At 40.7% G+C, this 72,089-nt stretch overlaps 1 protein-coding gene across 1 annotated transcript; it reads left to right on the plus strand.

Moving 5' to 3' along the window:
* The first annotated feature begins 18,068 nt into the window (after positions 1 to 18,068).
* Positions 18,069 to 37,682, plus strand: SLC10A2 (solute carrier family 10 member 2). Its single transcript, NM_001082764.1, is given in 6 exon segments — positions 18,069 to 18,448; positions 25,397 to 25,515; positions 30,826 to 30,914; positions 31,968 to 32,143; positions 33,983 to 34,140; positions 37,561 to 37,682. Coding segments are annotated over 6 exon segments (1,044 nt in total).
* Positions 37,683 to 72,089: the final 34,407 nt, after the last annotated feature.

Raw genomic sequence — 72,089 nt, forward strand, 5'->3', positions numbered from 1 at the left:
CTGAAAACCAAATACACAGAGCAAAGAAATAAATAAATCAGCCAGAGCGGAGAAAAGACGAACTTTCAAAGAGCTACAATGAGCCTTCAGCTAATTCCTGAAATTCAGAAGAAAGTGTGATTGTAATTCCAAACTGCTGAAAGTAAATCACTGTCAAAGTAGAATTTCACAGCACTCTCTTCAAAAAAAAAATCCAAAAGGAATGCCGAGCAATACCAACATTAATGCTAATTTGGATAAGTGTAATGAATACTGACTGGCAGATGAAAATTATATTTCATTTATATAAAAGTAAGGCATAAAATCCACAATATCAGTGGCAGAGGTCAGGGTGGGGGTTGCTTATACTATCTGAGATTTAGACAAAGTATCAACAATGTTGTTTGACAATAACTTGATAGCAATGTGTTAGGGATGTATGCTGTAACTTCTAAACAACTAAAATAATACCAACACTAGTAACAGTTTTAAAACTCCCAAGCAACACTCCAGGAAAACATAATCATAGAAAATTATAAATCCAAAACAAGGCAAAAAAGAAAAAGGAAACATCAAAAATAGAAAGCAATTGGTAAATTAAAGGTTTAAATTCAAATATATACTAAATCACATTAGATGTAAATAATACAAATTTTCAGAACAAATAAACTCTAACTTGGTATAAGAAAGACATATATTTCATTGAATGGGAAGAATCACTATGCTCCTAAATTTGTATATCTGAAATGCATGAAGTTTGTATACCTTAAATAAAAGGTTTCTAGGTTGAAAAAATAAAATTAACAGGTAAAAGAACTTCATGGATATTTTCCAAAAGGAGACATACAAATGGCCAATAGGTTTATGCAAAAATGTTTAACTATCAGTGAAACACAAATTAAAGGCACAATGAAATATTACCTCACCCCAAATAGAATGGCTGTTATCAAAAAGACAGAAGAAAACAAATGTTGGCAAGGGTATAAAGCAAGGAGAACTCACACAATGCTGGTGGGAATGTAAATTAGTACTGCCATCACAGAAAACAATATAAAAATTCCTCAAAAAATGAAAAGCAGAACTACCATCTAATCCTGCAATCCCTTCACTAGCTGTATTTCCAAAGGAAGAGGAATCAGTATCTTGAAGAGATCTGAACTCTCTTGTTCATTATAGCATTATTACCATTTGATGTACACACCCACATGCACACACACACAATGGAATTCTATTCACCCATTAAAAATAAAATTCTGTCTTTTACAACAACATGAATAATCTTGTAGGACTATGTGGAGTGAAATAAGCCAGACACAGGAAGACAAATACCACATGACTTCATTTATACATATAGATAGAATCTAAAAAGGTTTATATCATAAAAATAGAGTAGAATGGTGATAGTAGATGGGAAAAAATAATGGGTAAATGTTGATTAAAATTAAACAATTAAAAGCAGGAGGAATAAATTTCAAGAGATTATTGTACAGCAAGATTACTAGAGTTGATGAGTATATATTATATTCTTGAAACATATTAAAGAGAGTGGATACTATGCCCTCTTACCACAAAAATAACAACTATGTGAGATATCACATTCAGTGATTACATATATTTAAATATTACATTATTTTATACAAAATAAAATCACACAGTTTTCTGTTTTAAAGTAAAAACATTAAAATGTAATCATCAGAAAGAAGATAGAATTGTTAAAGTACACTTTTTGTAGCTGGGCTAAAATATTGAATGCACTCCCACATTATGTTGAAATGGGTCAAATTTTAGTGATTAAAAAGTGATTCCAGTTTTCTTTTAAACTGTTTTTTAAAATTTAGTGTATAATAGCCGGCGCCGTGGCTCAATAGGCTAATCCTCCACCTTGCGGCGCCGGCACACCGGGTTCTAGTCCCGGTTGGGGCGCCGGATTCTGTCCCGGTTGCCCCTCTTCCAGGCCAGCTCTCTGCTATGGCCAGGGAGTGCAGTGGAGGATGGCCCAGGTGCTTGGGCCCTGCACCCCATGGGAGACCAGGAAAAGCACCTGGATCCTGGCTCCTGCCATCGGATCAGCACGGTGCGCCGGCTGCAGCGGCGGCCATTGGAGGGTGAACCAACGGCAAAGGAAGACCTTTCTCTCTCTGTCTCTCTCTCACTGTCCACTCTGCCTGTCAAAAAAAAAAAAAAAATTAAAATTTAGTGTATATTGCCTAAAAATAAAAATGCATTAAAAACATGCTTTTGGTTAACCTTTAATAAAGTGAGCACTCTCATAAGCACCACTCAAGTTTCATAGAACATCTGTAGCAGCCCAGGGTGCCTTCTGTGGACCCCACATCCCAGCATTTGCTCCCTTCCTCTACTCAAAGATGACATGATTTTCCAGGTAACCACTTCATTGCTTTTCTCTAAAATGTTGCTGCCTAAGCATGTATCCCCAGAACCATATGCTTTTCCTCTTTTTTGCATTTTCAGTGAGCAAAAATCTTATAGACTGGTTCCAGTCACGGCAGAGCAGATTATAATAAACTCATACTCCTGCAGGTATCCGTCAGATAGATTCTAGACAAAACATTAAATGGAGCTGCTTGAAGGTAATGAATAGCCAGCAAAGGCAGGAAGACACCAAAAGGCATCTGGCTCATCATAAAAGAGAACCACTCTGGGTGAGATCTATCATTGCAAAGCTTTTCCCCTGAAGGCTGTTATCAACTCACGCAGCGCGGTGGGTGGAATAAAGCAGAAAGCCACATGTGCTTGAGGTCTTAGAGCAGGGAGTCTAGATCTGCTAGCACATCTGTGAGCTGTCGGAGAAATCCCAGGAAGAAGCCTATATAGAAATACCCTCTATTTGTGCATTTAATTTCCCTTCCAATCCTTGGCTGATTCCTGGAGAGCTCATATGCAGAGGAGACCCCAAATAGAAAGAGTTGGGATGTCTGATCAGCGCTTTTAGCTTCTGCCCACCTCCAGTGAAACAAAGTTTAGATTCAAGTTTGTTCAAATTTGAGGGGTTTAATGAACACCACAGGCTTTCCAGCAATATCTAAGAAGGGCCGTGCCTTGGGAACAAAACCCATGTTTCAGTACTAAAAGTCTGTGAAAAACCAAGTGCGAAATCAGAAAGTTCATCCTCACAAAGTGAAAAACTAAACCTAGAAAAAGTCAATATAATAACTGGTAATTTAACTTCCTGCTGGACCATCAGCAATACCCTGTAGTGGGCTCATCCATGACCAGAGTCTCTGCAACAGGTAATGCACCATTTCCAGTGCACACACAGAAAGCAACACCTAAACATGCAAAGAAACACAAAAATGGGACTCATAGTCAAGAGAAAAATTAATGTGCTTTAGAAATTCTACAGACCTTAAAATATGACCCTTTGCCTCAAAAAATAGTAAACTCCAACATGTCTTCCTCCTACCAAAAAAAAAAAAAAATCTGGGAGCAGGAATTGAGACACATGAAAGCAAAGAATTTCAACAGATAATGTCAAAGCTAAATCAAAGAACATTCTAGATTTTGTCCCAGCAAAGCTCCTAAACCCATCTATCATTCACTATCCACTCTCCCATGATAATTAGAGTCAATATCCTAGAATATGGAATCCAGCCAGCTGATGTGATACCTTGTACTTTTTCTGTTCAGATCTTCTCAATGAAAGGGAAAAGATGAATATAAGAGTGAGAACTTCTTGGAGTTGAGTCAGTGTATACACATCAGAATCTGTAGGATGCATCTTCCCCAATTCCAAGGACAAATTCTGCTAAAGGTAAGGTATTTATCAAATCTGAAAAGTACACTAATCCTCACTATTGGAACACACAACACTAGACAAATTCTGCTGTGTACTAAGGGTCACAAAAAATTTAATAGGATACAATTTCAGCTCTAAAACTATCATTCAGAAAAGTAAAGAAAAATATCCCAGATAAGTGACCAAAAACTTAAAGTCAGTGGAATTGTATGACAAAATATAAAACATGCACTCCTGGTAAGTCATATACAAACATGAATAAAATCAGATAGAACTGATATTACATCTAAAAAAGCAAAAGATATGGAAAGAGGAAAAAGGAAATTATATAGAAAAAAGAAAGACAAATGAAGAGAAAGGAAAGAAACAGTGTTTGCAAGAAACTAAAGAACCTACTCTGAATGGAAATCTAATTCGGTCAATGAAGGAAATTCTTTTTGAGCTCTTTCACATGAGAACAGTTAAAAATAAATCTAATGAAGTAATACGTAACAGATTAATAGCAAAGTATAGAATTAAATGAAAATGAATATTGTAGAATTAAGTAAACAATGTATCATTTCCAGAGTAAGAAATAATTTTAAAATGATAAGGAGTCAGATACATTCAAGACTCGAGATAATCATTATAAATACAAAGGGAAGGAGGGATAGATTTCTGTTTTTTAAAGTTTATTTTTATTTATTTGAAAGGCAGAGTGACAAAGAAAGAGACAGAGAGAGAACTTCCATCAGTTGGTTCACTCCTCCAAATACCTGCAATAGCCAAAGCTGGGCCAGGCGACAGCCAGGAGGCAGCAATTCCATCTGGGTGACACAATGTGTGGCAGGGGCCCAAGTACTAAAACAGTCATCTGCTGCCTCCAAGGCACATGAGCAGAGAGCTGGATTGGCAGCCAAAGCAGGACTTGGTCTCGGGCACTCCAGTGTGGGAGCAGGCATCGCAGGTGGCAGCTTATTCCACTGCATGGCAGCACTCACCCAAGGCTGCTCTTAAATTAGATCGTAGGTAACATAAATAAAGCACCAACATAAGTAATCCAGATAAGATACTTGATTTTCCTCAAGTATAAAAGCTAAAATAGGGGGCCGACACTGCGGCATAGCAGATGAAGCCGCCACCTGCAGTACGGGCATCCCATAAGGGCACTGGTTCGAGTCCCAGCTGCTCCACTTCCAATCCAGCTCCCTGCTATGAACTGGGAAAGCAGTAGAAGATGGCCCAAGTGCTTGGGCTCCTGCACCTGCATGGGAGACCTGGAGTCCTGGCAGCCCTGGCCATTGTGGCCATTTGGTGAGTGAGTTAGCAGAATGGAGGACCTCTCTCTCTCTCTCTCTCTCTGTAACTCTGCCTTTCCAACAAATCTTAAAAAAAAAAAAAAGCTAAAATATGAAAAATATCTAAACACAGAAAATAAGAAAACTTTCTTGATGAAAACAAAATATACGTTGATGTAGTGTGATCACCCCGGAGACCTGTTCTGATTAGCTTCCTGAACTTCAATGCAAAGACTAAATTCTTCAAGTACACAAACAGGAAAAAATACTACTTATGAGGAGAAACACCTTAAGTCAGTCGCTGACTTTTCCCAAACAACATTCAGTGCCAAGACATAACACAATAATGTCTGTTTACAGAGGTCAGAGGCAATACTATGAAGCAGGGATATTTTTACCTCTCAAGTTGTTGCTTGATTAAGAAGATGAAAAGATACCTTCTCAGGCCGGACGGTGGCATGGTAGATTAATCCTCCACCTGAGGCATCGGCATGGCGCTGAGGAGCTGTGGCGTGGCAGGTGGGGCAGCCGCCTGTGATGCGGGCATCCTGTTTAGGTGCCGGTTCTAGTCCCGGCCACTCCTCTTCAGATCCGGCTCTCTGCTGTGGCCTGTAGAAGATGGCTCACGTGCTTGGGCCCCTGCACCCATGTATGAGATCTGAGACCTGGAAGAAGCGCCAGATTCCTGGCTTCAGATTGGCTCAGCTCTAGCTGTTGTGCTGTTGTGGTCAATTTGGGGGTGAACCAGTGGATGAAAGACCTTTCTGTCTTTCCCACTCACTGTAACTCTACTTCTCAAGTAAATAAATAGAATCTTAAAAAAAAAAAAAATACCTTCTCAAATAGGGAAGAGCTGGGGAATACAAACCCCTTTCCAGATGAAACTAATCAGAACACACATCATTAAAAAGAAGGAAATTAAGAAAAAAAAATCCTCAAAAATACAAAAGCCATGTATGGTGAATTACAATTAGTCATATATCTTCTTTGGTTTTTCTCAAAGAAAGTTGGAGTTTTCTTCCTTCTACTCTGAAACTGTAGCAGAAATGGTGCTGTACCAGTTGAGACCCAGATTTTAAGTGGACTGGCAACTTTTGCTTCTACATACATGAAATCCTCTCTTGTGATGTGCCAGGCACTTAGAGAGGCCATGTGCAGCTGCTGCTGGCAAATGCTCCAGCTGAGCTTCCAGACAGAGGCAACATCAAGGACCAGCATGTGGGTGCCACCTTAGGTGTTCCAGCCTGACGAATGCAACCCCTTTGTGCCACAAGGTGCAGTAAGAAACCCAGCCACTACTCAGAATCATGGGAGAAGATTCATGGATGCTGTTCTAAATCATTAAATTTCCAGGTGTTTTGTTTCATAATATTGCAAAACTAAAACAGTATTATAAAAGGGTAGACAGTAAGTACCAAATGCATTTAAAACATTAAACATCTGAAAAAATTCTTGCTACAAAAGCAGAATGTATTTATTATAATACCAATGAGAAAAAAATCTCCACTATAATGGCTCCCATGTCACTTAGGGCATTAGCCAAAGTCTTTTCCATGCCTGGACGCCATGCCCTACTCCATAGGTCCTTCCACCCTCCCACTTGGTCTTCTTTTCTGTCACTCCCTTTACTCAGTCCTCTCTTCATTGGTCCTAGAACGGCCAGGCACATCCTCAGGATTGGACCTGGCTTTCCTGTACCTGGATGTTGGATTGAGTAACTGTCTCAACCCCTCTCCTAGCTTGCCTTGATAATTAATTACTTAGGAGAAAATCCTTCATCTCACACCTATTCCAGGTACTCCTCCTCATCACTCTTCCCCTCTGCTTTCAGCTGTTCCTATTTTTTATTTACTACATTATTGTGATATTTATTTGATATTTATTTTATTTTCTGTCTCCTAACTAGGCCATTAGTTCCATAAGGGTAAGAGTCTTTCTCTTGGGATTCACTGATCTATCTTAAACACCTTGGATGGCTCCTGCCTCATTATATGTAAGTACTCAATATCTGTGTATAACTATAATTTGGAATATAGAAGTCAGGAAGGGAGGGAGGAAATAGGAGAATATTGGTTTCCCCACCTTTCATGCTAGGGAGTCAACATTGCATAAAATTCAGTATATGTTTAAATACCTTGAGCATATTATGTTTTCCATGATAACTTCACAATATTTATCTTAAGTTCTATAATTCCTTTAATTCTATATTTTTCTGTTAAACTGATATTTCAGTACATCTAATTTATAAAAGAGTGAGCATAACATAATCCCAATTTTGTAATCATCCCTTTCTACATAGAAACAAAGATCTTTTCTTTCTCTGTTTATCTACATTGGGCAACTCTGAATCAATGTACACTTAATAACAAAAAATGTTATTTCTGGTGACTGATATTTGGACAATTGCTCACTCTCTGACTCCATTTGAATTAATTAAATTCTTTATTATAAATATCAGTTATAAAAATTACTATAATGTTAAATTTAAAAAATAAATTACTCACTGCTTACTGAGTCATTTCTACCCACGTGTCCTCAAAGTAGCTAATATTCAACATGTACAAAGAAATTATTCACCTTACCCTTTTCACCCCAGGTTTGTTTTCTGATGCTACATCAAAGATGAGGTAGACTTATGACATTGAAACTTGAAATTAAAATCTGTTTTTGACTCTTTTTGTATTACATGGCAACTAGTTATCCAGTGCCTTCTTGTGTGGCATTAGAAGGGTTAATGGGCCGTTAGGAAGAGCCCCTGTGGGAATGTGGAACCAGGTGTTTGTATGAAACCTGCCATGTTCTTATTAGACAAAAGACATTGCCCCAAGAAAATCAAAAGGTTGATAGTTACAGAACAAAAAGTCTCACATACCCATAGGTTACTGACCAGAATACACCACAAAGCAACATGTCCTAAATTGTCACGTCTCAAGTGGTTGGCAAGCTAAGGTTTGTTAACTGTTCAGTAAGTGAGACATTCTGCCTCTCAAATAAATAAATACATAAATCATTTTTTTAAAAGAAAACAGACCCCTCTACATAGAAGAATTGATCAATTAATATGCATTCCTAAATAAGCTCTTAATCCCCAGTCCTTGATGGAGCGCCCCCTGGGGTACCCCTCCAGGCAAGCAGGGGTCTCAGTTTCTCAATAAAAATCTACTTTCACTCCATTTGCTCACTGCCCTCATTGTCCATGTCATAATTCCCATAACACTTTGTTCCTCACTTTAGTGTTTCTGATCCATTTCTGATGCTCCATTCATTCCACTGCTATGATCAAAACCCTTGTAATGAAAGAAATGCAAATTCCTTCACACATTATAATTTTTGAGACTCCATCCTTGACCTATCCTCCCACTTCAAAATCTCTCCCCAGCCTAAGAACCTCTCTTGCATTCTCAAACCCTAGACAACCAGTCTGGTTTCACTTTCCTATACCTTACTATCTTTATCTCCTTTTCTGTTAGTATATAACAAAGTTCCCTTTGAAAAGACTCCTGTTTCATAAATGCTGGGGAAAGCAAAGGAAGATTGTCTAGCTACTTGTCTCAGTTTTCCCTCAAGCTGGAGGTTTCCAAGGAAGGTAGACTATGAGGAATATGGGAGGGACGTATGGAACCCAAAGGGGAAACAATGTCAAAAATTTGAAAATGAGGACAATGATGGGGCACAAATCCACTGTGACTCCCTCCACTCTATCAGCTGCCCCTGCAGCTTAGAAAGTTATGTGATCAGAATCCCATTCTTCATGTTTTGGGAGGTACTGTGGTTTGCACAGTGTTTGAGTGTGTCCTCCAGAAGTCCATGTATTGCAATGTGGCACTGTGAAGAGGTGGTAGAACCATTAACAGGTAGGGCTTAGAGCAACAGTATTTAGGTCATCAGGGATGCTATCCTTGGAAGGGATTAATGTTGGTCTCACAAGGTGAGTTAGTTCTCCCCAGCATGGAGGGCAATTCTGGCACTTTCCTGCTTTCTTGGATCCTGTCTCACAATGGGATCACTCTCAGATGTGCTCCTTCAACTGTGACATGCCCGACCACAGGCTCTTACCAGAGTTGCACAGAAACCGGTACCACGCTCTTCAGCCTCCAGAACTTTGAGCTAAATAAACCTCTTTTCTTTATACATTATTTGGCTTCTGGTATTATGGCAATGGCAAATGTGCTAATATAAAATGTGCATGGATTGAATAGCATCTCTCATGAATCTAATGGTGAAGCCCTAAAACCTAGTGCCTGAGAAGGTGACTATAGTTGAAGATAAAGTCTTTAAAGATATAATTATGCTAATATGAACTCACAGGGATTAGTGTCCTTGTAAGATGAGGAAGACATCAGAGAAAAGACCAGATGAGGACACAGTGAGGAGGCTTCAGGAAACACCAAACTGGGTGGCACCTTGGCCTCATACCTCAAGCCTTCAGAACTATGAGAAGATAAATCTCTATTAGGTCTCCCAGGCTGTGGTACTTCATTATGACAGCTCTAGCAAGCTCATAGGGAAGGCATGGAAAGATTGTCACCTTAAACTTTGTTTTTCAAAGTGTCATTGGACATGGGCCTCCTGACATGACTGATGTGCCATGGCCAAGGCCCAGAACCCCCACATACCTAGTAAGTCAGAAAGTCCCTCTGCCATGGATGTGATGTTGAGCTGTGGTGGACATCACCAGGTCCACACACCCTCGCTCCTTGGGAGCCAGGAGAGAGGATGACAAACCAGGCATTGTTAGAGTGGAAGCAGAGATCAGAGAGAAACTATCATGAAGAGTTTGTGAGGCTGGGGCTGACAATAAGTCTGAGGCTGGAGACGGTGAGAGAAAGTGACTCAGCAGGACCCTCTCATGACTGAGTGAAAGTCATGCTAATCAAACGGCATCTCTGAAGGTGAAGAAAGAAGAAAGCCTGGGGATGATTGACATGATCAGGACAGGGACAGCCGTAACCGCACACTGGCCATGGTAACCTCTGTGGGGAGCAGCCCGGACTGGACTGAGTTACTGGAATTAAGACTTATTCTATGCATCTGCTCTCCCACAATATGGCGCTGGGAGAGAAGTAAACAGCTTCCGCACAGCTGCCTCCAGTTCAACCAATAAACTGTAGGACTTGCTCCTGATTGGAGGAGAGCAGCATACTCGGCGTGTGGGCAGCCGAGTTGGGATTGGCAGAGGAGGACTATAAAGGAGGAGAGAGACAGCATGCACCAGGAACATCTAAGGGGAACATCTAAGGGGAACACCTGTGCAGCCCCCGAGAGAGCCGGCCGGCGGTGTGCCGCTCCCCTGCGGAAGTGGGGAATGTGGCAGGGGGAACTGCCCTTCCACGGAGGTGGAAGGGATAGTAGCCAACCCGGGAGGAACCAGCAGCAAACCCAGGGAGGGCCGAGCAGACGAAGGAACAGCGCAGGGTCCTGTGTCGTTCCTCCACGAAGAGGGGGAGCGACATAATGGTGCCGTGACTCGGATATGAAGCCTAGGCAGGGCTTAGTGTTGCTCCTCCATGAAGAGGGGGAGCGACAACCTCCACACCTATTCCAGGGCATTAAGTAAGGGCCTAACTGAAGGATCAGGAGAAAGTTACCACTCGTGTGGTCAGCACGCACTGCCAACCTGCCAGTTTTCTGGAGCCAAACAGAGTAATGAGAAGGAATTATAGAGGTGATGTTCTGGGTTGAACTTTTTCTCCACACTCCCTACACACCTGCTTGAAGCTTTAATGCCCCGTACCTCAGAAGCTGCCTTATGTGGAAATAGGGTCTTCAAAGGTGATCAAGCTAAGACGGGATCATTATAGTGAGACCTAATCTGATACAACTGCATCCTTATCAAAAGGGGAAATTTGGACATAGGGAGAAAGACGCATGAAAGCTCTCCATTGTTTATGCCACCCCACTTGTGGTACTTTGTTAATGGCAGCTGTAGAAAACCATACAGTTGAAACTGACAGTAATGAGTAGAGAAATAAACGTACCAGTGACTCCCAGGAGAAGAGAGGATTTCGAAGAACATGCAGAGGGATTCAACCTGGGGGCAAGGGCTCTTTGTAAAACAAGGTCATCAGGAAATCTCTGAAGAATCGTGCTTGAAGACAAATGAACTGAGAGAATGCACGTATCCTGGGCAAGGCAGCAACAAGTACCAAATCCTAAGGGAGAAACAAAGCTGTTTTATCCAGAACAACAAGGATCCCAGAACGACTGGAGCAAGAGTGAGGAAGATCAGAGGGACAGGGGCAGACTGATCAGGGCCTGTAACAACACAACAGCTGGGGTCTCATTCTGTTGTAATGGAAGCATAGTGGGGTGTTTGAATGGGTAACGGCATCATCTAGTGATTCAATTTGCCGTTTCTTGTTTTTGTTATTGAGGATTGCTTTGTGGAGACCAGATACAGGATTAGGGATACAGATACAGGAGGGAGGGGCTTCAGTTCAGATGATGGATGCTGACATCAGGGTTGGGCAGTAGTGGGGAGGTGATGAGGGTCGCCCTTGGGATATATGATAATGTGCCTGGTGAAGAAAGTGGTAGAGGGGCCGGCGCCGCAGCTCACTAGGCTAATCCTCCGCCTAGCGGCGCCGGCACACCGGGTTCTAGTCCCGGTCGGGGCGCCGGATTCTGTCCCGGTTGCCCCTCTTCCAGGCCAGCCCTCTGCTGTGGCCAGGGAGTGCAGTGGAGGATGGCCCAGGTGCTTGGGCCCTGCACCCCATGGGAGAAAAAGCACCTGGCTCCTGGCTCCTGCCATCGGATCAGCGCGGTGCGCCGGCCGCAGCGCGCCGGCCGCGGCGGCCATTGGAGGGTGAACCAACGGCAAAGGAAGACCTTTCTCTCTGTCTCTCTCTCTCACTGTCCACTCTGCCTGTCAAAAAAAAAAAAAAAGAAAGTGGTAGAGGGTCTTGAGAAGCAATTCGTAAGAGGGAAGTGACATCTGACTAAGCACTGGCTCCTGCTATGAAACTGCGGATGCCAGGAAGGTAAATCGAGTTTTTAGAGAATTTCTGCTAAATAGATCAGATCAAGGTGACTATTAGAGGTGCTATTTAAATAGCTCCCCTGGTCCACCTTAAGTCATATGGGAGTACGTTTCTCTGAGATCAGAGATCAAAGTTTCAACAATTTCCTTTGCTGCCAGGCCATGGGAAATTTGCCAGGGGAAATGGTGTGGTTGGGGAAGGAAGGTCACAAGCTGAGTAAGAATGAAAATTCTGCACAGCCCCTCTACCCACTGGCAATAAGAAATTGGCAACAAAGTGGGATTTGAGTCACTTACTATTTGTTCAACATCAGTGCTGTTACCAGAATGGCTCAAGAACAAAGTGTCGACAGGTTTGGTTTCTTCTGAGGCCTCTCTTGGCTCACAGACAGCTGCTTCTCACTGTGTCCTTCCAAGGTCTTTCCTCAGTGTGCTATGCGCTGGCATCTCTACTTGTCTCTCACGACGTCCAAGCATGCTCTTCTATGAGGACACCTAATGGCCTCTTTGAGCTTAATCACCTTTTTAATGAACTTACCTCCAAATGAGCATACATTATGGGGTGCTGGGGATTAGAGCTTCAATACATGATTTTGTGGGGACACAGTCAACCCATAACAGAGATAATTCCTAAAAGCTCATAGGAAATGCTTGTCTAACTCATTTGAAAAATCACAACAGATAAGTAACAGTCAGCTTTACTAGATTGTAGTAAGTCCCCAAGTTCTCAGTAGCTTCCAAAACAATCTCCTATTGGCCATGGGTCACTGTGGCTTTGTTCCAAGTGTCTTCTCATTCCAGAAACAGACTAAGGAGCTGCTTCTACCCAGGGTCTTCCATTCTCACAGCAATGGCAAAAGAATCAGGAGGTGACGAACAAACACACAGTGGCTCTAAGAGTTTCTGCTTGGAGGCAGCATCACTGTTATTTACTCAGCCAAAGCAATTTCAGTAGCTTGACACCCTCACTTGGCAACTGGCCATGTTCCTTCTACTGGAAAGCACTGCAAGTCCATTTCCACAGGTGTGACTATAGATTTGCATCAGAGGGAAGTGAGACACAATGAACAGAGACATATTCAGTCTACTTCAAGATTGGCCATGGCTTTCCATGAAGTTACTTACTCATGCAGGCTCCAAATGCCAAGTCAAAAATGTAACTAACAAATATTTCGTCAAGAATGTGAGAACATTAACAAACACATGAATTAATTTCCTACTTTAAGATCATATTACCAGTGAACCCGAAAGCACACAAAGGTTTCCTTCTATCAAGATGATTTGCTTGAAGACTTATCTAGAATTGATTAACCAAACAGTATTTTATTATAAGCTCATGATATCATGGTTTGTTACCAATAAGACTGAAAGGTCTTAGCCCTTGTCTCTCCATAGGAAATAATTCTGACGAGAGACAGATTATCAGCAGTAAGCAAGCCGGTGAAGGTTAATGAGCGTTACACTTGACAGACCAGGGAGGAAGCTTTGCAGAGGACCAAGTGCCTTGTCTGTGCACAGATTGGAGGTTTTATGGAGAAAGGGTGATTGTCTTCCCATTGATTTTCCTACTCCTTTCTCCTCTGGAATGTTGTTGGGCAAGAAGTTTCCAGGGCATGGGACCCCTTCCTTGGAATGGTATCTGGCAGGAAATTTTCTGAACCACAAGACCTCCCATGGAATGGTATCGGGAAGAAAGTTTTAATCTGCAAATGTTGGCCTGCTCTCCAGACCTCCAGGCTCCTTCCTCATGAACTCCCATTCTCTTCTTCTCTCACACTTGGGCTCCTATCTATCTTCCTGTTTGCCTTAATACTAGGACTGGAACGATGGCATCATTTATATTTAAGAATTTTCTGAAGCAGTTGAACCATTGTCCAGACCTTGAAGTAGAATTCACATTCATTCATAAAAACCTCAGTAGTCTGCACAGTATTTTCAAAGTAAGTTGACCTGGAATCCAGGTCTTCTAATATCAAATCCAGAACTTTATCCAATCAGTTAATTTTTTTGTAGATTTTTACATTATTTATTTGAAAGGCAGAGTTATGGGGGGTGGAGAGAGAGAGAGAGAGAGAGAGAGAGAGAGAAATCTTCCATCTGCTGGGTTCACTCAACAAATGGCAACAGCAGCTAGGGCTAGGCCAGGCAGAAGCCAGTAGCCAGGAGAACTTCTGGGTCTCCTACAGAGGTGGCAGGAGTCCAAGGACCTGTGCCATCTTCTGCTGCTTTCTCAAGCACATTTGTAGCAGGGAGCTGGATTGAAAGTGGAGAAGTGGAGCAGCTGGGACTCAAACCAGCACCCATATGGTATATGGCATTTCAGGTGGTGAAATGCCCATATCCCATGTGTTGGAGGCCATTCTTCCAGGGCAGCACACACTGAGGAACACCACCATGGCCTGGATGGGCATGATGCCAAACGCTACGCCACAAAGCTGGCCCCATATTCGGTTATTTCTAGATCTTTCTCTATGCTTTCTTTCTCTCCTGAATATCATGCTGCCTTTTACCTTTAACTCATAAATATTCTCCCCAGGGTGTTTTTGCTTCAGAGAGGGTCAGGGAAGATTCCAAATAACCCTAACCATAGTAAGAAACTAAAGAGAAAGGCGAGGGAGATCATTTCAGTCAGAATCAAGTGGTGACCAGAATCTCTCCAGTCCCAGATGGCTGCTGATCTGAACAGCACCTGGTAACAGAACGTAACAGAAGATAGAAAGCTCATTTTGTAGCACTTGGACTTCAGGGCAAACACAGGAGCAGGCTGTTGAAACCTCAGTTCTCCAAACTGATATGTGGGAGCCAGAGGGAAGCCTCAGAGCTCAAATGAAACCACAGCGTCTGCATCCCCACTGGTTTCTTGGGATTAGCCAACTCTGAACCCAGTGTATGAAGAAACAGAGCAGAAAGACTGAGAAAGGGAACAAGGAAAAATCAAGCTCCAACTTTCCAACTACCACTGGAATGCATCTGCCCCCCACCCAGATTCTGTGTTATAAATAAAGAACATGACTTTTATGTATTCAGATATTCAGATATTTTCAATGCCTGGATGTAGCTGAAGTTAAGGACACTAATTAATTGTGAATCACTCCAATACTTGAATAGGAGGCCTCTTGAGCCCAATGTGCAAATTTATGTAAAAACAATGTGAAAATTAGAAATGCATTGGCACATTTTTTTAACCATAACTGTAGCGCTCTGTCTAGTCAAACAGACTGCTCATTTGCAAGTTGTCTATATGCAAAGCGTTCTGCCCCTGGGAGCCTAAAATCTCCTTAGCAAGTCAACTGAAATTTGAGAAGAGCTTTGTTCTGAACCTGCTTTCTCTTCTCTGCTTTCTCTTCCCTGCATCCAGCTCTGTGGGCGAAAGGCTAAGTGTGGATTACACCTGGCCAGTCCAGCAACAAGAACAGCCCCAACCAATGATGAAGCTTGCCCTGGCCAACCTTTGCTGAGTCTTTCTGTCTGAGTCCTGTGTGTTGGCCGTGTCCTGCACCTTCCTCAATTTTAGAGAAATTTCAAAAGGCAAATCCTTCTGATCTGCAGGGCTCGAATTTTCCTTTGCAGGCAAGACCTAGTGAAATAAAGACACGGTTTGCTGTAAGGTCTTAGGTGAGCTTTCTGGCTTTCATCTAATGTTTGAGGTTAATGAAATCTGGCTGAGCGGGAGAAAACTGATCCTCATTACACACACATCTGCCTTACCCAGCTTTGGGAGACAATAGTTGGAGGTGTCAAGAATTTACCTCAAGTCCATGTCACTATCAATCCAATAGGCCAGGATGTTGGAGGCCATTCTTCCAGGGCAGCAGCCACTGAAGAGCACCACCGTGGCCTGGATGGGCATGATGCCAAAGGCTACTTACTGAAAGGACAAATCCCATAAGGGGCATGATTCCAAACTGGCAGAGGAAGCCATGAAGATGTCCCATGGCCACTTTCTGTGCCCTAGGAACTTCTTGATTTCTACATGACCTGACAGCCCTAAGGTAAGCAGCAGGGGGAGCCTTGGGCTCACCTGCACCAGGAGCTGGCTGGCTGGCACCTGAGGAAGAAGTGACCCAGAGGGCAATCCCAGGGGATGTTTGAAGAGGCTAGCAGGGCAGGGACAAGTCATTCCAGGGCCAGGAATGGGAGCAGAGGCCTCTTTGGGAATTACCCTGCTAATCATTTAACTGTTGGGGTGGAGAGGGCAGCCGGAGGGACTGGAGGATTGGCAGGCAGCCAGTCCAGTGTGACCAGCAAGCCCTGTACCCCAGCCCTGCCCCTGTGCCATAAAAGACAGGCTGTGCAAAATGACAGCAAGACGGGTGGGTCAGCAGCTGCATCCACAGTGAGTGCACATTACTGTCACCCCTTGACGAATAGGACTCGGACTTTTCTCAGTAGCTCTATCTCAGAGTAAAAGGACATCTCTAGGCACCCAGTAACTGGGACATTTAAGTCTCTTCACTCTTGTGCCCAGTGGCCCACTCAATCAGCCACAGCTCATGTTGACTCAAATTACAAAAACGGTGAATTTCCCCACATGGAGATATTCTGCAAGTCTGACCACTAAATTATCTTCCACCAGGGTGAGTACAATTGTCACAATGACAGCCACACGCTTTGACACTCATAGTACCAGGATCGGCAGTGGCAGCGTCAATTCTGAGCTTGTTAGAAAAAAATCAAAGCCTACTCCGGGGTTCCAGAGGCAGAAGCCACATGTTGCCCAGGCCTAGAGATTCTTTTGCGTGCTGAGTTTTGAGAAGCTCTGTTCTAAGGTTTTGTGCCACACCTCCATCAAGTCAAACTGACTATCTTCTGCGGAGAATCACAAGGCTGAGTTCCAGTACTTCCAGTTATTTCCGGTTTCCAGCTGCGTAACCTTGCCTAATGCACTTCATTTTCTCAACCTTCAATTCCTCACCTGTAATGTGGGGATGCTATTCCTACTTAGTTTGATTGAAGTGAACAATAAATTAGAATTTGGCCTACAAATTGTGAATCATTAGAAATTCTCAATTTTATTCCTGTGCTGTGTTCTGATCCAATAATTGGTTTGTAAACTCCTGAAAACAGGACAATTTCTCTTCTCCCACTTTTTGTCTTCCCTACACACCTAAGTACAATGTTCTGCTCATAACGAGTTTGCATATTTGACATTTACAACAATCAATCTCCCTGAGAGCCCCTCTCCCACAAGAAAAGTTCTCATTCCTGACTCTAAGCACAAAGAGATCCTGTCACTTTGACCTAATCCTCTGAGGTTCATCCTCTAAATAATTGTATTGTCTCCATAAAGCACTTTGTTACTATGGCAACGCTTGCATAATTGCATGTGCATGTAATTGAGGGTGGCGCTACAAGTTCTGTGTTTTCCACTAGGAAACATTCTATCCCACTAATGTTACTCTCTCACAGGCTTGCACCAAACTCCTGAAAGTTTCTCCAACTCACGTATTTTTTTTTATGAGCACCGTGGACCAATATGAGAAAACAGAATAAAACAGTCAAAAAATATTGCAGGAGGAAAGTGATGGTCTGCCTTCCAGTTTGGTATCTGACATTTAATTTACAATATAACTTGGGACAGCGCATTCAACTTTCCAGGAACCCAATTCTCCCTATTTAAAGAGAGATGAGGGAACAATATGCTCTCTAAACCTCAGCCCCTACAACATTCAATAGTTTTCAGAGCTGATTTTAAGTGTCACAATGCAAATTATTCCACAAACCCTCCTGGCATTAAACATTAACAGGGCTATTTTTATGTGACATAGTTCATTACCATGCCAATAAATGATTAATTATAACTTTCTGTCTGGATCAGTAATTTTGCTGGACTTCTGTGATTCATTATTTGTGCTGTGTTGTAATAGTCCCTCTTGAAACTGACATTCTAACATTTATTGTTTTTTATTGCTTCTCTACGGTGGCTTTTGAAAGAGACACCAAGTGACACATGTTTAGAAAGGGTTTAAAAGTTTGCCGTGGTGGAAGTGAGTGCTACTTTTCTTGGCTGGCAATAGCGTCAGGACCAGGGCACCGGGCTTCTGCAGACGCCACCATTTGAACAGCAAACCCAGCAATGAGCAATTTGACAGTGGGCTGCTTGGCCAACGCGACAGTTTGTGAAGGTGCCTCCTGTGTGGCACCTGAGAGCAATTTCAATGCCATCCTCAGCGTGGTTCTGAGTACCGTGCTGACCATCCTGCTGGCTCTGGTCATGTTCTCCATGGGATGCAACGTGGAAATCAAGAAATTCCTGGGGCACATAAGGCGGCCCTGGGGCATCTTCATTGGCTTCCTCTGCCAGTTTGGGATCATGCCCCTCACGGGATTTGTCCTAGCGGTGGCCTTTGGGATCATGCCCATCCAGGCCGTGGTGGTGCTCATCATGGGATGCTGCCCTGGAGGAACGGCCTCCAACATCCTGGCCTATTGGGTGGATGGAGACATGGACTTGAGGTAAGTTCTTGGCACTTCCAGCTATTGCACTGGTGTTGGCTTAAGCTTTTCTGAAGCCTGTGGAGACTTGTTAGTGCCCATCTAAGCTGCCATGGGTCAAAGGTGGGACTCTGTCATGAATGAAACAGGAAAGAAGGCATCCTCACACTTCCCAGCACAGCTGCTTAGCTATTAGAATTTGAGGTTTATATTTAGTGTTTGTGGTTTTAAATCTAATAGCTCACAAAGAGTTGTGTGATTACTGATTATCTCTTGAAAACAATTCAGAGCATTATAAAAAATACCTATTTTCCAACCCACAAGCTACAGCTGAGAAAGCCTGTCCTGTTGGTATCAGAAAAAAAAATTACTTTATTTTTATGGTGAGAGCTATTAATGAATCATGGAATTAAACTATTCATCCTACATTGGAACCTAAGGTAAAACAACAGCCAACACCATAAACACAGCAAGTTATTTAGGCAAACATTTTCTAAGAATAAAACCTAAAGAAAAAGTCTTAAATTTGCTTTACTTTCATTGGCAGAGAAAGGGGGGAAAAACCCACAACAGCTTCTTTTAAAATTATGCTTACTTTGCTATAAGATAAACAGAAAATGGTTTCTCCACTTCCCACTGAGTAATCTAAATGTAATGATTGCCCAATTCATCTCGTGCCAGTCTGAACTAGCACTGGGGGAAAAAACTAATAGAAATAAGCAGCAGTGTTGATGTGACTAGACTGAGAATTTTAATTCTGAAAGTTGAATAGACAAATGCCTTTTTCCTTACCTCACGTCCTCATTTCCTACAAAAGGTGTGCATTTCTGCCAACCATCCAGGTATTAATGCAACATATACTCATTAAATACTGTACAGTAGACAATCAGCTCAGTTTATCCCCAGCTACTCTGTGCAAAGGAGAGAAGTTCAATGTGCAGAAATGTAAGCACTGGATTGATCAAGTGTCTAGTGAGCAATTAGGGACTTTCTGTCTCATCTCAAGTGGTTCTGATTTCTCCAGGAGCTTTGGGCAAAAGTCACAAAACTATACTCCTTATACAAGAACACTTCAAAAGTTCATGGAAATTGGGGCCAGCATTGTGGAGTAGCAGGTAAAGCCACCACCTGCAGTGCCAGCATCCCCTATGAGTGCGGGTACGAGTCCCGGCTGCTATGCTTCTGATCCAGCTCTCTGGTATGGCCTGAGAAAGCAGTACAAGATGGCCCAAGTCCTTGGGCCCCTGAACCTGCATGGGAGACCCGGAGGAAGCTCCTGGTTCCTGGCTTCAGTTTGGCACAGCTTCAGCAGTTGCAGCCAACTGGGGAGTGAGCCAGCAGATGGAAGACCTCTCTCTCTCTTGGCTTCTCTTTCTCTCTCTGTGTAATTCTTTGAAATAAATAAATAAATCTAAAAAAATCATAGAAATTGGAATTTAAAAATCAGTTTATTTGGGAGCAAAAATTTGAAATCCTCTTATAGTAGGGGTCTTCCAAAAGTTTATGAAAAAGGGCACGTGCTTGATCTCATGGTTAAGATGTCAGTTAAGGCAACTGAGTCCCATATCAGAATGCTTCAATATGAGCCCTGCCTCTTGACTCCAGAACCTAGGAGGTAGCAGTGATGGATCAAGTAATTGGGATCCTGACATCCAGGTGGGAAACTTGCATTGAGTTCCTAGCTTCTGGCTTCAGCTCCGGACTCTGTAAGCATCTGGGGAATGAACCAGAGGATGGGTGCTCCCTCTGTCTCTCTGTATGTCTTTCTCTTGTTTTCACACCCCGGCTCTCTCTCTTTCTCTTTTTCTTTCTCTCCTTCTTTATCTCTTTCTCTCTTTCTTTCCCTTCTGTGTTCCTCTATGTTTCAAATAAACAAATTTTATAAAGTCCATTAAAATGGGTAATAAGAAACAACTATGCATATATTTCAAAAAATTTTCACCAAAATGAATGCATCTTTAAATACAATTTATCATGGGTTTCATGGAGTACCCTTATACCTTCATATTATTTATTTTTCACATAAGAAAATATAGCTTCTACCTTGCAATATATTTCCCAGGAAATTTCTGGAGGCAAGTTCTGTTCAGGTTTAGATAATCTGTGAACTGCAATATAGCAATAAGTTCTTTTTAGACTTCAAGTTAGCGCTACCTGAACCCAGGCACACAGCAAGAATTTTGAGAACTAGTACCTACTAAACAGAAGGAAATGAACAAAACAGACCTTCAATAAACAGCTTTTATATAATATCTGTAGCTTTTCAACAACACACAAGAAACTTGCACCTCAACATAATGAATGCCACACATGAACCATTTCATAAGATAGCAAAAGTATGTGTGATGTTATGGTGTTTGACTGTATTTCAATAAACTTTCATCTGCAGGCTACAACCTAAATCTGCAAGATCCAAGTCACACTTTTCTATGGTTTTAAGGAAATCTTGTTTATCTTGAAATAAGAGATGATTATATAATCTACCTATATACCATCACAAAAAATTACTTTTTAAATAAATAAGAACCAAAAGTAGGATATAAACTTTGTAGAAAGGTTCCAGCTGAAACAGTAGAAATGAACCCTTCAACAAGTCCATACATGCCCTCAAATGTACATACAGCATTGAAAAATGCAACTTTAGTTTCACAAGATACACACACCACACATCCCCCTTGTCTTGTGAAGTACAAATAACACCAACATCTATGCAGTCTGATAGTCACTTTTCTAGAACTCTCACCCATTCAGAACGCAGTTAAGATCCGATAAAACCCTGCTCAGCTGAAACAAATCCCACTTAATCTCATAAATATCCTTATGCCAGACCTATTCACCGTTCCTAAATATTAAGCTCTCTTGTTCTGTTCCCCAGTGCACAGGGTCCTAAACAAGAAGTGAGGGAGAAAGCAGGTACTAGAGAGGGAAACCTATGTCCTGCAGCAGCAGGAAAGACAACCAAAATGCCTGTACTACCAAGAAAGCAACTCACAAAGCATGGCATTTCGCATTACTTATTCTATAGACAAACAACTCCATAAACAACAGCCTAGAAGACATCATCATATTTTAGCATAATAATGTTTATTACAGTGGACCTTTAATCATTGAATTATGCCACTATATAAGATGACTTTGTGCATTGCACATGTTCAGATGAAACTGCTCAAATATTTCTTTAAAGCAAATTAGGAGAACAAAAGTTTAGCTACTGTGTATCAGTTTTCCAAAATTTTCTATTCTTCTACAGTGAGTATTGAATAACTCAAGTCTTATGGTCATTTAAGTACAAGTCTATCAACCATTTGTATTTCTAATTCTGTACTCATAGACTGACTTTTATCTTCTCCCTTTCCACTTGACCTCTGAAAATGATAATCAAAACATGATTATTTATGCAGAGTAACCTTCACCAATTGAGCTCTTGTCTTACAGTGTTAGAAAAATGACTCCACCTGGCTTTCATTTTCCTGGACATGGTTCCAAAACCTATCATTTCTTCTGAATCTGGGAACTCACTGAATTTTGTAATATGTAGTGACTTTAAAAATCATAATAACAATAAATAGTTTCCCTTGCACATTGAAATACAGCAAGTGATATTTCAGCTCATTCTCTAATCACAATCGGCCAGTTGTCATTTGTGAATCTGATCAGTGCACAGATATTGTCACGCAAGTTGAAGCAATGCCTAAGGCATGGTATGCACCAGTGCCATGGGCACCAAAGTATCAGGGAGACAGGAAGACACTTTGCAGGCCAAAGCCCACAGTGTAAGGAACACAGATTTTCCACCTCCTTTGCATCTGCTGTGATTTCTCCACACCGTGCAAGGACTTCGCAGTTTCCTTTCACTAACTTTTCTTAGAATAATTCACCAATTCTCTCACTAGAACCTACTCTCTGCATGTCTTTTTATTATTTCCTAGATTGCCTATTTTTTAGAATTCCCTACAATATTTTTTGTTCTTTACCCAAATATTGTTACATTTTCTATCTTCCAGTTCAGTGTTCACTGATACGTCAGTTAGTCTCAAGATCCACATTCTTCTGGTCTATCACAAATTCAAAGCAATTCCTCCCATTTCAACCACATGAACTTCCATCTTTCTTCTGCTGTGAAAGAACTAACTTAACCCTATTTGACTCTTGTCTTTCTTCTCACTCAAAGGAACCAAGCTTTGTTTCTCTTATGTGGCATTAGTTAATTAAAATCAATGCTAAAATTTATTAAACACCATCATGTGCCATGCATTGTGCTTTATTTAATCCTTCAAGGTTGGTATTATTAGTTTCTGCACTTTGCAGATAAATTTAGGGTTCATGATCTTACCCAAGTTCATTGAATCAGTGGATATCAGAGTTAGAATTGGAATCCACATCTACCTACTTATGCCATCCAAGCTCTTAACTTTGCTGTACATTATTTCTCTTTTCATTTCTCCCACAGCTAGTACCACCTACATATACTTCTGTTAATCTTCGAAAGTGGGTGTTTCACTTCTATTATGATTACAGCCGTTTGCATTGCTTATCACTAATTTCACTGAAATTCACAATATTCACTAATTTTTCATTTTTGTCCTCTTTGATTCCCAAGCACAAAAATAATTCCCTGTGGCAGATAATAAAGCTAAAGCCAAGAATAAAAGGCAAAGTATTTTTATAGTCTTATATATTAGCATTTACTCTCATTATATAATAAATTCATGGTAGTATTTCTGACATTTATATCCCTTATAGAACTTCATATTTTTTCACATAAAAAAAACTTTTTGCTCATTTATTCCCTTATCTTGCTCACTAAATTCCTTATCTGTTGAGAGGTTTGACGCTGATCCTGTGTTAGTTCCGCAATGACTTGCAGCCACCTATTCTGTCATTCCTCTGTAGCATCTTATCTGCAAGAGTACCCATTAGATTTAAACCACCTCCTTCCAACTCCCAAATTATCACTCCACATGGTCTCTAAGAAACTGTTCTCATCAAATTCAAAATAATGACGTAACTTCAAATGGTCTTAGCAATAATTCAGAATTAGAATTAGGAAATTTGAAAGCAGAGAAACTGACTTCCTTCTTCTCTCACAGTAACAACAAAAAATTCTCAGCCTCCTCTTCACTGTGATTCAGATAAGGACCCATCCTTACTATAGAAAGCATATTGGACACACAGGTATAAAAATGGTTTTATTATAGTGAAATTTTAAAACCATCAGAATATATTTTAAAAATTAAAGATAAGATAGCAAAGGAAGGGAGGGAGGAAGAAAAAAATCTCATTTTACAAATTTCAGCACTTTAGTTATAAATAGGACAAAGCATGATTAATAAAAATTAACTTATTTTTCTGGCATAAGACTCTGCCTTTGCAAACTATTTTATATCTAACGTAAGTTAATCATGACCATAATAGGCTGCACATCTTGGAAGGTATTATAAATACATCTCAGCATTCTCTACTGTTACATGATTTAAGATCTACTAACACAAACATTTTTATTTAAAACCTTAAAACCCATTTTAAATGAAATTTTTTAAAATTATTTTTTAAGAAGTGACTATTAGGGAAGCTAAGCTCTTTGAGAGTGTGTGCCCCCCTCCCTTTATTTTGCCAAAACTGTGCAAAGTTAGTCAGATGCATTCAAACAGCATTCTTTCCTTTCAGCTGTTTTCCTTAATGTAATATACAGTTCTTGTTGTTGTTGTTTGCTGGAAGTGTAAAATTTAGTGCTGCCCTTCAAGTACACACATAATAATACCCTAAGGAAATTATTAGTGTGATCTTCTCAAAGCCACAGCTATTGGGAAAATGGCCTTTCAGAAAAATCACTCTAACTTCCCTGATTCCATATATATTGTAGCGTAACTTACAAAACACATGCACTCTTGGCTATAGAAATAACCATAGCAACTGGCTCTTAAGAAGTACTTTGCATTGTTCTAAGTACCACATGCCATTGGCTCATTTAGCCCTCTTGGCCTATCTGGTACCTACTGACAGTTATTATCTTCAGTTTTGATCGGAAACCGGCAAACAGAAGGCGCGTAAATTGCCCAAAGCCACAAAGTAAATGGTATGGCCTGCATCTGAACCAAACAGTGTATGAATTGAGAAGCCAGTCTTTGAACTACTCTGATACATAAGTAGAGAGTGTGCCCCGGTGCACAGGAGATTCTGAAGAGGAGCAAGACCCACTCCCCAAAATCTCTTGTACCCACAGTCATAGCATAAAAACCAGCATCACTTGGTATTGAGTCCTCCGTATCAAAAGCCAAACTCTACCCATCAGACAGACTGCCTCACTAAAGTAACAGTGTTATCAGTGGGAAAAACAGCAAGCCCTGGGGTCTTCTGAACACACGTTTGGTGAATTGTTAGGGACTTCCTCACTCCTAAAAATCCAAGCCCACCTTGTCTTCTGATGATTTTTCTTCTTCTTTTTTAAATCAGTTTCCTCTCTTCTCAAGCCATCACCAATTGGGTAATAATTGTGTGCCTCATGGAAACACACAGTGGCCTATTCCCTCAGATACGTGTTTTCTAAGAACCCAGGGACATTCCTCTCATACCAGCACAGATATATGTATGAAGTCTCCTGGAGTCTTGGCCTATGCAAATGCATTTGTTATTCTCTGATGAAGGTTCAAACGTGGTATTTGTAGGCACCTTGTACATTGCTTAACAATTCATTTAAACCATCTTTACATCATCAGCCATCTCTGATTCTTGAGGACAATGAGGAGGGAAGGATGGCACAAGGCAAAGTAGAAAGGCACCAAATATGGGATCTTTTGCCCCAAGCCAGGCCCTGCACAAACTTAGGTGTCTGTGTATTTCTGTCCATCAGACAGATGATGTACTGGTTGAGAAAGGTTCTTGCAGGACTTTCTAATCATGCTTTGAAAATGAAACAGCTGCTCCCCTAGAAAAACAGGTGGATGCATCAACCTGCGCATTTCCTTTCAGTGTCAGCATGACCACCTGCTCCACATTGCTTGCCCTCGGAATGATGCCGTTATGCCTTTATGTCTACACCAAAATGTGGGTGGACTCTGGGACCATTGTAATTCCTTACGATAACATAGGTAAGTCATTCCTCTAAAAGGCTCAAACATAACCCTCCAACTCTGCGTGTTCTCTGCCAGGATCTCAGGCCAGGCTCTTGTGCAACCATTACTTAACTTTTACACAAGTTACAGTTTTCACCTGATCAGAACTCCCTGACAAAGTCACCCCTGTATTTGTATGATTATTTACAGAATGTAAATTCCAAGCTTTGAAAAGATGGGAGAACATGACTTTTCCTCAATTCAATCACCAAGAAGACCCAACTTAAGGGACCCATCCTCCTACACGTACCCCCGGAAGTTTAGACACAGAGGCTTAGGCTGCTGGTGCCTGAGGTCTCTATCTTGACCTCACCCCACAATGTAGTGAGCCTATCTAACATGAGTTTGTTCTCAGATACTAAATTTGGGAGAAATGCAAAAAATATTTAGATAGTGATTTCAAAATAGACTACCTAGTAAACAATCACAGGTGTCACAGTGGGAAACCACCAGATGAAACATATTTTTGTTAACCTCAACTCTGTTTTACATCTTGATTCAAAATATGAATTAATGGCACAGTCTATATTTCCTGCCCTGGAAGTAAATTTGCTAGTATGTCTCCACTCATTTCAACTCCCATTGTTCATCCCTATCCCAAAGGAGCTTCTTTTCTATCTCTGGGAGAACAGATGATGGTGGAACATTAAGTTGTAGATATGGGAAAAGGGAAAGACAAGGGAGTTCCTGGACTACTCTAAGCATGCTTTCTCATAGAATTACCATAATAAATGGGAGATGTAGTGACATAATGTATCGGTACCAATCACCAACTACATTACATGCTAAAGAGTCTTTAAGCTGGCACCAGACACAAGTGTCTTGTTGATTAGCTATGTTCAAAAGGTCTATGTTTCCTACTGAAAGGGAGAAGTAAGTAAAGGCCAAGCAGTGGCTCAGAAGGGTGGGACACTGGATTAAATGCACTTGCACTTCTAAGATGATTTCTGCTATTGAATATGAATCAGGATCTATACAATTGAATGAGGACAGACTTTGTGAAAGTTAATTAGGGAGGAACTGTACTGCAAAGTTTCCAATTCGTCTCTTCTCTCTCCTGCACTCCTGTCATTACCACTAGACTAAGAAACTAAAGTGAGGTCTTCTTGAACACACCCTGTTCAGCCTGGGTTTCTCTATAGGAGAACCTTCTGCTGACTTTTGGAAAACTCCTTCCTAGCAAATATCTTCTCCTGAAGACAGATGTTAGAGCGACACTCCCTGACCACCTACCTGCACCTCATTGCTACTTAACTCTCTGGCTGCTCCCACCCCAGACACCTGCCCGAGTTCAAGAATACTTTATGTGACAGGCAAACATTGTGAGCCTCTCAGAAAACCTGCCTTCTGAGTGAGGAGTTTTGATTCTACTTTATTCACTGTTTAAGGAAAGAATTTAAACCTTAAAATAGTTTTCTCATGATAGTCATTCCCTTCCGAGAAAATGCCCTATCTGAATATTTAGTAGTTCCAGCCAATTCTATACAATGTGAATGGCGTGTGGCACAGACTTTAGCATGAATAAATTTTGAAAGGAGGAGAAAATGAGAAATCAATGAACACCTAAGCAGAGGAAAAAGTCATCACCAAGGAAGGCAAGGAAGGGGGTCAGTGCTGTGGCTCACTTGGTTAATCCTCCGCCTGTGGAGCCGGCATCCCATATGGGTGCCAGGTTCTAGTCCTGGTTGCTCCTCTTCCAGGCCAGCTCTCTGCTGTGGCCCGGGAGTGCAGTGGAGGATGGCCCAAGTGCTTGGGCCCTGCACCCGCATGGGAGACCAGGAGGAAGCACCTGGCTCCTGGCTTCAGATCGGCGCAGCGCCAGCAGTAGCGGCCATCTGGGGAGTGAACCAATGGAAGGAAGACCTTTCTCTCTGTCTCTCTCACTGCCTATAACTCTATCTATCAAAATTTAAAAAAAAAAAAGAAGTCAAGGAAGAAAAGGAAAGAAAAAGAGAAGGGGCTGGCGTTGTGGCGCACTAGGTTAATCCTCTGCCTGTGGCGCCAGCATCCTATATGGGCGCCAGTTCTAGTCCCGGTTATTCCTCTTCTAATCCAGTTCTCTTATGGCCTGGGAAAGCAGTGGAGGATGACCCAAGTCCTTGGGCAGCTGCACCCACATGGGAGACCAGGAAGAAGCACCTGGCTCCTGGCTTCGGATCGGCGCAGCTCCAGCCATTGCAGCCATTTGGAGAGTGAACCAACGGAAGGAAGACTTTTCTCTGTCTGTCTCTCTCACTGTCTGTAACTCTACCTGTCAAATAAATAAATGAAATATTTTAAAAAGAGAGAGAGAAAAGAAATAAGATTAGAGAGGAGTTTAAAAAGCCAAGACATTAACCCTACTTGTCCACCATAATGTTTGTCCAGGCCCATTCTCCAACCTAACTTTTGGCTGTTGCTTTTCCTAATTTTTTTTATCATGTAGAAAATACAAGTAAGTTGATTGCTTCAGAAGACATTATCACCATTTTATAAATGAGGAAACAGAAGCTCAGGCTAACTCTTTAATCGGTCCACCACCTCCACAGAGCTGGAAGCAGCTCGCTGGTCAGCTCTCCACCCCGCTCTGTGGGTAGGGGTTGTGTATGGAACAGCTTCCACCTGGTGCCCAGCATGCTCTGATGGCTCAGTACATACATGGAGAGTCCCCTCCATGCCGATACCTGTACAGAGGAAGCCACCGCACTGCTAGAACTACTAAAAAATGCTGTAGTGAGTCAATGTACCTATGCCTTTCGACCCCACATTTGTGAGTGTCTCACTCCAAGAACATATAACCATGCCATCATTTAATTCTCACGACAGCACCATGAGACAGACACAGTTTTTCACTCCTCTGCCCATTTTACCAATAGGGAGACACAAGCTCAGAGGGGTTCAAGGATTTACACAGCTTCCCCAGTCTGTGAGCAAAGCAAGGTCTCCTCCAAGCCTATCTGGCTCCATTTGCCCACATGAGTCTGCTCACCACTCTCTTTCATGCTCATTTTTCTTTCTTTCTTTTTGTGCTCCTACACCTACTGTGCAAATCTGACTACCCACCAAGTGACAGTTCCAATGGTTGAACGGTGAGCAGATGCTTTTTCATCTGCATTAACCAGAATTTTACATAGAAAGCATGGGCAGGGGCCGGTGCTGTGGCATGGCAGGTAAAGCCGCACCTGCAATGTCAGCATCCCATATATAGGCCAACTGTTCCAAGTCCCAGCAGCTCCACTTCCGATATAGCTCTCTGCTATGGCCTGGGAAAGCAGCAGAGGATGGCCCAAGTCCTTGGGCCCCTGAACCTGCATGGGAGACCCGGAGGAAGCTCCTGGTTCCTGGCTTCAGTTTGGCACAGCTTCAGCAGTTGCAGCCAAATGGGGAGTGAGCCAGCGGATGTAAGACCTCGCTCTCTCTTTCTCTGCCTCTGCCTCTGCCTCTCTGTAGCTCTGCCTTTCAAATAAATAAATAAATCTTTTTTTTAAAAAAAAAGCATGGGCATAGAAATGGTCTTCAGAAAGTTCATGGGAAAATGCACATAATGTTAAAATTGCATTTTCCATGAACTTTTAGAAGTCCCCTTGAATGAGGAATAAATCAAGCACATTGAGCCTGGGCGAAGAAGAGAGCCAGTCCAGCCCCCTGGCACATTGAGAAGAGACTGACCACATCTCACTTCTACCAGCAGGAACCAGGGCTGCCTTTCCCAGGCAGCTCTAAATCCCAGGAAACTTCACATGGCCTCCTCTGCTCAGGAGAGGAAAAGCGCTTCTGCCACAGGTTGCAGATGTTGGCCAGCATCCTGCTTGCACATTCATCCTGTTGTCTTGCGCTGCCCCTGAGCGAGAAGAGCCCCAGAGATCCATCAAGTAAAGAACATATGACCAAAGTTTACCACACTATGTCCGAAGTATAGTATTTGCACCCACACCTAAGCTAGCACAAGAAAAACCAACTGTGTCAAGATGGTTTTAATTTAAGGCTTGCAAACTCCACAAAATTTGGAAAATGGTCTAGGCATGCAACAAAGGAAGTCCCTTCCCAAAATAGCTGGAGGCAAGGACACTCAAAGGAGCTCTCTCTGGAGGTCTAACCAGTGAATCAGGGCATTTCCCATATCCTCATTCCACCATTTTCTCTTTACTCCCTCCCGTCCGTCTTTTTCTTCCCCTGCTCTTGATTTCTTTAGCCATTACTGAATTTCACCAAGTAATTTCTGGGCAGAAGTATTTGCAGACCTTTGTTTTTCCAGGCAGTTAGAAGGCTACAAAGAAATTATATTTTTATCATTATTGCATTCATTTTAAATTAACATTCATATTCTTGTGAATGTGTTTCCAGCCCTAGGTCAATTTACGCAATACTAGGCAACATCCACTCTGAGAATTTCATTATTCAATTTCACTTTCTCTTACTGCTTTAAAAGGATGTTTGAAAAAGAAACAGCCCATGAGATGTTAGAAGTTGTTGGTGCTACTTTATATAAAAGCAGCTGTTGGACAAATGTGGATTAAATAGTAAAGAGAAACAAACCATATGTCACAAGAATGGCAGTAAATTTAACACAGTGAAATTGAAGTATGACTCTTTTATCTGGCTGGGTGAGCACGCTGCTACAAAGAATTATAATTACATGAGAGGTCGCCAAATATATCATCTCACAGAAAATTTAAAGCATGATTTTCCACCCTCTTCTCTAACCTCTCTGCTCTAGATGTGAATAGCTGAAGTTGGCTCTAACTGGAAGTCATTAACCTTCAGAATGCCTGGAGATCTTGAGTTAACTTGGAATATTTTATTTCTTTTAAGAAAATCTAAAATACTTTTTTATTTGTACTACCATGAAGTAAAATACAGATATAAAATATTATCTATGACTATGAGTGGAACCATACACACACACACACACACTTTAGCAAGTTATTTTTTTCTAGAATATAAAGATCCAATAGACCAAAGTAGCCAAGATTCTGGCAAACTGAAACTAAAGGATACTGGCAGCATTAGGATTTAGGGAAAGGATTTATATTTCCAATTTTCTATCTATAATATTAAATTATTTACTTGAGTGGGTAAGTAAACAAGTAGAGTATGTGTGTATGTGTGTGTATATATGTGTGTGTATGTGCTGTGTCCATGTGTACATGCATGTGTGTGTGTGTGTACATTTAATTCAGTATTCTTTGTGTTTTCAGAAGGAAGATTGAAATATGACCTAAGTCTTCTTCAGGCTGCTTACTCTGGTTGTTCTCTTTCCGGTGTTGCATGTTCTGTTGATCCAAGTTGTCTTTCTGCCATCTATAGGTACTTCCTTGGTTGCTCTTGTTGTTCCCGTTTCCATCGGAATGTTTGTTAATCACAAGTGGCCCCAAAAGGCGAAGATTATACTTAAAGTAAGTCTCCCATGCTGCGAGCCACATGGTTGCACCCAACAGTGAGAATTGAAATGATACAATTGTTTCATCTACTAAATTATTTTATTCTCATTATACCAAACTGATAAGAACATATGCTGCCCTTGATCTTAGCCAAAAGGCCAACAAGTGACATTCTCAATATATTATTAACTTCCATGTGGGCTTGAGGTTGTCACTCAGTCTCCTCTCCCATAGGGCCAATTTCTAGAAAACTTTGTTCTACTCTCAAAGCACATTGCTATTCTCTCTGCTTCCTGAATTTCTGTTATAAAACACATCAAGGCAACGGTGGTAGAAAAAGAACTTATCTTTCTTACTTCGGTGACCATATGGCCAGTTCAATGCCTGGCAATTGGTGGATGCTGTTTACAAAGTAAGCATCCATTGCCTTTCACCAGCTATAGTCTGGATAGTGTGGACCTGAAAGAGATGGTACAGACAGATTCTGCAGCTCAGGGGGCAGAATAAGCTGGCTGCTCTTCTGTGCTTCTCTGGGCAAACTTACAGTGTCTCAATATATTTAAAGTGGGAAAAGGAAAAGATAACAATAGTGGCTTATGTTTGCATTTGCCTGTTAAATTCTTATTGAGTAGTAAAGCCATTTTCTTATTATTACAACAGTTAGAAAATGTGGCTGGACAAGATTTTATCCCCAACTGCGAGCCAAGAAACTAAGATTCAGAAAGGGTCATGATCAACCAAAGGAGACAGATTAGGCCATGTTCCATCTGGAAGTCAAGCCTTCTTGTCACTTACAATGAGTTTGCTTTCTCTCTGACAAGCATCATTTGCAAGCTAGAAAATTTTCTTCAGGCCAGTTGATCAAGGAAGCTCCGTGTCCTGTGGTTTTCTTCAAAATGAAAACATGGGACAAGCACCAATATTCCCAGGGGGCTCAGTACCTAGCCAGTTTCATTATACTTCCCGGAGGGAAAGAGACTCCCAAGGCTGCATTTCTTACAAACATATTTGCATTTGCTTTGACACAGGATTGCTGTGCTCATTTATACCTTTTTTTTTTTTTTCTAGGTTGGATCCATTGCAGGTGCAGTCCTTATTGTGCTCATAGCTGTGGTAGGAGGAATATTGTACCAAAGTGCCTGGATCATCGAACCCAAGCTGTGGATTATAGGGACGATATTTCCCATGGCCGGTTACTCCCTTGGCTTTTTTTTGGCTAGGATAGCTGGTCAGCCATGGTACAGGTATGGTACTTGGTTAAACCATATTGGGAATTCTCATTTGTAACAGCTGTTATATTGATGTTGCGAGCTGCCATAACAATGTACCACACACTGTGTGGTTAAACTACTGAAATGTATTATTTCACGGTTTCAGAGACCACAAGTCAGAATAAAAGTGTTCCGGGATTGGTTCTTTCTGCGGGCTCTGTGGAAAGACCTATTGTAGCACATTCTCCTTGGTTGTAGTAGGCCATCATGTCCCTGAATCTCTTCATTATCTTCCTTCTGTACACACCTGTTTCTGCATCAAGATTTCCCCTTTTGGAAGAACACCTGTCATATTGGATTAACACACACTCTTATGACCTCACCTTAATGGATGACATTTTTTTCACTGACCCTATTCCACTTAGGGTCACATTCTGAGATACCAGAGGCTAGGACTTCAATAAATGCAGTTGGGGGTAATGGGGGTGGTAGACTCAACCAATAATGATTATATATACTGATGACAAAATCCTTCATGTTTAATCATCTTCACTCAATTCCTGCGTATGCCATTCTAAGTAGCTTCATTCATTCTTAAATGATGTAAGTCACCAAAAAAGAAAATACTGACTGCCTGTTTTTGCTCAAATTCTTCTGGACCATTCCCTATCCAGTACAAGTCAGGCTTTTCCATTGTTATGTAGTCTTACTCTCCAAGCAGAATGAATTTCAGAAAACTGCTGATGAGGTTGGTCTTGTAATATCGGAGGGTTCTCCCAGGCAGCAACAGGATAAAGTCGTCATACAAAAGTGCTGAATATTAGAATGAGTTTAGCATTTATGGATTTGGCACCAGGTAAAAACATTTCCTCTCCCACTAATCCATCTAAGTCAACAGGCAGAGAAAAGCAGGTAGAGGAAATGGTGCACATGTGATGCCAGGAAATACAAGTGCAGCACTGGGCACAACAAAAGCGCAATGCCTAGCACAGATCTGGGCTTGCATTCTAACAATTTTATCAACTGTGGGGCCCAGGCCAGCCCCCCACTCTCTCCGAGCTTTCTCATCTGTAGAACACAGAAAGTGATTTTTACCCTGCAGATTTTTAAATCAGAAATTAATCAGAACAAAACTAATTTAACTTGACAACTATAACAATCTATATCTTGAATATTTTCTGAGCCCTTCCTCTGTGCTTTACCCAAGGACATAACTGAAAAGGATGGAGCTTTGCCATGTATGCCACACTACTATAAATAGTCTGTTCCTGACATATGCATATGTTAAATATGTTTATATTATGTATAGATGATATTTATATTTATATATTGCTCTATAATATATATTATTCAATAGAAAGGTTTTTTTTTAATTTTTTAAATTTTTTTTTGACAGGCAGAGTGGAAAGTGAGAGAGACAGAGAGAAAGGTCTTCCTTTGCCATTGGTTCACCCTCCAATGGCCGCCGCGGCCGGTGCGCTGCAGCGGGTGCACCGCGCTGATCCGATGGCAGGAGCCAGGTACTTATCCTGGTCTCCCATGGGGTGCAGGGCCCAAGCACCTGGGCCATCCTCCACTGCACTCCCTGGCCACAGCAGAGAGCTGGCCTGGAAGAGGGGCAACTGGGACAGAATCTGGCGCCCCCACCGGGACTAGAACCCGGTGTGCCGGCGCCGCAAGGTGGAGGATTAGCCTAGTGAGCCGCAGTGCCGGCCAATAGAAAGTTATTTATTGAAGATTTATTACGTATGTACATTAATAGCAAAGACAAACCCCCTACACATATGTCCTTACTCTCCTCCCATCTGCTTTTAAGGTTCTCCAATAACAAAATAAAGCAGTGATCTGAAACGTCTGTTCTGTTTCTTGCAGGTGCCGAACAGTTGCTTTGGAAACAGGGATGCAGAACACACAGCTGTGCTCCACGATCGTGCAGCTCTCCTTCAGCCCCGAGGACCTCACTTATGTGTTCACCTTCCCACTCATTTACAGCATCTTCCAGATCGCCTTTGCAGCAATCTTCTTAGGAAGTAAGGAATACTGCTAATCACATTGTATTAGGATGTTCTTCTTTGAGAAGTCCTGGACTTGCTAAAAGAGCAAGTTTTAAAATTCTTTGTTCTTGGCAGTGAATTGTACAAATGAATATGAGAGAAAAGTCAACCATATTATCACAATGATTTCCCAATGCTGGCGGAGAGATCATAATTTTACCAAAAGGTCCTACTGAAGATTCTCTTTCAGTAAAAAACAGGGAAGGACAACTTTCTCCACTGACTTTCTTTCTTGCAAGAATCAGAGAGGCATAGCGACCTGTTAGGACCATTGTATTTTGTGCCTTCCCAATGCTTCCAAGGAGCTCAGGAAGTGGTGATTTTTTGCAAAACATTGTAATAATGAGTTTTGTAAATTTAGCATGCTTCTCAGAAAAGTGGTACACAAAGGATACTTAGGTTAAGTGATACGGCAGATATGTATATGTATATATAGACACATTCACACACACACACACATATAATCTTTTTTTAAACACTCAGATAGCAAGAAATTTAAGGAAATAATTTCTTGATTTAAAGCACCACGGTGGTTCACCTGACCCTTAATTTTTTTCTGCTGTAGCAGAAAGTTTTGATCGTCTCCCATTTGGTCCCATTGGTTTTTACCTACTTGAATATTTCCCCTACATTTTGCTTTCCAGTGGCTGATGGTGTTTAACTTCTATTTTTAAATTTTATCTTTTTATAAAGAAGCTACTTCAGAACTTTAATGGGAGATGTAAAGTGCAGGTGAATGACAAAACTAAGTTACAAAATGCCAAGGATAGGCCGCCGCCGCGGCTCACTACGCTAATCCTCTGCCTTGCAGCACCAGCATACTGGGTTCTAGTCCTGGTCGGGGCGCCGGATTCTGTCCCGGTTGCCCCTCTTCCAAGCCATCTGCTGTGGCCAGGGAGTGCAGTGGAGGATGGCCCAAGTCCTTGGGCCCTGCACCCCATGGGAGACCAGGATAAGTACCTGGCTCCTGCCTTCGGATCAGCGTGGTACGCCGGCCGCAGTGCACCAGCCGCGGAAGCCACTGGAGGGTGAACCAATGGCAAAGAAAGACCTTTCTCTCTCTCTCTCTCTGTCCACTCTGCCTGTCAAAAAAAAAAAAAAAAAATGCCAAGGATAGACTTTTATTTTCTATTTAGCTGCAGAGGGAACTCCTCTGGCCTGAGGGTACCAAAGCCCTGTGCTCTACTCTCTGGGCTGCCATTCTCAAATCAAAGGCCTCCTTTCTAGAACAGGAAATTCTGGAAAAACAAAAACACCCATTGATTTATCAGAGGACTAGGAGACATAGATACATGGCCTAATAATCGCATCTTCTTATTTAATAAACTTATTGTATTATATGGGCATCCCTCTAATATGGCACATTGGTAAATTTTTCTAAATAATTAGCTTTTCATGTGTTCTAGACAAATCAGATAAAATAGACTGGTTGATAGAACAGTTAGGTTACTGCACTAGCTGAACAGTTAACCCACAAGAGACTGACTAACAGAACATCAACTTAAAGGAATGAGAAAAGGAGAGCTCTAGAATTGGTCATGTACTTTCCCGCATTTTATCAGTAAATGTGAAAACAAAGAAGGCATCATCATTAAGTGTATAGAATATCTTGAAACATAGTCTGGAGATCAAACCACAAAACTAAATATTTTTTGGACCAAAGAGAAGAAGGAAGGAAGGAAGCAGTAAGGAAAGGTTAAAAATGCACAAATAAGATGCATAGTTTGGTTAAACAAAACCCTTGGCATAAATATAAGTTGAGGGAGACACAGTTCAGAACAGATTTTATTAAGTGTCAGATCATTAAATTGACAGAGGCTTAATTGAATTCAATAGTGTGGTTCAGCGGCTTTGAAACTCATATGACTAGAAGTACAGGCATGAATTCTAAGAAGATACAGGTCTTGAGTTTTTTTAAGAAATTATTTATATAAGGCAAACAAATTTCATGTGTTTCATATACGCAGATAGAGGAGCATGCGATACTTGCCACCCTACCCTCCCACTGGCCCATGCTCCCAGCCTGCCTCTTGCTGTCTTTATTATGTAATTTCTTTACTATTTAAGATCTTTGAAGCAGGACACTCTCTCTGCTGTGTGTCACAATGACTCTCCATGGGCCGTGCTAGATATTTAATTTTATATCATTTAATATTTACAATTGCCCTAACAGGTAGATAATGTTATTATAGCAATTTTATAGGTGATATATTGGAATTTGAAGGGTCCAGTAAATAATACCTTCTGTTCCATTATTGACTTTGGAATCAAAAAGAGGTAGAAGAAAAAAGTGATATTTAAATAATAAAATAGCACTTTTATTACACATAAAACTGAATTAGAGGCCAATGCCGCGGCTCACTAGGCTAATCCTCCGCCTTGCGGTGCCGGCACACCAGGTTCTAGTCCCGGTCGGGGTGCTGGATTCTGTCCCGGTTGCCCCTCTTCCAGGCCAGCTCTCTGCTGTGGCCAGGGAGTGCAGTGGAGGATGGCCCAAGTGCTTGGGCCCTGCACCCCATGGGAGACCAGGAGAAGCACCTGGCTCCTGTCATCGGATCAGTGCAGTGCGCCGGTCGCAGCGCGCTGGCCACGGAAGCCATTGGAGGGTGAACCAACAGCAAAGGAAGACCTTTCTCTCTGTCTCTCTCTCTCACTGTCCACTCTGCCTGTCAAAAAAAATTTAAAAAAAAAACTGAATTAGAAAATAAGGCTTGAGTATACAACTAAATGGTCTTGCTAACACCACCCTTCTCTCTACTGCCTTACACATGTGCAGGCACACACACACACACACACACACAACTCATAAACTGCCAGTGTTCTGTTGCAGGGCAGAGCCAGTCCTAGTCATATGACCTCAAAAATAAGCTGAGAGAAGGTTTTACCAGAGATTAGCAGTTCCACAGAGGCGATGACAGCTGATCACCAATCAGCCAGGGCTGTTCCTACAAAAGGAATGAGTGACTGAAGGCAAGGGGAGGCCAGGAGTGTTATATTCTCCTCCAAGTCCTTCCCCAAAGGACTGGCTCACCAAGGTCCTTACACTGCCCATAGCATGTAGTGTATTCTTGAAGACTAGTACATTAACTGGGATATGGTAGATACAGAAAAAAATAGTTCTTGTTGTCAAGTACGACATGCAGGGCTGGATGCTTGAAGTCATGTGATTGCCCTGAACAAACATCCCCAAAGTTTTCCACTGGATCTTCCTGAAGTACAGTCATCCTGCGTGACATGAGTGGTCACAGAACTGAGGATGATTGCTTTCTCTAAGTGGCTTTCAGTCTACAGAAAATGTTAACTGCTTTGTGAGTAGCATATTATAGTCACTCTTCAAAGTAATTTTGCAGTTTATCATTATGGAGTTTACTTAACCTGTTGTGTATTATTTTCTAGTATATGTCGCATATAGGAAATGTCATGGGAAAAATGATGCAGAATTTCCAGACATCAAAGACACCAAAACAGAGCCGGAGTCATCGTTTCATCAGATGAATGGAGGATTTCAACCAGAGTGAAAGTAGACACCACATGGACAAAGAAAAACTGCACAGAATATTATTAAGATATAACGTATTTAATTATTTGTTTTGGTAGGATAGTAGGAAAAAGTTGAAGTAAAAATTCAATCACTATTGACTCTATATATTGGTTTGAGGACAAAGTCACTGACAGTTCAATTCCTGAAGGTGGCAAACACTGTTTCTGTTATATACGTTCCACATAGATATAGTCATCCATGGGAGATTGGTGCCAGGACACTCTCCCCATCTCTCCAATGGTATGAAAATGTACTGATGCTCAAGTCCCTTTCATAAATGTCATAGTATTCATATGTAACATCCCATATATTTTAAGTCATATCTAAATCACTTCTAATACATATTACAATGTAAATGCTGTGTAAATAGTTGTTATACTATATTGTTTAGGGGATAATGACAAGGAAAAAGGAAAGCTTGTATATGTTTGATACACATGCACTTTTTTCTTAAAATAATTTCAGTCCTGGGTTGGTCGTATCCACAGGTGCAGAACCCACAACTATGGAGTTCTGACTGTAATTATAAGTACCCTGTCATTGACATACAAGGGGTCTTCAAAAAGTTCATGGAACATGAATATTCTGGAAAAAATTATGTGTGGATTTCAAAAGTTTCATGCCAAAATAAACATCTTTAATTTCATTTTCCACACTCTTTTTGAAATTGCCTTGCATGCCCCAAAATATTCTAAAAATAAATCTGACACTGGGTACCTTGTAACACCTAAACTGAATTCTTATTCAGACTCTCATAACCCAGCAATGAGCACCTGATTTTTTTGTATATTAAAACAGATATGATTAATGATTATATAATCAAGATTTTTCTCCAGTATTTATAACTGTAAAATATGGACATAAATGCCTTCCACTGCCATTTTAATCATTATTTTAAAAACTTTGCACCTTATTTATATTTATATAAGCCTATGGAAAAACATGGCCAAATATCTGACTTCCTATATTTAAAAAGAATCTCTCTTTATTGGCAGCCCAAAAACAAAAAAGAATGAACAGTGTTACTATACAGAATTCAAAACCTAAATTAAAATCAGGTTCATAACTCATCAAGGATAGTGTACCGCCATTGCTCTACCTCAGGGTCCACTATGGCCATCACATCTCTCAAGGAAAAACGGAATTCCTTTGAACAGTTTGAATTTTGCAGAACCCATCGATCCATGGAGAGGGAGTTCCTCAAGTTTTGCCTGTGTGAAATAGGTCCATGTTAGCTATTATGACTGCTATTCAGTTCATAGGAAACATGAGCAGGGAGGTGACAGGAGGAGCAACGACAATAGACTTACTGGGAGAAGCATCAAGACTACTGGATGAACTAATTCAGTGGTACAAAATGAGAAGTGCATAGAAAAGCACAAATAACAAAACCCCTAGTTGCAATGTTTAACTGGAGTTAGTTAGATGTGCAATAGTCAGTAGCTATAATAAGAATCAACTCAGGAAGGAATCAAAAGAAGAATATCAAACAGTATTTAAGGAGAAGACACGTCCCAGGGCCCAAAGTGGCAAGGACACTGCTGACTGAGTTCTTTGGATGATGTGAGTAGGTATGACCATTGGAAGCAAAGAGGGTCTGACCAGTAGCATCAGAGTTTATGGGTGCCCAGGGAAATAATTGTTCAGGTGTTGGACTTTCCACTATGAGATCTAATTTAACTTTATCACATTCTGCAACAAAATGCACGCATATTCTTAACCCAGTAATTAGTAGCTTAGTTCCATTTTCCATTTGGGTATTTTCACTGTCTCACAGATTGCCTTTCAAATGTTTTGGTTCCAAAGATTTTTTGCATCTAGGTGATCTGATTTTGGACCTTGTTGATACAAATTAGCATTCCAGCAATGAGAACTCAACTTTGCTCTTCTAATAGAAGGATGAGGTGTTCTGCTTTTTTTTTTTTTTTTTTTTTTTTTTGACAGGCAGAGTGGACAGTGTGAGAGAGAGAGAGAGACAGAGAGAAAGGTCTTCCTTTGCTGTTGGTTCACCCTCCAATGGCCGCCACGGCCGGCGCACTGCGCCGATCTGATGGCAGGAGCCAGGTGCTTCTCCTGGTCTCCCATGGGGTGCAGGGCCCAAGCACTTGGGCCATCCTCCACTGCACTCCCTGGCCACAGCAGAGAGCTGGCCTGGAAGAGGGGCAACCGGGACAGAATCTGGCGCCCCGACCGGGACTAGAACCCAGTGTGCCAGCGCCGCAAGGCGGAGGATTAGCCTAGTGAGCCACGGCGCTGGCCGGTGTTCTGCTTTTAAAAGTTGTAGTATTTTTTTTTACAATAGGTTCACATTTACAAATGAATAAGTTGTAAGTTCCCATATTTTCTTTTTTTTTTCTTTTTTTTTTTTTTTTTTTTTTTTTTTTTTTTTTTTTTGACAGGCAGAGTGGACAGTGAGAGAGAGAAAGACAGAGAGAAAGGTCTTCCTTTGCCGTTGGTTCACCCTCCAACGGCCGCCGCTGCTGGCGCACTGCGGCCAGCGCATCGTGCTGATCCGAAGGCAGGAGCCAGGTGCTTCTCCTGGTCTCCCATGCGGGTGCAGAGCCCAAGCACCTGGGCCATCCTCCACTGCACTCCCGGGCCACAGCAGAGAGCTGGCCTGGAAGAGGGCAACCGGGACAGAATCCGGTGCCCCGACTGGGACTAGAACCCAGTGTGCCGGCACCACAGGCAGAGGATTAGCCTATTGAGCCACAGTGCCAGCAAGTTCCCATATTTTCATAGCATTAGACAAATATATTAAAGTGGACAAGGGATTTTTAAAGGGTTATGGGGAAAAGAAAGAACAGATTTTCTCCTTAGGAAATATTAAAGAATATGCTTCCAATGACGTGAAAGGAAGACACTCAGTCTATCTGTTTAGTACGCCCTACACTTTCTTCATCAAACAGAAAACAGACAGGTGCAGTAAAGACACATTCTGAATTCATATCATAATTTCAACACACCCAAAATCAAGGACCCGGATGCCAGTAGCTGCAGCAGCAGGTTTTCTCTCCCTGTTGATCGAGATAAGTGAGACAGAATTTGGCTTTTGTACAAATGTGGTATCTTGTGAGTTCTGTTTTTCCCCTAATGTGCTAGAGGGAGAAAAAATAGCTGAGCTTTCTAAAATGACAGCTCTCTATTTTTAAATGAGCTTGAAAATCTGATTAAATTATGTATTTTATTGCCTCTGTATCATGTAAAATGAATATTTTAAAGGCTTGAATAAATGAAGATAATTTTTATAATGTTTAGTGGTTTTGCATCTTTCTTTATGAATATTGCCCAGATTTCCTCACTGTTCAATCCAAGAGAAAGGTGGAATTTCTCAGATGCTAAATTATCCTTTGAAAAGTGCCTGAAAGAAACTCTTAATTAAATACTTGAACAATTATGTCTCCTACTGATATTGATTGAGGATTTCCCTAAGAAAATCATACAGGGGAAACATTAATCAACAAAAATTTAAATAGTGTAATGATAGTTGATTTAAATAATAAGAGTATTTTATGTACATATAAATAAAGCCACCATCTTCTAAAATAAAGTGAGAGAGAGAGAGGGAGAAGGATGGAAGGAGGGAGGGAGAGAGACAGAGAGACTTCAGATAGGGAGGTCAAGCATTAAAGTTAAAAACAGTGTGACTTCAATTATTCTTAGGTGTTTAAATTTTAACTGAAAAGTGATCCCTGTTAGGAATTTGGAAAACATTATGTTGAGTGAAATAAGCCAATCCCAAAGGGACAAATACCACTTGTTCTCCTTGATAGGTGACAACTAACTGAGCACCAAAAAGGAAACCTGTTCAAGTGAAATGAACACTAGGAGAAATGGTGACTTGATCAGCCCTCACCCTGACTGTTGATGAGCAACTTGATATGTTATCCCTCTTAGTATTTTTTTTGTTTGTTCTACTTAATACTTTTGGTTTAATACTGTAATCAATACACAATTCTTCTTAAGTGCTGAAACTTAACTGAAAAGTGATCGCTGTTAAATATAAGAGTGGGAATAAGAGAGGGAAGAGATGTGCAATTTGGAACATGCTCAAGCTGACTTACCTCAAACGGTAAAGTTAGAAACATACCAGGGGATTCCAATTCAATCCCATCAAGGTGGCATGTACCAATGCCATCTCACTAATACCAGTGATCAATTTCTGTTCACAATTGATCATAATGATAGGACTAAGAACCAAAGGGATCACAGAAACAAGAATAGTGTCTGTAAATACTAGCTGATAGAATCAAAAAGGGAGAGAATGATCCAACATGGGAAGTGAGATACACAGCAGACCCATAGAATGGCAGATGTCCTAAACAGCACTCTGGCCTCAGAATCAGCCCTTAAGGCATGCGGATCCGGCTGAAAAGCCCATGAGACTATTTCAGGCATGGAAAGCCAAGACACTCTGGGGAAAAAAAAAAAAAAACCTAAATGAAAGATCTCTGCGAGTGAGATCCCAGTGGAAAGAATGGGTCATCAAAGAAGGAGGTACCTTTCTCTGAAGGGAGGACAGAACTTCCACTTTGACCATGGCCTTGTCTAAATATGATCAGAGTCAGTGAACTCAGGGGGCGTCCATAGCCTTGGCAGCTCATGACAAGAGGCTAGGGTGATTAAGGCCATAAACAAGAGTGTCAATTTGTTAAGTCAACAACAGGAGTCACTGTGCACTTACTCCTCATGTAGGATCTTTGTCCTTAGTGTGCTGTACAGTGAGATTTAATGCTATAACTAGTACTCAAACAGTATTTTTCACTTTATGTTTCTGTGTGGGAGAAAACTGTTGAAATCTTTACTTAATGTATGCTAAACCGAATTTCAGTATATAAAGAGAATTGAAAATGAATCTTGATGTGAACAGAAGGGGAGAGGGAGTGGGAAAGGGGAGGATTGTGGGTGGGAGGGACATTATTGGGGGGGAAGCCATTGTAATCCATAAGCTGTACTTTGGAAATTTATATTCATTAAATAAAAGTTTGAAAGAAAAAAAAAAACAGTGTGACTTGAAGACATTCAGGTTATTAACTTCATTTGACTCCTTGAAGTCATCACTTTATTCTCGAACTAGGAAACTCTTACTCTTCCAGCAGGAAACTATTTATCACGTTCAGAATATTTGATATTGCATTGTTTTTCAAGTCTTCATCTCTTCAAAAACCACATATGGGGGCCAGCACTGTGGCACACAGTAGGTTAAGCCTCCATGTGCGGTGCCAGCATCCCATAAGGGTGCCAGTTCTGGTCTCAGTTGCTCCTCTTCCAATTCAGCTCTCTGGTGTGGCCTGAGAGAACAGAAGATGGCCCAGGTGCTTGGGCCTCTGCATCCACATAGGAGACCTGGAAGAAGTTCCTGGTTCATGGTTCCTGGTTTCAGATCGGTCTAGCTCTGGCCGTCGTGGCCATTTGGGCAGTGAACTAGCGAATAGAAGACCTTTCTCTCTGCCTCTCCCTCTCACTGTCTGTAATTCTACCTCTCAAATAAATAAATAAAATCTTTTAAAAAACCACATGTATGTTTATAACAAGTCATCACACTGTGATATGGGAGTTCTTGAGATCATCCAAGGGATGTACATGCATAAATAACAAATCACTTTCCATGCTTCAATTTCCACATGTGTGTTTTCCCAAAACTACCCTGCCTGAAATGAGCAGAAATTGGGTTGTCTTAATTTCTCCTCTTTTACTCCTTCATGATGAGTTTCTCCACTTATTCTCTTCATTTCTATTATTACTATAGTTCATTGGCCAGGGGAGAAAGATATTTTAACACCAAACAACTCTTGATATCTGAGAGAAGCTTCATTACCTATTATATGCATATTTATTTAAGAATTTAGAATTAGTTTATTGCCCTGTGTGGCAATATTTGGAACAGAGAAATTCTAGAAAGGGGGCTGGGTTTGGAAAGAGTCTCCATGAACATGAAGAGAAGCTTCATCAATGTGGAGTCAGCACTCCATCCCCACTTACTTACCCAGACACAGCAACACCCTGGGGGGTGATCCCATGAGCACAAACATAGGAGTGCTGGTTAGAAACACTGTAAGAACACACACCGTTTTCCCCTCTAGGAGATAACACACCATGGCAAATGTCTGCATTGTATCTAACTCCCTTAGAATTTGAACTCAGACGTGATACTGTCAACACAGAGGGACCCATATTCAGGTATGTTTTAGAATTGAAAATCAGAACAGATAATATTTTTCTGACAGAAAGGAAGTCTAATTTGGCTGACTTGTTTGACAATGGTTCTTGCTTTGCCATTTAGGTGACATAAAGGTCATTTTTTATAAATTAGGTGAGCTCATTCTGCATTGTCAAAATTTAAAGACTATATTTAAAACATAATCATAAAAGGAATACTATAAAATAATTGCTCTAAAGCATGAAGAACTCTTAAAAGTCAATAATAAGTCCAGCAATCCAGTTTCAAAAAGAGCAAAAGAAATTTTATACATGCTTCAGTAAAGAATGGAAATTAAAGCCCATAAGGTCATGCCAATGGCAAGGAGGTGTCCACCTTTGGAAGCAGTAAGTCTGAGTGTCCTCAGCACAGTGTGGTGACTACAGTCAGTAGGAATGCGGTAGAGAAGTCCGCATTGCGCCAAAACAAGTTAAGCTGCTTCCTGCAATACTGGTATCCCATGTGGGTGCTGGTTCAATTCCCAGCTGCTTCACTTCTGATCCAGGTCCCTGCTAATGTGTGTGGGAAAGCAGAGGAAGATGGCCCAAGTCCTTAGGCCCTTGCACCCACATGGGAGATCTGGGGGAAGCTCCTGGCTCCTGACTTCTACCTGGCTCAGCCCTAGCCATTGAGGCCATTTAGGGAGTAAATCAGCAGATGGAAGCCCTCTCTGTGTGTGTTTCTCCATTTCTCTCTGTAATTTTATTCATTCAAATAAATAAATAAGAATGTAGTAGAGACTGTATAGAAAACTAAAAAAGGGGGCCATAGGTTCCAAATATAATGAAAAGGAAATGCTAACTACCAGATTTGATTAGTTATACTGTATGCATGGGTGGGAATATTGCACTGTACCCTATAAAAATGGACAAGTAGTGTACAGTAAGCAAAAACATTTTAAAAATCTATTCTCAACAACACCAAAGGATACTCAATAATAGATCAGTGTAAAGTAAACCACAATAAGTTACCGACAAATGCCCAGTGAAATAGCTAACACTAAAAAATGCTGATAGTAGGTAGGGATGACTGGAATGTATATAGCAGTTCTTATAGATTGTAGCATAGCCACTTTTGAAAACACTTGAGTAGAGCAGCCTTGCAGCCCTACCAGTTAAGATGGCCGCCGTCCGTATTAGAATCTGGGTTCAATTCCTAGCTCTGGTTACTGATTGCGACCTCTCACAATGCAGACCCTAAAAGACAGCAATGATGGCTCAAACACTGAAGTTTTCCCATCATGTGGGAGACCTTGACTCAGTTTTCAGTTCTCAGCTTTGGCCCCTGCCCAGTCCCAGTCATAGTAGGCATTTAGAGAGTGAATCAGCAAATGGAAGCTCGCTTTTTCTCAAATAAATTTTTTTTTAAATTAAAATTTGTCAGCTTTTTATAAAGTTAAATACACAGTAAACATAGAACCCAGAAATCTCACTCTTAGGTATATACTCAATATATCTACAAGTAAAATCATAGTAACAGAAAGCCAATCAGAAGCCAAACATCTAGGAGGGTCTTGACAGCACAAAGGTATAAGGAAATATTTTGGGTAATAGTAACCATCTAGATCATGACTTTCGTGGTTTTTACACAACTTTATCCATTTGTCAAAAATAATAGAACTGTATATTTAAAATTAGTGAATCTTATTTTATGTAAATTTTACCATTATAAAACTGATGGATATTTTATTGACCAAGATGTAACAGGGAAATGTATCCAACATTTGTATTTTCTCAACCCTTTCTGAGAACACTGAATTAAATTTGGAGGCTCTGAGTGGAAGAATAACAGGCTCTAAGAGCTATTTGATATGTCGAGTAAATCTTTTGGTAGCCTACTTCCCAGAAATTGAAACGGTGAATGACTGCAGTTACAGAAATCTTTTGAAAGATGTGTATTTCCATCTTTTTGTTTTCAATAAAACTGAAAAAGGATCCCATCAAGTTGTCAATTTTTACATTTAAAAAAACCTTTGATGTCAGACCACTATGTGATTTCTTTTTATTATTTTTGCATGTAACTTGCAAGGAGTTCAAATTTGAGTGGCAATATGTATCAAAAGTCCTCCCATTATCATCTACCTCTTTTTGTAAACAAAGTTTATCAGCACTTAAGTCTATTAAAACCAAAAAGGAACAAAACAGATGTTAAATAGATGTTACATACTGCCTCAATCTAATAACAGCAAACTTCACCTAATGCTTCCAGCATTCCAGGCTGTCTTCTAAGTTATTTACGTATGTGAGCTCATTAGCCCTCACAAGAACAACATGGAACATGGACCATCTCCCCAGCCTTTTATAGTGGAGAGGGAGGTTAACTGGCTTTTCCAGTGACACTCATCTGATAAGTGAGCAAAACATGATCACAAGAATTCTACATTCTATCCTATTGACCACAGCACTATACACTATGCACTGTTCATCCACACATACATGAAATGTCAAAATTTTCATGAAAATTCATTACATTTCATAGTGAAAAGGAATTAAAATATAAATTCAAGAAGGAAGAAAAATGATGACAAATCCTAAATATGAAAGCAGAATTTCCTTGTTTTTTTTTTTCTAAATAGAAAATGAGTATTTTGTCTAAGAGGAACAAGATTCCATTGAATACAGTTAAAAGTGGTTTAATAGCTTAATTTTAGAATTTCAGTATTTTAAAAGCTGTATTTACAACTTTTGTCCAAATTGGAACCTGCAATTATTTAATCTTATGGTGAAAAATGATAACTATCAATGAAAAATATACAAGGCATACACAGGTATTAAAAATTATTTTGGGGCTGGTACTGTGGCTCACTTGGTTAATCCTCCACCTGCGGTGCTCACTGGCATCCCATATGGACGTTGGGTTCTAGTCCCAGTTGCTCTTCTTCCAATCCAGCTCTCTGCTGTGGCCCGGGAGGGCAGTGGAGGATGGCCTAAGTGCTTGGGCTCCCACACCCACATGGGAGAACAGGAAGAAGCACCTGGCTCCTGGCTTTGGATTGGCACAGCGCCGGCCATGGCGGCCATTGGGGAGTGAACCAACGGAACGAAGACCTTTCTCTCTCTATCTCTCTCTGTCACTCTGTCTATAACTCTCTGTCTCTCTGTCTATAACTCTACCTGTCAAATAAATTTAAAAAATTATTTTGAAGATATCGAATAAAATTTCCTTTTTTTCTAAATTTCAACCATGTAGCCTTCCAGTAACTTGCTAATATTATATTCAAAAGCCTGGTCAGTGTTACCCAGTTATAGGACAGAGCTCATTCTAAAGGATAATCATTGTCTTTCCTGGGAGTAAAATACAATGAAGTGTATGTGTGTATGCAGAATAAGAGAGATACTATCAGTATATAAAATTTAAAATAGTAATTCTGGTTGTGGATATTTGGTGTAGTGGCTAAGTCAACACTTGGGAAACTCACATCCCATATTTGGGATTTGAGTCCCAGCTCTGCTCTCCTTTCCAGTTTCTGCATCCTGGGAAGCAGCAGGTGATGGTCTAAGGACTTGGGTTCCTGCCACTTACGTGGGAGAACCTGACTGAGTTCCTTTGTCCCAGCTTCAGCCTGATCCATCCCTGGACATTGTAGGCATTTGGGGAATAAGCCAGTTTATGGAAGGGCTCTCATTGTCCCTGTCTCTCTGCTTTTCAAATAATTAAATAAATAAAATTTTATAAATAGTAACTTGGATATTTACGTACAAAGATTACTTGCCTGTTGAACCAGCAAGGTTTTCATCTGACTGGCTGATGCTTACGTCATCATCATTACACTCTTCTCAAACCAGGGGAGTTTTTAAAACTTTCTTTCTTTTTCTAGTGTGGGCCTGAAGACTCTTATGTCTCATAGCCATGAGGAACACTCTAACAGCCAAGGCTACTAAGCTATAGCACTAATTTCAATCCTTTAAAGGGATCGATAAAGACAACACATTCATTCATTAAGAACAAAATGAGACAGTGGAAAGAAAGGGTGATGAAATAGTGTTAAGTGAAAACATACACTGGAACTGTCTTTATTTTAATCATGCAAATGATGGGCATGAAAATATATATTTAAAAAATAAGGCTGTGGGTTGATTTCTCAGTGTTGTTCCTTATAATTATATGATAGATGAGAACTAAATAAAACCAAGTGGGGAAAAAAAAAAAAAACAATAAGAATATGCTCAAGGATTTACATGGTTCCCCTTGCACCAATATCCCAGTCTTGGTAAATATAGGTGGAAGGAAAGAAGAAACCCTGACAATGGGTTCTGTAACTTCTGTCATCTGTATTTTCTTCCCACTGCTTCTAGGACACCTACTCCTAATCAGTAAAACACAGGCTTTGCAGACATGGCAAACACTATTATCCAGTTAATCCAATGCTCATTTCCAGTTCACTTCTGCCATTCCCATCTCAACTACAGTTCATGTTTCCACCTTCACCCACAGCTATGTGACCATGTGACAAAGATCTAGACAGTTACACAGAGGCAGTTACACAGTTACACAGTAGGCTTCAGGAGGAGCCTACTCAGTCTTCAGTACTTTCTGTCAATGTTCCATACCAGTAATGGATGCATCTGACATGGCTCCTTCCCACGTGTCCTTCCACCTTAAAGACAAATAGTTGTGGCGCAGCGGCTTAAAGCCCTGGCCTGAAGCGCTGGCACCCCATATGGGTGCCAGTTCTAGTCCCGGATGCTCCACTTTTTTTGAAATTTATTTTAATTATTTATTTATTTATTTGACAGGCAGAGTGGACAGTGAAAGAGAGATACAGAGAGAAAGGTCTTCCTTTGCCGTTGGTTCACCCTCCAATGGCTTCCGTGGCCAGCGCGCTGCGACCGGCGCACCGCACCGATCCGATGGCAGGAGCCAGGTGCTTATCCTGGTCTCCCATGGGGTGCAGGGCCCAAGCACTTGGGCCATCCTCCACTGCACTCACGGGCTATAGCAGAGAGCTGGCCTGGAAGAGGGGCAACTGGGACAGAATCCGGCGCCCCGACCGGGACTAGAACCTGGTGTGCCGGTGCCGCAAGGCGGAGGATTAGCCTAGTGAGCCACGGCGCCGGCCGCTGCTCCACTTCTGATCCAGCTCTCTGCTATGGCCTGGGAAGGCAATGGAAGATGGCCCAAGTGCTTGGGTCCCTGCACCCATGTGGGAGGCCCAGAAGACACTCCTGGCTCCTGGCTTAGGATCAGCACAGCTCCAGCCATTGCTGCCATCTAGAAAGTGAACCAGTGGATGGAAGACCTCTCTCTCTGTCTCTACTTCTCTCTGTAACTCTGTAACACAAATAAATAAAATAAATCTTTAAAAAAAAGACAAATAGTTGTCTGGTGCTGCAGTACTGACCATGAGGGCAGGAACAGAACAGCACAGAGACCAGCCCTGAAGGGTTGAGTGGCTGGAGCCCTGCCAATAGCTGTCTGATGCCAACAGCCATTTGTCTCTAGGCTTCCTGACACCTGAGCGAAAGAAACACCTGCTAACTTAAACTGCTCTTGCATAGACATATTCCTCTCACAAGCAGGAACATTCCTAACTTTCAGACCTGGTGATCACTGTAAATGGATTTGTCTCAGTTATTTGTCTTAGTACTCAGACAAACACTCATGGAATCATTGACAGTGGACAACAAAAAAAACCTAAAGTAGGGGAAAGGTCGAGACACAATTGCTCCATATAGAATTTTACTTGAGGTACAAAAATGTGGAAAGCCCATAGTGGTAAGGCTAATAACTTTAATTTGCCATTTCTCTCATTATCATAAAAGAAGCTTAATTCATAGTTGTGAAATTCAATATATTGACCCTCAATCAGATTATAAAAAATGTTGCTCATTGTCATGTCAGAAGAATCTTCCCCTACGGATTTAAATTCAAAGTAATAAACATAAGTTGCAGATATAGAAAATAGGAATTACTTTTTTTATTTTCCAATAGTTACTGTAGAGATTTGTATTGGAAATATTTCATTTTGCACACAACATGATTATAATAATTTTATTAGTTCTCTCCAAATATACAAATTCTTTTAAAGGATAATTACACTATATATCTATTGTAATGAAAATGAAGTCCCACCATATAGCAGTTAGGTGGGGGCAGAAAGATAGCAAAAAAATGAAAATTATCTAATTCTAATGTCTAATGATAGCCTTTCTTTCAAATTTGTATTTGTTACATTAGGTTTCTAACAGCACATAGAGTCATCACTCAGATTCGTCTAAGGCTTTTGAATAAATATGCATTAGGCATGTTTTTAAGCACACATTATTAACCCAGTCAACCAGAACAAAACCATTAACAGTAAGCTTATCTGGTTTATCAAGTGAATCTAGAGTAGGTTCTTGGGAATGTACTGAAATGTTATATTTATTCATTAGTCCTTGCTAGAATCCTAAACTAATATACTCATTATGTCAGGGAATTTTAATGTGCTGTCTCAAATGATGTTCTCCAAAATTCTGCAGTAACATAATATGATTAACTTTATAACCTAAGTGTTAATTCTTTTAAGATAAAGGGCTACTGATAAATCCAACATTATAAGGAGTTTTACTGCCTTTGATCTCTAAATTCCACATTATGTTGTTTGCCAAAATATTCCTAGCCCCTGCATCTCCAGCCATACTATGAAATGTTATCTCTTCTTCCAGCGAAGAGCCTGCTCTTCACCATGAGAAATTCCCTCAATCCAAACACTGATGCCTTCCCCAGGCCAATCAACAATATTCTATTCTTGAAGTTGCTCCTTAATCCAGCCTTGCTTATGGAGAATCTCCACCCATCTCCCTAGGGCCAAGGAGGGAAGAAGAAAATCACTCATCCAGCATGAACAATATCTCTAAAGAAATCTCTTTATCTTACCTGCCATATACTGCTATATCAGGTAAGATGCTGTAAATTAGTTTTTAGATTTAGTTATCTCCTTATTATCCTCTGTCTCCTCTAACCTCCATAGTTGTTTTTTCTGCATAGTCTTTTTCTGCTTCCCAAAGACTTGTTTTGTTAGTTTTCTTTCTCCTTCTCCGCACCTGGCAAATCAATTGTGTTTGATGTATACTCGTTGAATAATAGACATTCTAAAGTATTATAGGTCTTTGAAAGACTAAAACTGCCTTTATTTCTTTTCCATGCCACCTAGCTTATTTTTGACTTTTAAAACAAATAATAGCCCTACCATATATTACTTCATAACACAAAATACGCATTGGATACACACATACACACCAGCAGCCCATTTACAGTTATACCTTGCTATTCATACAAAAATGCTTCCTAGTTAAAGGAACATTTACTCTGGGCTCAGAGTGATCACAACAAAATTATCATAAATTCCTTGAGAAGAATTACAAGTGATGATGTCAGTAACCAAAGGGCAAATTGGGTGGTTTTGCCTCTGTGTGGGTGCATTGGCACATGCATGCATGTGCCCGCTAGGTCACGTGTCTAGTAAGTATAAAGAGCATTCTGATATTTCTCATATTTTCATTGACAAACAACACTATTCTCCCAAATGCAAACTGTATAATTATAAAGAAGGGAATATTTGATTACCATCTGGGGGTGTTGTCTATCCTACCGAAGCTTGATTTCCTTTATCTATTACACACTCTTCTGACAATCCAGAAAAGGCCAAGGTTAGTAGTTAAAACAGACTCAGCAGCTACACTCCCCAAGGTAATGTCTTAAGTACCTCATCCTGCCCCACCCCTCTACAACCCTCTTTTTCAAGGACTTGCACATTTATAGTCTTGTAAAGAAACTATATTGTATCTGATGATGATGATGATATACATCTGTCATACATCTAAAGCTCTCTTCATTCCACACTTCATCTTATCTCCTTTTTTATGACTATCTTTTATTGTCATTGTTATCATTGAGTCATAAACCTAAGAGGGTAAGGGGGAAATATTGCATTTAAAAACATTTTTATATTATTTGTGGGTTACACCCTTATTCTTAATCTTTATAACATATTGCATGTCAGTTAATTAAAATGTGTGTTGTATTGCATGGAACTATAGTTTCATCTACTACATGAGGTCAGAGATTTTTATAGTCAATTCTATGACCATAGTACCTAAAAAGCATTGTGACATAGCAGCTAAAGCCACCACCTGCACTGCCATCATCCTACATGGGCTCTGGTTTGTGTCCTGGTTGCTCCCCTTCTGATGCAGCTCCATGCTAACTGCCTGGGAAAAGCAGCAAAAGATGGTCTGCCACCCAATGGGAGACCTGGATGAAGCTCCTGGCTCCTGGCTTTGACCTAGCCCAAGTTGGCCATTGTAGCCATCTAGGGAGCAAACCACCAGATGAGAAATCTCTCCTCTCCTCTCCTCTCCTCTCCTCTCCTCTCCTCTCCTCTCCTCTCCTCTCCTCTCCTCTCCTCCCCCCTTCTCCTCCCCTCTCCCCTCCTCTCTCTCTCTCTCTCTCTCTCGTGTGTGTGTGTGTGTGTGTGTGTGTAACTCTGACTTTCAAATAAATAAGTCTCAAAAAATACTAAAATAACACCTAACAGTAGGCACTCAATAATATTTATATATCACATATATATGAAAATCTCAGCATGTGAATCCTTCTGCTTCTCCCATTTTCCTCTAATTTCTCTATTTCTTATGTCTTCATCTTTCCATGGTCTGCCCATACCAGATATGAAGATCTCCAGTATTTTTTCTTGGATCTTTTACCATGGGAAATAATCTGTCTCTTCAAGTTAGACTCAGTAGTAGGTTTAACTTTATACAGTTAATTCCTCTAATACCCAGAATTCCAACTCTGATTTTTCATTTCGGCTTTGACCCCACATCTCTATTTAACCATAGAGTGCTGCTACTTTAAAGTGATACTTGGGGCCAATGCTGTGGCATAGCAGGTAAAGCCGCCACCTGCAGTGCCGGCATCCCATATGGGCGCTGGTTCAAGTCCTGGTTGCTCCACTTCCAATCCAATTCTCTACTATGGTCAGGGAAACCAGTAGAAGATGGTCCAAGTCCTTGGGCCCCTGCCACCCGCGTAGGAGACCGCTGGCTCCCGGCTTCAGATTGGCCCAGCCCCGGCCATTGCAGCCAATTGGGGAGTAAACCAGTGGATGGAAGACCTCTCTCTCTCTCTCTCTCTCTCTCTCTCTCTCTCTGCCTCTGCCTCTCTCTCCCTCTCCCCTCCCCCTCTCACTCTCCCTCTCCCTCTTCCTCACCTTCTTTCTCTATGTAACTCAAATAAAGCTTTAAAAAATAAATAAATTGATACTTCATCTTCATACAAAACTTGGGTTCTTACCTACTTCCATTCTTTCTACCAACAGAATTCTCTCAGTCATCTCATCAAAAATCAACAGCTATCTTCTACGTTTCCTTTGTGCCCTGTAGTCAATCACTTAAAATGACCAGCTTCATGTTAATATGAAAGCATCCAAATAAAATCCCTCCTCTTCATTTCCGTCCCCATCTTCCAATACCAATCCTTATTTTCTCCTATCTGGACAAATACATTAGCCTCTAAGTTCCTCTTGTTCTAGTCTTTCTTCCCCCTAAAATCCTGGACACGGAACGCTTGACAGTGTGTGTGACAAACATTAGGAGTCCAGTACTATTTGTTCAATGAACTATGAAGGTAACTAATTGATGGGTAGATGTATCATACAATGTGCCTGAGATGCTAAGTTTACTATGGCCATCCCCATTCCAAAATGTCTGAACCTAAACTTCAAGTCTTACCCCAGCATATTTTAGACTGATTCATTCATTCATTCATTTGAAAGGCAGAGCAAAAGAGACAGAAGGAGGAGAGGCAGAAAGAGCAAGAGGTCAACCATCCACTGGTTCGTTACCCAAATGGCTGCAATAGCCAGGTCTGTGTCAGGCAGAAGCCAGGAGCCAGGAACTGCATCCTGTTCCCCCATCTGGGTGGCAGGGGCCCAAGTGTGGTCCATGTTCCACTGCCTCAACACACAGATGAGCAGGAAACTAGATCAGAACCAGAGTGACTGTGACTCAAACCTGCATTCAGATACGGAATTAACCCACTGTGCCACAACGCCAGCCCCTGACTCTAACTTTACCCACTATTTCCAAGCTACCATACTACCCCAGGTACCACCCCTGACCAGGCCAGACTCAAGTCTCCCTAACTCTGAAAAGCACCTCTCTTGCTATCACACATGAACAGGTTGCCCAATTACTTCTATGACTATTTGTCCAGAATGATTTGCACCCCTCATGGACCTCATATCTTCTCTAAATTCCTGTAACATTGTTTAAATAATAGTAACAATGTTGGGCATCCTCATCCACAATGTCACTTCACCACTTCTTAGTACGTGTATTTTTTCCCTCACCAAGATTTACATAATCCTAAAGGACCTACTTCTTTAAGGTCTTTGCTTGTCTGACTTCAGTAATTTAAACGAGTAATTATTTGACTATATACTTCTTTTTACCTTCATATGCTCCCTTGAACAATCAAAAGGAAACTAAAAAAAAAAAAAGGAAACTAACTTGAAAGTAGAACAAAAGCTACACATAACAGGCTCCTGAGAGGAGGGAAAAACTACACTTTCCTTAGCAATTAATTCGCATGGAGCATACATCTCAAGAGGACGTTTGCATGTAGACTTTCCTAAATGCTCCCAGGTATAGCTATGAGATGGAGAAAAATATCACATCTGGAAATAGAGCATTCCATTTTTTTTATTATTGCTTTCTGAAATGTCCAGAATTGGCCTACCAACTTTGCTTACTATTAGTCAACTGAAGCGGGAAAATAGTATATACTTGCTCCTGTTCTTATACAATAAATGTCTATTTTATTTGAAGTTTTTCCATGTACTTAAGAATAAAATATCTGTACAATCTGTTTTTTAAAAGCATCCAGTAATAGTAATGTCAGAAGAAATCAGATATCAAAGAAAGTACCATATAATTTTATTAAGAATGCTTGTTCCTGCAACTCAAAAGCTGAAAATGCTTTCATCAGATAAGTTTCAAAGATAAGAAGAACGACTGAAGATCAGAGCTCATGTTTGATCCCCCAAAGACCAGCGGGCATTTAGTAAAGTATTAAAAATAATAAAGGAAATAGCTCACTTTTTTTTTTTCATCTCAGGAAATACCCTGCTATAATGAAAATAATTCTTCAATTTGTATACCTTGTTCTTCAGATAATTATTTCAACATTCATTTGCCTTTTTGCCTCATGATAAAACAAAAGTTTTGAAGAAAAGAACTTGGACAAACAAAGAATATGTGAACAGAGCCAATTCCAGGCAATTCCAGGGGGCGAATTGCCTGTCTTCTCCTCCCCTCCAGTCTGCTTCCCTACTCCTGCCTGCTGTTCACTGGGTGTCATTATGTTTCTAGACTTATTCTGTACTACTTCCTAGGAAAACCTAGGTAATAGTAAGCCAATCCATGCAATATTTTATAATCATTCCTCACAGAGACTTGGCTCCAAGCCTTTGTATGAACAATTCTTGTGGCCTGGTCCATCTCCCTCTTGTCTCTCTCCCTTTCTTTCAAGCCCCACCTTTCTGGAGAGCCCTCCCTGATCCTATCCGTCTTTTCTGAAATCCTGCAGAGCTACATTTGTGCAAATGCTAGGTCTTGCCTCCTTGAGTAGACTTGTGGGTCTTGGAAGAATGACAGCATGTTTGATTTTTATTTATTTATTTTTTATTTTTTTTACAGGCAGAGTGGACAGTGAGAGAGAGAGACAGAGAAAAAGGTCTTCCTTTTGCCGTTGGTTCACCCCCCGATGGCCGCTGCGGCCAGCGCACCGCGCTGATCCGAAGCCAGGAGCCAGGTGCTTCTCCTGGTCTCCCATGCGGGTGCAAGGCCCAAAGACCTGGGCCATCATCCACTGCACTCCCGGGCCATAGCAGAGAGCTGGACAGGAAGAGGAGTGACCGGGACAGAATCCGGTGCCCCAACCGGGACTAGAACCTGGTGTGCTGGCACCGCAAGCAGAGGATTAGCCTATTGAGCCGCGGCGCCAGCCAGCATGTTTGATTTTTAAAAAGACAACTAATTTGCCAAAACCACAAGGCTACTTCAATTACAATAAATACTTATCTTGACTTTCCTGTGTAGAGATCCTGTTAAGTCTTCACATCTTATTCATTGCCTAGTACTTTGATGGCTTTTTTAAGATTTTATATATTTAGTAGGTAGAGTTATAGACACAGAGAGGGAGAGACAGAAAGATACGTCTTCCACCTGCTGGTTCACTCCCTAGATGGCTGTAATGGCCAGAGCTCAGTTGATCTGAAGCCAGGAGCCAGGAGTTTCTTCTAGGTCTTCCACACAGGTGTAGAAGCCCAACCACTTGGGTCATCTTCTACCACATTCCCAGGCTATAAACAGAGGGCTGGGTCAGAAGAGCAACCAGGGCATCAGCTGGCGCCCATTTGGAATGCCGGAGATACAGGCAGAGCTTGGCCTGCTACACCAGAACACCAGCCCCATTGAAGGGTTTTTGTTAAAACATTTCTTGTCTCAATGACAAAGAGTATAAAGTCTCTGAAGAGCAAGCATATGTCTTACATTGTGCAACACAACCACCAAGAATAGCAGGATTATGTATATTCATATATAATAAAAAAATCTGGGAATTCAATAAGTATCTGTTTCATGCATATATTATAAAAGCCTAGACAGAAAAACTTAGTCTCAAATCATGGCTTTTCCATTTACTAGCAGGGCAGCATGACCTTGGTTTCTGTATATTAATGTCCATCTGCCCCAGTTACAGCATTTGTAGATGTGGGCTTCCTCTCCTACTGTCAATAGTGCAGTTGGAATGGTAGTGATAAGGTGGTCATCATAACAGCCCCCTTCTACCATTCACAACCAGAAGAACAGCCCTGATGGTGGCAAGGAGAATTTTTTAAATTTATGTTTAAGAAATCTTAACTGTTCCATTAAACTCCTTTGGCAATTTTTTTGGCTCTTATCATTATGGTTTTCTGAAGCTTATCTTTCAAACTGATAAAGAAAAAAGTATAGAAAGGCAATAAAAACAAAGGAAAGAAAACATACATGTTCAGTTTAAAAACCCAAACAAATGATACCACAAGCAGCCTTGATTATCAAATATCACTTTGTAATCCCTGGTAGGTGTCCAAGCTCGCTGATGAACACAATCCTGGTTCAGAGAGAATTTCATGGTTCACTGAAGACTTGGTCAGTCTTTAACCCCACGACACTTGCTTCCATTGCAAAGCTCAAAAACACTTCCAATAATTTCAAATATAAAACTTACTTTTTTGCTTCGAGTCTATTCTACAATGCAGAGGAACACCAAAAAGACACCTGAGCAGCCCGGTGGCATCTTCTGGTGTACAGAAGTTCCTATGCCTGCGTGATTCTGATACTCACATATGCCAAAACAATTAAAGAAGCAGGAGAAGTTTAAAAATTGTCATTTTTTCCCTTGCTTAGTCATTGCTCAAAGTTCCTATGCATAATTTGTTTTCCATTTTTCCATTACACAAGCTTTAACATCTTGTTTACTGCAGTTCAGATGGAGTGTTTCTATTTAGGAAAGTTTCTCAGATTTTATGAATTGATTAAGAGCAAGCTTTCAAAATATAAAGAGTGGTGATTATTCAGAGAAAGTGGAATTGATGATCAACAATGAATGTGTGCAATAAATGCTCAGGGTGGTGAGGAAATGAACTTACTCTGGACTTATCTTCTGCCTGAATATTTCTTATTTATTGAGCTGACATTATATTCCAGGTACTACACAAGGTACCAGGAGTAGAACATTTGCCTTTCTTTGTGATGCTATATATTCTCTTTCAAATTTGTGATCCTTAACTAAGATAATCTTATTCGCAAATCAAAAAGGAAAGCCTTATCGTTCCAGAAGATAGGTCTAAACATAAGAAAAAGAGTTCAAATTAACCCTTCAACCATTTGATGCTGTCCAACTGACTTCTTAGCTATGATATTCAGTATTATTGCCTCCCCAACATCATTATCTAATTCACCACATTTTCCAAGACACCATACATACTATTTTAGGTCAAGTCAATTAGTCAAAGCCTTTATGCTATAAAGGCATATTTGATTTATTCCTTTCTAAACTATTTCACTATTGTTTACTAGAAAGTATTATTTTGGCTCTGTCACTACTAAATCAAGACTTCTTTTTTCAAATTCATGCAATAGAGTCATTCATTTCTCCCAGGAAACCCTTTTACACATGGTTTCAGCAATGATGTTCACTCAGATGCAGGACATTCCAATCAACCTCATGCAATATCCAGATCATTCTAAAATATAAATATCCTCAGGAAATTTGTATTTATTATGCATTTTGCACAAAGCAGCTACATAATTAATATCTGGTGAGTGCATAAATTTATCTTTAATTTCTCATCTTTCTACTTGAGGAAATATTCCAGTATTCTAAAATTCTCTGTTAGTATACATTTTAACACACTAAATGGTTTCACTATGAAGAGAAACCAAAGATCCTTGCTAACTATGGATGTGATAAAGGATTAATATCCAGAATCTATAAAGAGCTCAAGAAACTGAACAACAAAGCAAACAATCCAGTTAAGAAATTAGCAAAGGACTTAAACAGGCATTTTTCAAAAGAGGAAATTCTAATGGCCAACTGACACATGAAAAAATGCTCAGGATTACTAGCCATCAGGGAAATGCAAATCAGAACCACAATGAGGTTTCACCTCACCTCAGTTAGAATTGCTGTCATACAGAAATCAACAAGTGATAAGTGCTGATGAGAATCTGGGGAAACAGGTACTCTAATCCACTGTTGGTGGGAATGTAACTCGTACAGCAATTATCGTACAGCCATTGTGGAAGACAGTATGGAAATAACTCAGAAAGCTGAAATAAATATACCACTTGAACTAGCAATCCAACTCCTGAGAATTTACCCAAAGGAAATGAAATCAGCATATGAAACAGTTGTCTTTACCCCCACGTTTATTGTTCCTCAATTCACAATAGCTAAGATATGGAATCAACCCAGATGTCCATCAACTGATGTCTGAATAAAGAAATTATGGTATATATATATATACACTATGGAATACTACTCAGCTTTAAAAAAAAAAAAGTAAAAATAAAAAACCTGAAATCCTGTCTTTTGCAACAAAATGGATGCAACTGGAAACCATTATACTTAGTGACCAGTCCCCAAAAGACAAATATATGTTTTCCTTAAACTATGGTAACTAGTAGAGCACCAAATGTGTAATGTACAGAAGGGAAATTGAAATTCTCAGCTTCAAGGATTGCTTGCAGCCCTTGTCTCTATTGTTGAAGAAGTATTTTTCTTCTTATTATTTGCTGAACCCTTTACTTAATGTAGGGTTAATCTTATGAGTATAAAGTAAACTGAAAGTAGATCATTGTAAAAATTAAGAGATGGACTAGGAGAGGAAGGAGGAGGAAAATTGGAAGCATGGATGAGAGGGACGGTAGGGTGGGAAGTATCACTATGTTTCTAAATCTGTATACATGGAGTATATTAAATTTGTATGCCTTAAATAAAATTTTAAAAAAAGAAAAATTGTGTGGGAAGACATCAGCACTATGGTGTCATAAGGCCTTCCAGCACCCATTCTCCCCTCACCAAAACATTGATTTCAACAACTATCTATGCACAACAATGGGTATAGCACGTGGGTGTAGCACAAAAATAAGAAAAGATTCAGGATTACATTGCAATTGTTACCTCTCCACCAAGCCCAGACTGCACAGCCTGGACAGAGATAACCTCTGCTTGGGAAAGGAAAGGGAAGTGAACATTGAATATTGCCTTGACCCCAACACCAGACCCACCCCAGTAAATCCCAGTGGCATTGGATCAGTCCCCTTGAGCCAACTCTGGACTGATTGCCACAGACTCTGCCTCCAGGACTATCCTCATGCCAGGCAAGATCCCACAGCCCCAAACTCCAGTCCTGCAGTACAGACTTCATAGCTGGACAGCTCCACCACCATGCTGACTCCAGCAGCCCCAGGCTCTATAGCACCCGCATCACTAAGCTAGTCCTCATGGCCCCAGACTTTAGGGCTACTCCATCACCAGATCAGCCCTTGTGGCTCCAAGCTCTAAGCCATTTTTTGTCTGAGCCTCTAAATTTGCCTCAGCCACACGCAGAATCTTACATACCCAGATTCCATGACTACCTGGTAGACTAGGTGTCAAGACCCCCCACCCAACCCCATGCCATGCTGACACTGGTGGCTCTAGGATCTTCACCACTTTAGGCTTACCTCTCGGGCTCCAGGTCTGCCCACGTCTAAGGTTCTTGACACCAGGCTGGGCCCCATAGCCTCACGCTTGAGTTCTATTCAGCCCTGTACCAACACCAAGCCAGGCCCTGAGAACTTCATCAAGCTTCCACCTTAGTTTTTATCTCCCCAATACAGGCTCTAGGCCATCCCCTGCAGCCTAAGAAGGTGACCCAAGTTTTATACAAGCCTGAACCAGGTTTATCCACATGGCTCCAGGCTTTGGCACTGCACCAGCACCAGATTGGTACTCCTGGCTTCAGGCACTGACCCAGAACCAGTGGACACAAGCCTCAGGCCAAGTTCAGACCCTGTCAGCTCACATTCCAACAGACCTAGGATTTTGACCTGTCCCAATAGATTTCAAGCCTGGCCAGCCCTCAAAGACTAAGGATCCAGGTCCATATTTCAGATCCAGGACCCAGATCTCCCCAGACGCTGGCCAACCTCCAAGGATTCATGCTCCAGGCTTGTTCCAGCTGACTAAAACATTAGGCCCATCCAAGTACCTGGCTGGCCCCTGCAGACTTGGGCTCAAAGTCCTCCACAGTACTAGTCAGTCCCTGTTTTGCCTTCTGCATTGCATAAACATCAATACACACACATATACAACAAAAGAAAAAGGAGGAAAAAGAGGAGGAGGAAAAGGAGGAGGAGGAGGAGGAGAAAAGAAAAAAAAAAGACAAGAAACATGAAAGACCTAGCAAATATAACACTACTAAAAAGAAAACAAACCTCTCCCTGTGTCTGATCCACAAATGTGGAGATACGTGAATTTCCTGTTAAGGATTTCAGAATAACAGTTTAAGAAAGCACAGTAAACCTCAAAAAAGTACAGAAAGATAATTCAATGAAATCAGGAAAATAATAAGTAACCAAAAATAGATTTTAACAGGCAGTTTGAAATTATTTTAAGGAAAAATTCAGAGCTGGAAAAGAGAATGAATGAAATGAAAGCACTATATAGAGCATCAACCGCAGAAATGATCAGAAGACTCTGGGCACAGGTTATTTGGATACAGTTAGGGAAGAATAAGAAAGAAAGAAAAGAATGACAAAAGGTCACAGGATTTATGAGAAGCTTCAGAAACAGCAAATGTTCCAGTTAAAGGTATTCAAGAGGAAGAGGAAACACAATGGCAGAAACTGCTTTAAAGAAATAATAGCAAAAAATATTCCAAATCTGGAGAAAGATGTAAAAATGTTCATACAAGAAGACTAAAAGTCTACAATGAGACTCAATCACAATCAGACTAACGTAGCACATACTACTAAAAAAAACTGTCAAAAGTCAAAGACAATGAGAAGATTCTAAAATCAGCAAAGGAGCAAATCTGCAAAGGATTGGTTCCAGAACCTTTCATGAATACCAAAATCTGAAACAGCATGGTTTTTGCAAACACATAACCCTTGCACATCCCCTACATGCTTTAAATCATCTCTAGCTTACTTATAACACCTAGTCAATATAAATGTTTTATAAAAACTTGTTATACTATGGTTTATATGAAAAGAAAAAAAAGTCTATACATGTTTCAGTAGATACAAAAAAATCAAAGATTTGCCATTGACTAAATTTGTGGATGTGGAAACTACAGATATTGAGGGTGGACTATAATATTTAAAGTTTCAATAATGCTAGCAGCAGATTTTCAGTGGAAATTTTGTAGGCCAGCACAGTGGTATGATACATACAAAATACCTGATAAAAACTGAGGGAGTCAATAACTAAATGTATCCTAGAAGAAAAAATTCTTCAAGCTGAAAGGAAAGATGCTAATTAGTAGCATAAAAACATAAAAATATAAAGCTCACTGGTAAAAGTATACAAATTCAGAATAATCTAATAATGTAAGAGCAGTGGGGATATCACTAGCCTTTAGTATGAAGGTTTAAAAGACCACATTATTGAAAACAATAATGTTGTAGTAATTGATTAAAGAGTACACCTTATAAAAAGATGTGAATAATGACCCAAAAAAGGTACAATGTGGAAGGAAGTGGGCTAAACATTTTTGTTAGTTTTTAAAAATTATTTTGAAAAGTATGGAAACAGAGACAACAAGTAAAAAGTAGAAAGATCACAGTTCAGCATGAAGATTTATTTTATTTATTTGATGATAGCAACAGCAGAGTGTCGGGGCAGAGTGGGGAGAGATCTTCCATCCTCTGGTTCACTCGCCAAATGGCTGCAACAGCTGGGGGTGGGCCAGACCAGAGCCAAGAGCCTGGAACTCTGACTAGTCTTCAATGTAAGAGGCAGGAGCTCAAGTAGTTGAGCCTTCTTGCATTGCCTTCCCAGGAGCATTATCTGGGAACTGGACTGGGAGCAGAGCAGCCAAGACTTGATCCAGCTCTCAGATATGGGATGTTATCACCATAGGTGGTGGCTTAACATACTGTGCCACAACTCTGGCCTAGAATACGCTTTCTTCTCCAAAGCACATGTAATACACTAGGCTATATCACATGTTGGGCCACAAAACAAGTTTCAACAAATTTTAAAAATATTTAAATCATATCAAGTAACATTGCCAACCAAAATGGCATGAAATTTGAAAAAAGAGGAGGAATTTTGGAAAATTTACAAATACATGGAAATTAAGCATATCCTCCTCAAGCATAACCAATAGGTAAATGAAGAAATTAAAAGAGAAAGTAAAAATCTCTTGATACAAAAAAATATGGAAATACCATACATGAAAACTTATAGGATTCAGCAAATACAGTTCTAAGAAGAGAGTATATGACAATAAATGTCTACATCGGGGCTGGCTCTGTGGTGCAGCGGGTTAACGCCCTGGCCAGAAGCTCCAGCATCCCATATGGAGACCCGGCTGCTTCACTTCCAATCCAGCTCTCTGCTGTGGCCTGGGAAAGCAGTGGAAGATGGCCCAAGTCCTTAGGCCCCTGCACCCACGTGGGAGACCCAGAAGAAGCTCCTGGCTCCTGGCTTCAGATGGGTGCAGCTGCAGCCATTGGAGTCAATTGGGGAGTGAACCATCAGATAGAAGCTCTCTCTCTCCTTCTCTCTCTCTCTCTCTCTCTGCCTCTCCTCTCTCTGTGTAACTCTGATGTTCAAATAAATAAATAAGTCTTTTAAAAAAAGTCTACATCAGAAAAGAAGAACAATCTCAAGTAAACAATCTAACTTCATACCTTTAAGAACTAGAAAAACAAATTGGGTTGGGCATTGTGAATCAGAGGATAAAGCTGCCACACTTGCAATGCTGGCATCCCATAGCAGAGCACTGATTCAAGTCATAGCTACTCTTCTTTTGATACAGCTCTCTACTAAAGTATCTGGAAAAGCACTGGTAAATGGCCCAATTACTTGGGCCTCTGCCACCCACATGGGATACCCAGATAGAGTTGTAGGTGCCTGGCTTCAGTCTGTCCTGCCCCAACAATTTGTAACCAATTTGGGAATAAATTGGAGAATGGAAGATGTTTTTATCTCTCTGTCTCCCTCTCTCTGTCATTCTGTTTTTCAGATAAATAAAATATACATTTAAAAAAACTACAAAATAAACAGTATGCACATCCCTGGAAACCATCAATGGAGCAAAGAGACAACCTATAGAATGCAAGAAATTATTTGCAAACTATACATATGATGATGGACTAATGTTCAAAAATATATACAAGAACTCAAACAACTCAATAGCAAGAAACAACCCAATTAAAACAAATAACCCATTTTAAAAATAGTCAAAAGACCTAAGTAAATATTCCTCAGAAGAAAAAAATGTAAAAGGCAAACAAATAAAAATGTTTAACATAATTATTGAATAGAGAGATGCAAATTAAAATCACAATGAGATAATTCACACCAACTAGAATGGCTAAAAATATGTTAGTGACAATGTGGAGAAATGAGAACCCTGTGTACTGCTGGTGGATATTAATTGTAAATTATTACAGATATTATGGCAAACAGTATGAAGTTTCCTTAAAAAAATTTAGAAATAGAACTGCTATATGATCCCAAAATTTCACTATTGCATGTATTTCCTAAGGAAATGAAGTCCGTATATCAAAGAAAGATATTCAACTCCCATTCAATTGACTGGGATGAGACCAACAGACTGGGACCATAAAGAATTGCCAAAATGGATTTAGAGTTCATGGTTAGCCAAGTCAAACACAACGGCGCTCTCTTGTTTCAACTCTAAGCTCTCAGTATTTGGAAAGACCTGGATTGATCATGGGAATTGATCGCAGGGATGTGCTTGATAATAACCACCCAGTGCCAAGTTTGAGAGAAACTGATTAGATCCTCTCTCTTCCCTATGTAGTATAGCCAAATTTTGGGGTTCTGCTTCCTCCATTGTGAGTCTACATTGCCTTTTTGATTTGTTTGCTCTTTTACTGTGTTATGGGGTTCATATTACATTAATTGATAGGAGAAAAGCCAAGGAATAAATGCTCTTTTGTAGCATTATTCACAATGGAATCAACATAAATGTCCGTCAATAGGTGACTGGATAAAGAAATTGTGGTACATTTTCACAGTGTAATACTGTTCAGTCTTAAAAAGGAACAATGTAGATGAATGTAGAGGGTATTGTTATAAATGAAGTAAGCCATACACACGAAAACAAATATCACATCATCTCACTTATATGTAGAATCTTAAAAAAAAATGTTGAACTCACAGACATAGAAAGTAGAATAATGGTGGCCGGTGCCGTGGCTCACTAGGCTAATCCTCCTCCTGCCGCGCCGGCACCCCAGGTTCTAGTCCCGGTCAGGGCGCCAGATTCTGTCCTAGTTGCTCCTCTTCCAGTCCAGCTCTCTGCTGTGGTCCAAGAGTGCAGTGGAGGATGGCCCAAGTCCTTGGGCCCTGCACCCACACGGGAGACCAGGAGGAAGCACCTGGATCCTGGCTTCAGATTGGTGCAGCGTGCCAGCCGAAACGCACCGGCCTTAGCGGCGTCTTGGGAAATAAACCAACAGAACAAGGAAGACCTTTCTCTCTGTCTCTCTCACTGTCTAACTCTTCCTGTCAAAAAAAAAAAAAGAAAGAAAGAAAGAAAGAAAGAAAGAAAGAAAGAAAGAAAGAAAGAAAGAAAGAAAGAAAGAAAGCAAGCAGAATAATGGTTAGCAGTGGCTGGGTGGTTGGGCGTTCAGGGAGATGTTGGTCAAAGAATGTAAGATTCCTATGTGATAGAAGGAATAAGCAAGATGTGTTTTATGACATGGTGACTGTAGTTAATAATAGTGTATTATATTTTGAAAATCTCTTTCAGAGTAGGTTTTAAGTTCCTCATTGCAAAAGATGTTAAGGATGTGAGGTAATAACTATGTTTAATTAACTCCACTGAGTTACCCTCCATGTGTACATAATTCAAGACATCATCTTGTATACAACAAACATGTACAATTATTAATTATCAATTAATAAAATTAAATTTTTAAAACCTCTGTGAGGTTTTTGGAAAAAGAAAAGCAAAAGTATCATCAGTTAATAGCATGAACCACTTCAAAGAAGTCTTTGATTTTTATAGATAAGTCCTAGGGAATAGAGACCAGTAGAACAGATGCTTAGCCAAGCTACACCCAATCTTCTAAGTGAAAAAAAAAAAAAAAATCACACATACAAAGGAAAAACAATGACTCATCCAAATACAACATGGTGTCTTGCTCCCAGGAATTTCAGTGATAGATAGATCCAAAAAATCTTGTGAAAGAAAAATAGATTTCCAAGACAGTTGCTCAATGGGGACAGATCAACAGCGCAGTCACAGGCCTAACTTGCCCCCACGGGGTCCCCCTGGGCAGAATTAATGGAGAACAGCAGAAGCTTTTCAGATTAAGCCAGAGTCCTGTGATTGAGCTGGAATGGAACCATAAAGAAGCTGGAACAGAAGCTGTTTGTTCATTTGCCAACACTTACCTCAGCATGAAACTGCCAAATAAAAATATGCCAACAAAATTTTTAGAAAATTATCCTTAGCTGCACAATAGTAAGAACTGAATGCAGATTAAAATGCATATATTTATAGTGTCCTTTTCTGAATGCAGTGTATTGAATCTTAATGTCTGACAATAGTTAATATCTTTCACGAGTTTTGAATCATCAACTCCAAGAAAAAACTTTAAATCAGATCACAAAGAGCTGTTGAGGCCATTTCCCACATATGCATAGCAATGCTGGAAAAATGTGAATGTGAAAAGGAAAGAACAGCAATTTGCAGGACCTAAATCCGGAAAATATCAGGGTAAAAATGCACCTTCACTTACATTTCAACTAAATGCCTTCTTAAAGGAATGGTGAAGTTTGGTTACTTGGTTCTTGGCCATAAAACAAAATGGAGTTTTCCACATAAATTTATCTTAAAAAGAGGTCTCTTGGGATAGTGACTCAGAACTGGGTGCAGAAGGGATTTCAGGAGAGGTGCCTTCTTTACAACATTACAAGAAATATCTACAAGTTAATCAAGTGAAACTTTTCCTTGATAATCTATGCAACCAACACTGCATTGGCAAATCATCGGTGCTTAAATTTACAGACTTCAAGCAAGGGAAGTTTGTTGACAGGTACAACACAGAGCATCGTAATAGGAAAACACCCTTGAAAGCAATTTTTCATCATGTTCTCAATATTCTCTTTCCCGCCCTATGCATAGAGCCCCAAACTGCCAGCTCTACAGTGATGACACACAATCAATTAGCTTCAAACACTAAGGACACTAGACAGGGGCTGTCTTCAGACACAACTACGTTATCTGTCTGCTGTGTGTCTCTTTACTCATGCTATATCGTGTCCATATACTTTGCTGTCCCTTTCGAGCACACTTGCTTATGTGTGTATTGGCAGTGAGTGAATGAGACTTGATCTGGGAATTCCTCCAAGCAGCTTCTTTGTTGATTTTGACCAGTGCTACCCAACACAACCTCTAATTTTAAAGCAGACCAGAAAAAGGCAGTATGTCCTGGGCAGTCGAATTTCTTTGTTATTTCAGCACATTATGTTCTTTTTTCATATTTTTTTTGTCCTTCACTCTTATTAAACTTAATTATGTAACACTATATCTGATTCTTTTAATTCTATGTATATGCAAAAAAAAATTGAAAGTTGAGGGAAGAGGTCAGACGCACAAAAGTGTGATATCTCCATTCAGAGCCAAATTCCTAAAGGGTTAGCCCATTAAATGGCCAAGGAAAATAAGACACAATTGGTGCTAACTTCATTTTCAAAAGTTCCCACAAGTAGGTTTATAAGTGCCTAGAGGGATGAGTTAGCCTCAATTGTGCCTTGTTTAATTTGGCCATTTAAAGGACTAAACCTTTTCTAACTTGGCTCTGACTGTAGATATCACACCTCTATATGTCTGAACTTGATTCTTAATTTGGCTTTTTCAATGTGCATTAAATGTTTCTGATTTGGTATCACTCTAAAAGAATTTGTGAGGTTTCTACTTACTAATGTCTGGACCAGTTGGGGTCAGGTGGGCTGGTGAGTTTCCACTATTAAATTATTTCACACTCCCTCACTCCCACCTAGTGGCTACAACTTCAGAGTTCATCTTCTGTATGGGAGGCCAAAATATTCTTTTGAAGCCCTAAAGAAGATAAATCTATGTGTTTCAATTATGACAAGAGAAAATTTTTGTATTGCATAGTTGAATAGATGCATTCTTCTGCCAAGAGATTCTGATTAGCACTTTTAACTCAAGAAAAAATTGAGAGAAATTGCCTAATCTAGTAGATAGAATTCAGACATTAAAATCATTATTGCTGAAAGTTTGTGCATTTATTAAATGGATCCTGTACTACTTATCATAGAATCACCTAGCATATGATTTAATATAAAGAAATACAACTGGAATAAATTTGAATTCCTTCAGGGAAATTCATTGTATTTGTTTCTGTCCTCTCTCCCCAAAACTTAAATCTATTCTATAGAGATACAAGATAACCTGAATCAGAATAAGTGAGAAAGGAGAAAACTCACATGAAGGTTCATAAATGGAATAAGAGTGGATGGACTATGAGACTCAGACAGCTGTGTCCGTGTCCTAAGCTACTGGTTTTATAATCAGCAGTAAGTCATTCAATATTACTGAGCCTCCATTTTCTTCTATGTAAAATGGAAATTCTAATACTACCTCACTGATTTTGAGGATATCACATGAGATTATGGATCTATAAGTACTCTGTAGAGTGCAAACCCAACAAGATGTTTCCATTAACATTATAAAAGAATTAACAAATAATTAAGTGCTAAATTATGGTGGGCTATAACTGTAAGAGTCCCAAGAAAGAAGATATTTGTATGACTTGGAGATTAGAAAGTGTTCTTTGGAACAAGTGCAATTTGAGGTGAACCTTAAAGGATCTACTCCATTTGAGAAAGTATAAGGAAATAAAGTCATCCGTGTAGGAGGCAAAGGAAAGGAATTCAGGGAGGGAAAAGGCTGGTGGTGCAAAAACATACAGGTAGAGCACACTGTGTATGGTGGAAGAGTACTGGCCGTAAGAAAAATAGGGATGAGAGGCCACGCCAAGAAGTAACAAATTATACCTGGAAGTTTGGAGAAGCCCGTTCCAGAGTAAATGTTTGTGCCCCACCACTGCACTTCATTAAGTTGAAGTCCTAAAACCCAGTGTGATGGTATTTCAGAAGAAATTAGGGTTAGATGAGAATGAGACTCTGGTCTGATAGGATAAGTGCCCTTATAAGAAAAAACACCAGAGATCTTTCAATGAATGCATTGTCCTCTCTTTTTTCCATATCCATCTCCCTCCCCCACTCCATGCCCCTCTCCTTCACCCCCGCCCCTCATTAAGCATACATAAAGAAGTCATTCTAGCACATAGCAAGATGGTGGCACTTACAAGCCAAGAGAAGAAATCTCAGAGTGAAACCAGCCCTGCTGTCACCTTGATCTTGAACTTTCCAATCCCTAGAACTGTGAGAATAAATTTCTGTTGTTTAGGCCATCCAGTCAATGGTATTTTGTTACAGCAGCAACCAGAGATAAGACAAACCCCATATACAAAAAGTCTCAAAGTCTGGCAGAGAGATTAGGATGAATGCAGTGGGTTCTGGGGAAAAGAGACAAAGAGAAAGAGGTATCCTGGGGTGGTGTCCTGGTAATCATATGCAGAGTGGCATGAAAAGGAATGAAGCAGAAAGCAGAGAAGTAGGCTAGGAAGCTGTTTCAACAGTCTTTGTGTAGTGTAATGAAAGCAATGATTGAAGACAACAATGAGACTGGAAATGAGAAAGCAAAACTGGTGGACATTTCTAAAATACAAGTTCCTGGTGATTAGGGATAAAGAAGAAGGAAGAACCAACTTGACTCCTAATTTTAGCTTTCACTGCTTGTCTGTTTTAAAAAATGGATGAGGGACTTGGAACAAGCCAGCTGAATTGTTCAAACTAGGAAACTCATGAACTAGTATTATGATCATGTGCTTCATTATTAATATTGAGCATCAAGTTGTTACTCATGGGTTGGCCAAAGATTGGGAGATGAGAAGAACTGTGTTCACTTTTGGCTGAATTTCATGTCCTATCTCTAAATTCAGTTTCCAAGAGAGTTGCCATACCATTGCTTTCACATCTAACACGATAAGAATAAATAACAAAACACTACCTCGTTTTTCTCTTATAAGTTTTTTTGTGAAGAGGGGAGAGAGCATTTGTGAATAATTGGAGAATTTCAAAGATACCACCATGCAAACTTAAGGATTACTAGGTGAGACATAAGAGGGCTTTTCAAAGAATTCATGGAAAATGAGTATTATGAAAAACAACTCATGACTTTTTAAATATTTGTACCACAAGAAATATATTTTAATTCCATTTTCCTTGAACTTTCTTGAAGCACTCTTCTATAACTGTTACTATTAAGTACCCAGGGCCAGTGGTACAGTAACTTTTAGAAATTAAAACTTTTCGGGGCCGGCACTGTGGCACAGGGGCCTGCCCAGAAGCGCCAGCATCCCATATGGGCGCTGGTTCGAGACCCGGCTGCTCCACTTCTAATCCAGCTCTCTGCTTTCCACTGGGAAAGCAGTGGGATATGGTCCAAGTGCTTGGGCCCCTGCACCCTCATGGGAGACCTGGAAGAAGCTCCTGGCTCCTGGCTTCGGATCAGCACAGCTCCAGCCATTGCGGCCAATTGGGGAATGAACCTCTCTCTTTCTCCCTGCCTCTCCTCTCTGTGCAACTCTGACTTTCAAATAAATAAATAAATCTTTAAAAAAAAGAAAGAAATTAAAACTTCAGGAGCAAGCATTTGGCCTGCTGCTTCAGACACTCACATCACATCAGCATATCTAGGTTTGAGTCAGGGCTCTAATTTCCAATTCCAGCTTCCTGCAAATGTAGACCCTGGGAGACAGTAGGTGACAGCTCAAGTAGTCAGGTCCATGCCACCCATGTGGGACACCTGGACTGAGTTCCAGATTACCAGCTTAGGCCTGGCCCATCCCCAGCCATTGAAGGTATTTGGAGCAGGAAATAGCAAACGGGAGAACTCTATCTCTCCTTTTCCCTCTCTTTACCTCTCTCTTTCTCCCCCCCATCTCCCTCTCTTTCTCCATCTCCCTCTCCCCCTCTCTTTTTTTTCCTCTCTCTCTCTCCTCTTTCCCTCTGCCCCTCTCTCTGCTCTGCCCTCTCTCCCTCTCCCTCCCAGGAGGAGGAGGGGGAAGAAAGGAAGAGAAAGAGAAAAGGAGAGTCAGAACAAGAATTCGTTCCCATTTAACCCAGGATGTGCAAGTTTGTCGGGCCACAGATCCCTGTGCTTACATAACACTTCTCAGAAATAATGTTCTGTGAAATGCATTTGGGGAGATTTTGCATGGAAATCTCGATGCTGTCATTGAGTTAATATGCTACTTGTCCCCGGTAATGTATTTGTAATTTAAGTTGAACTTCTTACAAATATACCTTAACCAGGGAAACAGTCCCTGGAGGCAGCATCTTCTACAAATGGCAATCCCTTGGCGGGGAGAAGAGAGGCCCACAGAATGTCTTCAGGAAATGAGTCAGCTCGCACAGACACCCTCTGTGCCCAGGCCCACGGTGAACACCCACCAGGGATTCGGGAGTCTCAGGGGAAGAGCTTTCTTTAACTGTATTTTTCTACATAAAAGCATATGGTTATGAAATCCCTGAGGAGAAAATTGAAATGATACGTTTTATCACACAGTTTCCTTTCCTGCAGCATTTATCACAGAAGGCATTATCACTCAGAATCCCTTTGAATTGCGTTTGATTTTGTAATTTTATTTATTCATGGTTTCCTGATGTCAAGGCGTTGTGAGAGTTTAAAATGTGATTTCAGATCCACCTAATTGTGTTTGAAAAGATCTAGGAAAGCAAGCCCTACTCTGAGGACTTTCTCTGCTCTCGGTGCCCTGGGAAAGGGCTCTCCCACAGCTTTCCAGGGAGCCCCATCGCACTCCTCTTTAAAACTTACTCAAACTGAGCCTAATAAGTACTGATCTACATTCCTTTGAACATCTATCTCCCTTCATCTGTGCTCACCAACATCTGTTGCAATAATACCGCTTCCAGTGTTTTCTTTATGATCAATGCTGAAATAACCAAAACCCCTACTACTCATTACTTTCGCTTCTCCTCCTACATTTTGTTGTCCACCTCCTCAACCTCTCAGATACCACTGCATCAGTTGATAAGCTATGGAATAAACAGAGGCTAACTTTCTTCTAATAAAGTCTCATCTACAGTCACACTAGGACAGGGAACTGACAATAGACTCTTGAGGCTCATGGCTTTTTTTTATTTAAAGATTTATTTATTTATATGAAAGTCAGAGTAACACAAAACGAGGAGAGGCAGAGAGAGAGAGAGAGGTCTTCCATCCAATGGTTCACTCCCCAATTGGCTGCAAAGGCCAGAGCTGTGCCGATCCGAAGCCAAGAGCCAGGA

This window comes from Oryctolagus cuniculus, chromosome 9 (genome assembly GCF_964237555.1).
Source record: "Oryctolagus cuniculus chromosome 9, mOryCun1.1, whole genome shotgun sequence".
Lineage (NCBI taxonomy): Eukaryota > Metazoa > Chordata > Mammalia > Lagomorpha > Leporidae > Oryctolagus > Oryctolagus cuniculus.